Source organism: Ipomoea nil, unplaced genomic scaffold, assembly GCF_001879475.1.
Source record: "Ipomoea nil cultivar Tokyo-kokei standard unplaced genomic scaffold, Asagao_1.1 scaffold2826, whole genome shotgun sequence".
In the NCBI taxonomy this organism is placed as follows: Eukaryota; Viridiplantae; Streptophyta; class Magnoliopsida; order Solanales; family Convolvulaceae; genus Ipomoea; species Ipomoea nil.
In genome coordinates this window covers 667,441-728,388 of record NW_017619254.1, presented here as the reverse complement: position 1 = coordinate 728,388, position 60,948 = coordinate 667,441, and the positions used below count along the sequence as shown (strand labels likewise).

At 33.4% G+C, this 60,948-nt stretch overlaps 7 protein-coding genes across 10 annotated transcripts in view; 3 read left to right on the top strand and 4 right to left on the bottom strand.

The window, feature by feature from the left end:
* Positions 1–6,330: 6,330 nt before the first annotated feature.
* Positions 6,331–8,346, top strand: LOC109158636 (dof zinc finger protein DOF1.4-like). 2 transcript variants are annotated; one of them, XM_019306522.1, is made up of 2 exons: positions 6,331–6,453; positions 6,753–8,346. In XM_019306522.1, exons 1-2 carry the CDS (start codon positions 6,451–6,453, stop codon positions 7,782–7,784), a joined length of 1,035 nt encoding a protein of 344 aa, XP_019162067.1. In that variant the 5' UTR covers positions 6,331–6,450; the 3' UTR covers positions 7,785–8,346. The 2 variants fall into 2 exon arrangements, with proteins under 2 accessions (XP_019162067.1, XP_019162068.1); XM_019306523.1 differs by lacking the exon at positions 6,331–6,453 and adding an exon at positions 6,464–6,563.
* A 2,659-nt stretch (positions 8,347–11,005) lies between these two features.
* On the bottom strand, positions 11,006–15,793 carry LOC109159221 (protein SMG7L-like). Its single transcript, XM_019307307.1, has 6 exons — positions 15,524–15,793; positions 14,516–14,656; positions 13,880–14,422; positions 13,550–13,672; positions 13,222–13,433; positions 11,006–13,135 (listed from the first exon to the last, which is right to left on the bottom strand). Exons 2-6 carry the CDS (start codon positions 14,576–14,578, stop codon positions 11,257–11,259), a joined length of 2,820 nt encoding a protein of 939 aa, XP_019162852.1. The 5' UTR covers positions 14,579–14,656; positions 15,524–15,793; the 3' UTR covers positions 11,006–11,256.
* A 6,913-nt stretch (positions 15,794–22,706) lies between these two features.
* Positions 22,707–26,081, bottom strand: LOC109159231 (VQ motif-containing protein 4-like). 3 transcript variants are annotated; one of them, XM_019307322.1, is made up of 2 exons: positions 24,991–26,081; positions 22,707–23,434 (listed from the first exon to the last, which is right to left on the bottom strand). In XM_019307322.1, exons 1-2 carry the CDS (start codon positions 25,721–25,723, stop codon positions 23,412–23,414), a joined length of 756 nt encoding a protein of 251 aa, XP_019162867.1. In that variant the 5' UTR covers positions 25,724–26,081; the 3' UTR covers positions 22,707–23,411. The 3 variants fall into 3 exon arrangements, with proteins under 3 accessions (XP_019162867.1, XP_019162865.1, XP_019162866.1); XM_019307320.1 differs by having other exon boundaries at positions 22,712–23,437; positions 24,991–26,080; XM_019307321.1 differs by having other exon boundaries at positions 22,748–23,437; positions 24,379–26,078.
* Positions 26,082–43,752: 17,671 nt separating this feature from the next.
* Positions 43,753–48,033, top strand: LOC109158718 (glycine-rich cell wall structural protein 1.8-like). The gene is made up of 6 exons (XM_019306616.1): positions 43,753–43,854; positions 43,917–44,233; positions 45,986–46,038; positions 46,296–46,457; positions 46,488–46,823; positions 46,869–48,033. Exons 1-6 carry the CDS (start codon positions 43,753–43,755, stop codon positions 47,999–48,001), a joined length of 2,103 nt encoding a protein of 700 aa, XP_019162161.1. The 3' UTR covers positions 48,002–48,033.
* Positions 48,034–50,847: 2,814 nt separating this feature from the next.
* On the top strand, positions 50,848–51,795 carry LOC109158655. Its single transcript, XM_019306547.1, has 4 exons — positions 50,848–50,889; positions 50,977–51,082; positions 51,350–51,425; positions 51,566–51,795. Exons 2-4 carry the CDS (start codon positions 50,996–50,998, stop codon positions 51,718–51,720), a joined length of 318 nt encoding a protein of 105 aa, XP_019162092.1. The 5' UTR covers positions 50,848–50,889; positions 50,977–50,995; the 3' UTR covers positions 51,721–51,795.
* Positions 51,796–52,144: 349 nt separating this feature from the next.
* LOC109158717 (non-classical arabinogalactan protein 30-like) lies at positions 52,145–53,538 on the bottom strand. Its single transcript, XM_019306615.1, has 2 exons — positions 52,968–53,538; positions 52,145–52,640 (listed from the first exon to the last, which is right to left on the bottom strand). Exons 1-2 carry the CDS (start codon positions 53,536–53,538, stop codon positions 52,336–52,338), a joined length of 876 nt encoding a protein of 291 aa, XP_019162160.1. The 3' UTR covers positions 52,145–52,335.
* Positions 53,539–59,436: 5,898 nt separating this feature from the next.
* The window catches only part of LOC109159250 (eukaryotic translation initiation factor 3 subunit D-like), a 4,338-nt gene continuing 2,826 nt past the window's right edge, over positions 59,437–60,948 (bottom strand). Inside the window, exon 2 of the mRNA XM_019307347.1 lies at positions 59,437–59,659. The gene's annotated coding sequence lies outside the window, so the exon portion shown is untranslated. The remainder of the gene's footprint in view (positions 59,660–60,948) is intronic.

Below are 60,948 nucleotides of genomic sequence, written 5' to 3'. Positions count from 1 at the left end.
AACCACCTGAGGAAATATTAGGACTAATTGATGATGATAGTTCTGCAGGTGTGCGTAGATGGCGTGAGATTCTTAGCTTTGGTTAATCTGTTGTTTTCTCTTTGGGTTTCCCCCTTCCTCTTTTTATATATATATATATATATATATATATATATATATATATATATATATATATATATATAAAGAATCAAACTTCACACAACACTATAAACAATATAATTTACACTTTCCATCATTCTTAAGAGTTCTTAAGGCAAACTTCTTTACGGTTTTGAGATGACTTTGCAGATTTATGTTAGTTTATCCCAACTAATAAGTCATAAAGTCAACACACAGTATTTTTTTAAAAAAAATTCTATAAATAAATAAATAAAAACATATAATTACATCTAATGCTATCAACATTGATATTGGTTAATACTATAAAATATCATGTTTTTAATAATAATAATAATAATAATAATAATGAGGTGGAGAGTGGGATCCAAATGTGAGGAAATGATGAATGTGAAGATGGGAGTTTGGATGAGAATATCCCTAGGGGGACTACAAAATCGGGGATGGATGTTGTTCCCCCCCTTCAAATATGCTTTGCTTTTGCCTTTAATTTGCACCTTAAATTAGCTGCCACCACATGCTATGGATCCCTCTTTTGATCCCACCTTATAATAATCTCTCTTCTCACAAATTCACCTTAATTTTCTCATAAACTTATCATCATATTGTACTCTTTCCTTGCTCTTCTTTTTTTTTTTTTTTTCCTTAAAAGAGATTAGATTGACAAATTAATTTAATTAATCAAGATTACATCATTTTCTAATTCTCTAAAGCAAATTTTATATATATATATATATATATATATATATATATATATATATATATATTCCCATGCAAATAAACGCACTGTACTGTTAAATCACAATTTCATGGGGCTGAGAGAAACATTGAGATATAGACATCCACATGCTCTCTCTTGTCCCTTTCTTTTGGAATTATCGCTATCAAACAGTGAAATACTATACGTAATTATACATACATACATACATACATACATACATACATATATATATATATATATATATATATATATATATATATATATATATATATAATTAAATACAAAATTTTTAATTCTTGCATGTAGTGCTTAATTAATATGCCATGATATTATATTGTCAAAAAATCTCAACTTATAGTCATTACGGCCCTGTTTGATAAATGTCTATTAGCTGGTAATTGTTAACTGATTGAGTTAATTATATAGTATAACTAATCAAAAGGTGTTTGATAAATTAGTTGTCAGCTAATAGCTGTTTGGTATAATTTTTTTTTTCAAAGTTAATTGAAAAAAGTCATTTTGAGGAGCTTTTTGAATTTTACTATTTTAGCATTTTAGAGTTATAAAAATCTAATTAATCAAACACTTATCTTGATTCTTTTTAACCAAATTTAACAATTAATAATGGTTAAATAAATCAAAATTGACCTATAAACTAACTGTTTTACTAAACATGGCCTATATCTTTTCATACATATTTTTAACATAGCGATATCAAGATGTAACTGTGTTAAATTTAATTACGAAAAATAATTATGAAATTATGAAATGTAATTAATAATTAGTATGATAAAAATAAAAAAGAAATTAAATTACCATATTAACCTTATTATTAACAACCAACAAACGGAATCTTAAGAAGACTAAAGTGTGTAAAATTATTAAAATTAAGGATTAAATAGAGTACAAAAAATTACTTAAGACTAAACTGAGTAAAATCACTATAATCTATAACTATATTGGGTATTAAGTCGCTAATATTACAATTAAACTCCGTAATGCAACATATTGATGATGAAGTGATAAAGAAAGTGGGAAGTAGGATTTTTGGTGTGTGACACGATTACCCAAGCCAAGTCTTCTAGGGATTCCTTCAATTCTTAGCATGCCCATGTCTATGTTGCTACTAACAAAGGAATTTATGCGGCAGAATTCATTAGACAACCCTACCTAAGTTAATCCAAAAGTTAATTTGATAATTTTAAGGTTTCAAAAGTATGTTCAACTATTTACAAGGCTATCTTGCACTAGTACAAAATTATCAAGAGTAAAATACCCAAAATAGTCCCTCGACTATAGCTAAATTCACAAATTGGTCATCGACTTTTAATTTCAATCAATTAAGTTCTTAACTTTGTAATTTTAACATAATTTGGCCCTCTGTCTATTTGACCGTTTGTCGACTGTGATTTTTGAGGATATATATGTAATTTCATGGTCCATTGTCGATTTTTAAGGTTCTAGTTGCATTTCCAGACCGCAGTGTTACATTTGAATCTACTGCCGAAAACAATCTACCAAATCCGATCGCCTTTCTTCGTCCTCCCTTTGGATTCAATGTAGTTGAGTTCGTACCAGAGCGAAGAAGACGACGTGTTTCCAAACCAGTGCAACGTCATCCTGGAGGCCTCCACGTGCTCTGACGAGAGTTGAAGGTTCTTCTGGAGATCGTCGATCACGATCAACAAACGGTCAAATAGATGGAGGACCAAATCGTGTCAAAATTACAAAGTTAAGAACTTAATTGGTTGAAATTGAAAGTCGAGGACTAATTTGTGAATTTAGCTATAGTCGAGGGACTATTTTAAGTATTTACTCTTGATTTAATTAAGTCCATTACTTATGGACAACTCCGTCCCTCCAAACTCTATTACAGCTTATCTATAATATATATCACATTAGCTTGGTTTTCAAAAAAAAAAGTTTAATTTATTTTTTTTAGTCCTTTATTAGCTAAGTTCATCATACGAATTTCACTCATATAATGCACATTTAAATAATAATTCTTCTGATTTAATTTTCACGTAAATCAAGATTTCCTCTGCACTAAAGGTTTATATATGTACATGACAACACAATTTGTTATGTCTTTCTCTGTTTGATCTTGAAACACTCGAGATTCACTGTCATAAATATGTTCCTATATCACTTCTACTTTATCAGCTTAGATTGCCTGTCCTCTTTTTGGAATATACTATGAAATAATGTGTTTAGCTAGGTTCCTTGGACATGGACACCAAACCGCTTAATTAAAAGTTAAAGTGTTGATCACACTAAAATTTTTATGAGAGGGTATTTTGAACTCTCAATTTTTTTTAAGAAATAAAAGTGCATGATCATTTGATCGTTATGTCATGGAACCGTGTTCACCATTCATGGTGAACACGGTCTCAACGGTGTTAGTGCATAGTTATCTCTTTTTTTTTTCTTTTCTTTTTTTCTTCTTCTTAATTAATCGTGTGACTTTTCTTCTTCATTTTCACATTTCGCGGTTTCACTTTAATTTGAGGTGAGCAATGATTTCGGACATTCATAAATTATGAATCCATGCCTGCACATTCACTTTGGACCCGTGCCTACAAATTCCCGTCCGAAACCATGACTGCTGCCTGCACATTCACTTTGGACCCGTGCCTACACATTCCCGTCCGAAACCATGACTGCTCCTCTGTAGCGCAAGCTTCTTCAACATTCATAAATTATGAATTTTCTGTTATGAAATTATGAATTTTCTGTTATGAAATTATGAATTTTCTGTTTTGAGATTATTAATTTTCTGTTATGAGATTATGAATTTTCTGTTATGAGATTATGAATTTACAGTAAATTTATAATCTCATAACAGAAAATTCATAATTTAATAAATGTTTTTCTTTTATGCGATATGATTATGAATTTTCTGTTATGAGATTATGAATTTAGAGTACATTCATAATCTCATAACAGAAAATTCATAACCTGACCAAACACGCGCCGTTAACACCACATCCGCAAAATTTATTATTATTATTATTATTTTAAGTAAAAACGGCACCGTTTGGACCCGTGTTCACCATTCATGGTGAACACGTTTCCAGGGCATAATTTGCGATGATTATTCATGCCAACCAAATTAGTTTGGACAATATAATTATTGATACGTTCAATTTTAATGTTGATGGAATAATATGTTTGAACTAGTCTAAATTAAATAAATTATTATGCCCCAAATACATTTCTATAATTTAGCTAGTTAAGGAGTCCGGACCGAATTATCTGTCAAATTATACCACAGACCAGGGTCTTCCTTGCATTGTAGACTCTGGTCCAAATTAAAAATAACATTCAGATTCTGTATTTATAGTTGACACATTTTGTACTTGCAGTTGATAGTTTATTATGTGTCAGCGATTCAAGTTAGATTCTATATCTATAGTTGATATATTCTGTACCTACAGTTGATAGTTTATGTACATGTAGGTTGTAGCTATCATATTATGTATTAGCAATTATTAAATTATTTGTTTACATGTACAGAAACGATTAATTGTAGGTACATTATTTTTGTATTAGGATTCACAATGCAATATGAACCTTAGTGCATGGTATACGAATTGGAATTATCTTGGGTCCGTCCTCAGATAATAGCTTGTGGGAATCAATTCAAAATTTGGTATCAATCTAGTTGAGAGGACCTTACGTACTGGATGGACAATGAGTGTATGACTAAAAATATTGTAAAAATTACATTAGATGCCTTATTGATGACCATAACATAATATAATATGTACCCAGAACATTATATTAATTAAATATTCAATGTCCTGCTGTCCCCTTCCATTGTCCACAAAAAAAAAAAAAAATAAATAAATAAATAAATAAAAATCAATGTCCTTTTTGTTTATTCTAGACCAAACCCATCACGTAAGAAAAAAAAAAAAACAAAAACAAAAAGGCCTAAACTTGTTAGTTAAATAATCCGATAAAAAAATTTCCAAAAAATAAAAATAAATTTGCTTTCCTTATCCCCAACCCGAAAGAGCATGTGGGAGGATGTAAATCACGATGACTCAATAGGTTAGTAGACAGGGCCAAATGCTGGTGCACACAAGAAATCTACCTACTACATCACGATAACTCAATGGGTTAGTAGACAAGGCCAAATGCAAGGAATCTACCTACTTTGGACATAATTCCCACACTGCCACTGCCGAGGTTCAAACATTGATCTCTTATCTCAAATACTGCCCACTAAACCATTGAGCTAAGCCCGTGCGGGTAGTATTATGACTCTAAGTATTTGAGTCATATTATGACTTACTAGTATTGTTTTATGCGCGATGCGCAAAAAATAGGTACCCAATATTAATACACTATATTAAAATTTTAAATTTATTTAGATTTTAGAAAATAATAATAATAATAATAATAATAATAATAATGTAAATTATTTTTATAAATTTGATATTTATATTTTATGTAATAATTAACATATAACTCAAATATATAATGTTTATATATTATTATTAATGAAGAACTGAAGAAGATAAGAAAATATATGGTGGATGCATGTGCATGGTAACAATAGTGGAAAAGATAACAGAAGTTATAACGGTAGGGGTATGTTTATCCAAAATATTTTAATGTACAACCTTTATAGCATAATGTACAAAAAAACTTAACCAAAAAAATGGACATAAATTGGAGTATAACTTTCATTCACACTTATTATGTTTTTAGATATGAGCCCGTGTAGTCCCTCTAAAAAGATAACTACTTGTGTCCTCCAAAACAAAAAATTGTTGTGGGCAATAGAAAGCAAATTGTCATGGGGGTCTTGAAACTATTGATACCAGGTGAGAACTGTATAAACTGTATTTGATGAACAGTAATTACTAATATAAGAAATCATAATATGACTCAAATACATAGAGTCATAATACTACACCAGAAAAAGTTCTTATAGGGCTTAAAAAAAAACAATATTTATTATAATCTTATGTAAAACTAAATACACCACTGCCCACTACTATATAGCGTGATGGCAAGGTTGTATGTTACCATTTTAAATAAGTTGTCATAAGATTGAATCCTGTAGTTGGGGCATTGATTTTTAAAAACTAAATACACCATTATTCTCGCTAATTTACCTCAATAAGAATCAGAGTAACGATTGCATACTTCTCCCTAAATTAAAAAAGGTCCTTCATATTAAAAAAATATTTTTAAAGAATTATTATTTAAAACTAATTATTAAAAAAAAAAAAATCTCTGGTGGCTTTCTTCATCTTTTTGGCCATGGAGACGAAGAGATCGATCTGTTAGTAACTTGAAGAATCTGTAAATTAGATTAATTGAATGTAATTGGTTAATTTAGGGACTTAATTATTGTTTTTAAGTTTGATGACCTAATTGCATTATCGTGTGTAATTTGATGGCTTATTTGACCCTTATTCTAAAAAAAAAATATTTATTTATTTGGTGGTACGGATGGGAGTGGGTCTAATAAGAGAGAAGAGACATACTATACGTCGCTACCTGCCCTTTGTCTGCATACTCTTTGGTTTTCAAACGATTCCTTCAATCTGTAGAGAAGCGAAAGCAGAATTTCTACGAAGCTGTGAGAAGCTAAGATGGTATATACTCATCATCTCTTTCCACTACAAAATGAATGGCCATAGCTTCTTTCATCTCTCATCTCCCATCACCCATCTCCCAATCAATAACAGACGACAAAACAATATGAGTATTTAATCTCTGTATATATATTTATGACCCCATTGTTTTTGTTTCTTAGCTTTTGGAACAGAATATTCATCCCTGTGTTGTTCTTTTTACCCTAAAACACCAATCTTGCAGCTCTTTTTTTCCGTTCTTTTTGTTCTTTTTTGCTGGGTTAGTTAGTTTAATCTCATTCTCATTTCTGGTGCCGCAGATGATGAACAGTTATCAGACAGATGGAAAGAACTTGATGGCTTCTTCTTCTTCTTCATCAACTGCTGCTGCTGCGAGGGTTATGGAGAAACCGATTAGCCAAGAACAACCTCTGAAATGCCCACGTTGTGATTCCTCGAACACAAAGTTTTGTTACTACAACAATTACAGTCTGTCTCAGCCCAGACACTTCTGCAAAGCTTGTAAGAGGTATTGGACTAGAGGTGGAACTTTAAGGAATGTTCCAGTGGGTGGAGGGTGCAGGAAGAACAACAAGAGAATCAGGAGATCATCCGCGGCTTCTGCAGCTTCTTCTTCATCGTCCCCAGCCGCCATTGATGTCGTCTCTTCTTCATCAACCTCTCCTGCAGTTTCTTCAGCTCCACTGCAAATTCCGGCTCCAACCCCACCACCCCAGACCAAAACCCAGATTAATCCTTTGTTTTACGGGCTACCCATCAACCCTTCTTCTGAGCTCAACCCCCCATTTCAAAGATTGTTCGGTTCTAGGGTTTCAAGCAGTGATCAGAGTTATGATAACAATCATGACAGCATGATCTCTTCACCTGGGTTTTTGGGTGGCCATGGAGAGAATGGGTTTGATCCTCTTCTTTCAAGCTACCCAGTATTTAGATCTTCATCATCAATACTCACTACCCCTATTACTACTTCAACAACCACACTGGCCTCTCTGATAGCTTCAAGCCTTGAGCAACGGAAGTTCAATGCTTCTGGGGACATTACTAACAGAAATTTTCTGGGCATGCCATCTTATAATGGAGAATCAGTAATGGCAGGGAATATAATTCTTGGAAATGGGGAGTTCTTGAAAGGTGATGAGAGGCAAAACAGATTGAATTGGAACGGTGGTGGTGTTCCTATGAACAATCACAATATTCTGCAGACAGAAGGGGTGGTGAATATTAACTATTCATCAACACCATCAGATCCTTCATTTCCATGGAATGGTGGTTGGATGGATCCTTCAAGTATGGGTTCTTCACTCCCAGCCTTCTCTCATCTAGCTAGCTAGCTACCCAGGTTTAGTTTGGCTTCATCAATCTTCCTTAAATTCATTAACTTGGTTTCTTGTTGTACTTTAATTAGCCAAGAAGGTTGGCTAAAAAAGGTGTGGGAGGCCGGGGAAAAAGTGGTCAGAAATCGAGAGTTTTAATTTCCAGTTATATATTTCATAGTATATATTGATGGTAGGAGGATGGATGTGAGTGATCATGTCAGCTGCAATGAACAAAAAAAATGAAAATTCAAGCTCATATTTTTGGTAACATAGTCAAGCTTGAAGAAATTAAAGTTGCAGGATTTGCGCTGAGAGGAACCTCGGATCCTCTTCCTCGATCTCATCGGCCCCAGTTCATCATCATCATTAGATCTCAGAATTGAAGGCTACATATATATACATGTATGCATTTGAAGATAGAGCTTGAATTGGATGGGCACACAATTATTTCTAGTGAATTATTACATGTGAGTGGGTTACTATATATTGGGTTTATTTATAAGTTTCTATTTATGTACATATGCAAGCTAAGTACTATGATTATTATTTGAATGACGCGAAAAATTTAGTATCACTATTTGAGGGTGTGAATAAGCACCACTCTTATATAATAGTATGTAAAACTATATGTATCATCACACGTATTAAGTTTTGTCCTTTTTTATTTGAGCCGATCAGCTATGTGTCATCTGACTTTTAACCTTAACCAACAAAGGATCACACTTTCAAATAGTGATTACGAGTTTAGCTCGTCACCTAAAAAAACTTTATAGGTATTGCTTATGCACTTAAATATAATTGAGCATGTAAAGAATTGATAATCCTGCCATTTGATTACTATATGAATATATTATGAGTTCTCACTGTCGTACTGGGAATGCGGAACGTGGATAAAAGATCGAGATTCTTGTGCTCATTTATCCATGAAGAATAAAGTTAGAAATGGAAGCATGCTATGCTGGCGATGTAACATTTTCAGACCATTTAAAAGTGTGAATTAATGATATAATAATTTCGATCACTTCCAATATATATAATGAGGTTTAATTTTGCGTTTAAAACGGGAGGAATAGTACGTATCTACCTTGGACTGGTAGTGCTACTGCCACGTACAGCTAAAGTGGTAAGTTATAGATATTATTCCTTCACATAGCAACATTGAATAGATCGAATTGTTTCACATCTTTTAATGTGTTTTGTCTGGTGAGGCATGCAGATTGTTCCCCAGAAGTGGCCACTGCACAATTCCACTCTGTATATAGTGTATTTACTGTATTCTGCAGCTATATATCACAATCATTTATCTGGTGGACAATATAATCGATAACGTGATGGACAATATAATGAACAGTTAATTTACCAAACACCATTTTACCATCAGCTAATATTATGTTATACCCTCTAATTAACTCAATCAACTAACAGTTAACAACTATTTATCAAACGGGACCTATAATGTTAGGTTGGCATGCACAGTACATATTAAACTTCCTATTCAAATACATGAAAATAAAATAAAAGAATTAGGGTAGTGAAGATCATCGAAATGATGGTATTGTAGGGTCCCTAACTTCACACTTGAATATATATGATGAAGGAAGAGATAATGGAGTATGGGTTGTGTAACTGTGTAGGGAAGGTTACGGTGATTTGATGATAGAAAAAATTAAAGTGGCGCACGCATGGAATCATGAAGTTGTTGTAAGCTTTGCTGCTAGACACAGAATTGAACTGTCCTCATGCATCTAGCTTAGCTTTCTCAGCTCCTATCCTCCCATTGTAAATCCCCTTTAGCTTCGTTTTCTTTCAAGAATTCATGAATTAATTAGGTAGTGGTCTTTTAACATTATATGGTCACACATATACCGTACCATACGAGAGTCGCTTCTATGACCTTATAGTTGCATTAATAGTTCACTTACAAATTGTTTCACGCTACTATCTAGTTTTCATGTCTATTAGTAGCTCCACCATTGGAAGAATAATGCATGCATGCCAAACAATAATGTGCCCTGCATTGTATTACATAGAGGTTCGGAGACAATTCTAGCCAAATTGGTTAGGTTGTTTGGTTCTAACTAGTGCCGATCAGATATGGGCAGTCTAGACTGATTTATCTCCACAACGGTACGCGGAGTTTACTTAGTGCACACTATAGACCTTCTTGGCTTGAGCTGCCATTGGTCAATTATGGACAATCTAAGTTGATTACTTCCACAATATGATGTTTACTCAATGCACAATCATAATGGTTGCGAGTTTCCTTCTACACTCAAAACAATAATGTGTCCTAGCTAGTATTGCTAGTGTTGGAATGATGCAAATTAAAGGAAAGATAACCCTATAAAGTTGTGCACCAGTAGTATTATTTTAAATCTTTCTTTTGATGAAAAGGAAACCTAAAACAACCCCATTTCCTAACTAGCATGCATTAACAGGTTTAGCATATAGAGAATCCCAAGAAACGCATCTTCTTATCTGGAGCAAATTGGAATAAAATCTCGTGACAATAAAATACTCAAAGCTAAGCCACCCATCAGGGTTAGTTGCAGGAGCCCTCTGATCTTCCTCTATACATATATAATGGATTCATGAACAACCACAATCATCATATCATACCAAAGGAGAAGACATGTTCATGCTGCAGCTCCCCTGCTGTTCATGTTTCTGCTTCATCAAGCAGAAAAAGAGCCATTCAAAGGAGAAGAAGCCAAAGGGGAAATGAAGCAGCAGCTCAGAGCCCTGCTGGAAAGAGGGCACTGATATGATGGTTTCCTTCATTTCCATTTTAGCCTTTCAGATATATATTTATGTCAGATTTCTGTTTGCTGTCACATAAATTGTGAACTTGACAGTATTGTCTGTCTGTCTTCACATGTAAAACCATCTATTGATGGAAGAAGCTTCAACTAACTGATCTTCAATTCCTGTGTTTATCCCCATCATCTTTGGGTGCTAATTAAGCCTATTTCCTGCATTTGATGTTCATATGTTACACCATAACTTGAGAAAATGCATTGCATGATATCTCATATAAAATGAATAATTGTGAACTGGGGCGACCCCAACCAAGTTAGTCAGGTTGTTGACTTGGTAGCCACAAGAGGTTACAAATTCGACTCCCAACTGGAGCGGCCTATTGGCCTTCTTGGTTTAAGCCGGTCAGCTATGAGTAACCTAGGCTGGTTTACCTCTGCCACAAGGCAGGTTTATATATCCTGTGCACCCCATCACTCAAAAGAAATAATTGTGGACTGCCTTTACAACTTGAGAGCATACATTCATCTTAGATATACAAAGGTACAGCATCCCGGGAGTGCAACAAGAACATATCTACATCAATACATCATTACATGTGAATGCAGCTAAATTCCCCGTAATGTAACCAATTGAAGATGTGATGAATGGTAAATTGCAATGTGAGGCACATAGTCAAAAACAAGTTCATAATAACAAGCAATAGTATGAGAAGTATGATCTATTAGACTCAGTTCCCCATAAAAGATGGAGCTCTATATTGAGATTCAGGCTGTACTTGCCATTCGCTGTCTTTTAGATAGTGTGGCAAAATTGGTTGCTCGGGGGGTTTCAACTCCATACCGGCACCAAAAGAATAAGGAGACGATCTCTGGAAGCTAAGCAGAGGCTTATCCCGCCTTTGTTCATCTACACTGTACATGAGAGGACTTGGAAGCAATTGTGGGCTTTCCAAATATACCATTGGGCTTGAAACCAAACGGTTTCCCCATTGGTCTAGAAAATCAAACCTGGCAACATTAGTTGTACTCAAGTTCCCAAGGGTAGTTGGTGCGTTTACGTGAGAAGGCCATAGGTGATTATTGTTGTTAACCCGCTCAACATTTTGAGTGTTCCTATAGTGATAGAGCCATTCAGAAGAACTCATCCCAATCTGTGGTGGGTATCCATCAACAAAACCGGGAGGTCCTGCCACAAAATCAAATGGTCCACGAGTTGTTAACCGGTTTGAGTAAACACTAACTGGTGGTGCACCAAGAATACCATTGCCTTCCTTAGTTGCTGAAGGGCTTTTGAACTCGGGAAAGCCCAATGAATTTCCTTTAAACCAAGAAGCATCTTCTGGCAACAGTGGGGCAGAAGGCACCGGAGTTACATAAGGAGTGTCAGAAACATGGCTAGAACTGGTTATGGGATCTTTCGTTTCATTGATGGAAAGGTTATTGAAGGATTGTGAGGCTAATTCCTCGATAGGGCTTAACTCGTGCTTATTGAAACCCCTTACACCTCTTTCTTTTCTCGAACTTCCACTGTCAAGGACCCAAGCATTGAGAGATGGAGGTCCAGCAGGATAAGCTGCAGAGTCCCTCAAGGTAGGCTCTTGTGGCTTGAATGGCTTAGTATACCTAAAATTAGCGGTATCAGGGTAAAAACTTAAAGGATCAACACCTGTCAGGTTTTGCCCGGTGATCAAAGATGTGGAACGACGTAAGGATTCATCTGAAAGAGTTGTGACTTCCTTTAAGCCTTCAACAGAGAATTGATCACTACCGGGGGTGGATGTATATATCGGTTCTGAATTATGTCTCATGATAGGCTTAAAGAGAATCACTTCTTCCTCTTCAGCAGTAACAGCCACGTCTTCTTTCACTTTATCTGGACATCGGGATTTCACTGTGTAGAACTTTTTCTCCAATTCATCATACATGATCCACTTATTCGAGTCCCTGGACCTACCCGAAAGTTTTTTTGCAGCAAGAAATATTCGCCATGACCGACATGTACTCATACTACTGAAGTTGTCCACACATTCCCGATGACTTGTGAAATCTAGTGTCATGTGTGCATGTGCCAATGGATCAAAACCCCTAAGCTCATAGTCTTCCCAAAGAGCAGTGTAGTCCAGAGAAATTCCATTGTCACTGAGTTCAAGTCGGTTCAGAAGATCAGAAAAAGCACCGAAAAAGTAAGACATAGAACTCCTTACCCTTTCATCTGCAGCATACGCTTCTGCTCTTTCAAGTGTGTTCACTAACCATTCAGCAAACACCAACACAGCGGGTAAGAGTGGACATACTTCCGGATGGCTTCCTTTCAGACATCTCTCGATAAGACGACCAGTGCAAATGAAGATAGCTGCAAGTGCCAATTTTGTCAGATCAGACTCCTTGTTCTCTGCTTTCATCACCTCCCCTTCCCCACTTTCAGTCAGGCTATGGATGATATAGATGAATACGGTGACGAGTTGAAGGGCACGATATGGGCCGCTTCTAGATGGTTCCATATGCTGATAGGAATCGAGTGCAGCCTTTAGTTCTTCATCGCCTAATGCCAACAGAGCTTCCAATTGTCTCACAGTGGAGGCTAGCGTGTGGGAGAAATCCTCTAAACTGCATTAAGAAAATGGACATTTGATATCTAATACTCAATGTAGTTGCATCAATACAAGAAATGTATAATATTTTTCAATATGTACCTGGATATCACAAGAAAGAAACTTATCAATCTGACAAACAGAGGCCATATATCTGATTTTTCCGAGGAAACACTTCCATTAGATTCCAATTTATTGATGTTTGAAGAACCAGAGCTTGGTCGAGATACAGTTTGCAAGGAAGTTTTCTCCGATGGTTTTAGCAAATCAATGTACGCCTCATTGGAAAGGGAATGGAAATGAGATGACCTGTTCTGAGGGAATTTAAAAAGTAATGACAAATTAATCATTGAAGTCCAATGGAATCACTACAGCCGGGGAAAAACGAGACAAATTTAGTACCATACGCTTATAGTTTTAACAAGCTTACCTCCTCAAAGAGCAACATGAGGTTATTCCAGGCATCAGGAAACGGCTCCTTCACAGCCAAACTTCTTACACAGTGATACAAAGCAAGGAATGGATCGCTAATGTACGTTGCCAAGAGTGCCAGCTGCAAACAAACTTTGATTATAAATATATCACTCTCCAAAAGCGATCTTATCAACTAGTTATACCCTCTAATTAACCCAATCAGCTAACAGCTATCAGCTAACAGCCATTTTACCAAACAGGGCCATTATCATATTGCCACATTTCAGCAAGCATAGATTAAGGAAAAGCATTTCCTTCAAAATCTGGAAAACGGTATGAACACTACCTGATTATGGGGGTTCCCGCTATCTGGCCAAATCCGGGATGCTTCCAGGTAATACGCAGCAGAAGCTGACCACTTGCAGGCATCGGGCTTCTTACAAAGTTCAGTGTACCTGGCTAGATCTCCAAGACAAACTAGAAAGCGATGGCAAACATATTGACACTGAGGGAATTTCAATGGAAGACCACAGCTTTTCCTCAGCTTTTTGACCAAATCTTGGTAAAAATCAGTCGCTTCAGATAGTAACGACTTGAATCCTTCCATATGTTTGTCAACGTCTAGATGGGAATTTGTATCCGACTCTGAACCTTCACTTTTCTTTTTCTCAGCATTAGCTTGTCGAATCCTTTTGCGGAACTCATCAATGTGCTTATAGTGAAGCTTCCATAAAGAGTACTCAACCTCTTGAAGCCCCAAAGCTTCATAATCATTCAAAATGATATTCTCATAGCTGGAACGGGCTTTGTGATAAAGATCTTGGACATCTTTATTCAACAAACCTTTAGAATAGATTGAAGCCAACAATTGTTTCTCTGTATCAGCAATCTGGAAGGTGGGGGTAACAGAAAAATCAGTGACTATGCTATAATAACAAAATGTAAAGTAAACAGGAAAACTGGAAATCATCTTCAAGATCACCTCAAGAAAAGTACTCAATTTTTCCTTCTGATCTTTGAACGTTGTAGCTTCATCGATGTTCATGATTACTGTGAATTAAGTTTAAACAAACTTCTTCAACTAATCAATCTCCTCATCCGTGACTTGGACGAATGTACAGACCTGTATAAGAGGATCAATTGCACATTAGAATGGTTCGGTTTCAACTGAAAATGATGGCATCTAATTACAGAAACCATGGCAACTAGACCATTGCCTCCCAAATTTGGGTGCCTAAAATCACATCACAAGCAGGTTTAATATTATCTAAGGTACTTGATCAATAAAACCGGAAAAATTAAAATTAAGAACAGTAAATCAAAAACACCCCATCTATCTGTGAAATTGTTTGTCTTCCTCTAGTAATTAATTCCAAATAAGAGCTGCAAAGTCATGTATAAAGTCAACCAATCTATCCCAGGCACTGGTCCTTCCACCTATTGGGCGGTTGAGTCAACTTGATTTACCACTCCACTATATTGTCGGGCTGGGATGTGCGACGAGGCCGGGAATTTCGTGTTTTGTGGGCAAGTCAACGAATTTGAGAAGTCTTTAACTTTATATCAGTATATCCTAAGCCAACCAAAGTACAAGAGAATTGATACCAGCAAAAAAATAAGATGCTGATCACCATCATTCTTGAATATCTAAAACAGAGGGCTTAAAAGAACATATTCTTTGAAATTTGAACCGACCATATCAATATCCATACGAACATGGTGCAGAAAATCCATCAATCCAAGCATATAAAACCCAAGACACATATGGGAAGATCACAGTAAACTGGGCAAAGATTACAAACCATGAACAAAAAAGTATAAGCAAAAAGAAGCAATTTTTAAGGAAACCATACTAAAGAATAACAAAATTAGATAACTTTTCTGCTAAAATTAGTCTCAGAAGCATCAGAGAGCATAAAAAGCATTAACATGATCAGAAAGATTAAGTTTTGTGAATATGCCCATGAATACAAGAAACTTAAACAATTACCTTGCAGAAATCACAGCAAAATCTTGAAGAACTCAGGAACAAAGATGAATCCTTTGATGGAGAGAGAAAATTCAAGAAAGAAACAGCAAAGAGTGAAACTAACAGGTTTTTGTTACTAAATTGTTTTTTCGTTGTGGAAACAAGACAAGGCAGGGGTGGCTGGTGCTGACTGATGAACAGTGAAAAGACTATAATGCCCACTTCTTTTCTTCTTTCAGTGCCTTTGCCCTTGAATCAGGCAATTAAAAAGATGCTAAACCGTCAACAATGGGCAATTGCCTAAATCATCATCATCGTTTTTCATCTGTTATTTTCATTGTATAGGACGATCTGTCCCTAGTCCAAGGAAAAAAATCCAATACAGAAGATTCACTACTTTTCACCAACACTATTATTTACACTTTTTTTTTTTTTTTTTCCATTACCACTGTGGGGAGCAACAATGGGGCAGTGCCTGCCCTGTTTTTTTCTTTTACTAGTACTAGTATTAATGTGTATAAGAATTTTTAAATACCATTTCAAAACAACGTTATTTTTAAGTGTATATATATTTGTATTACCTTTTATTACATGAACTTTTAAGGTTCACTTTTCATGTTATTCGTGATTGTGCCTCTAACATCACAAATCAAGTTTTGATCGGTAGCAGCTCAAGTCAAATCTTTCTCTACACTTATAGTACAATTCCAAGACAAAATTGTTTGGGTGGGGTAGAGGAAAATTGATTTAGTGTTGGTGACTTGGACACTAGGTGGCTTCTTTTAAATGGTAGCATTCATGATTTTTAAACTTAATAACAATAGTAGAAATGTTTTAAGTCAATAATTCTTGAAGAGTCAGAATCATAATTAAATACATTAGTCTACAATTTTGACCAAATAAGAGAACTAGAGTTTTAAAAATAGGACAGAATTATTTTTTAAAAGATAAAAGATAAAAGAAAAATAAATAAGTATTCAATCTATTTAATGGTTATCTTAACTGCTGTATATGTAATTTTTAAATATAATGAAAGAAAATTATATATTTTTTATTTTTATTAATCTTATTTAAAAGATACTACAAGTAAATACAATTATGTTTAGTATTTATTTTAATAAAATTGGGGTAACATTTTTTTGAATACTACTAATTAGTTAATATTGACTCCACTAAAGATCAAATTCATGATCTTTCATTTAGAAGAGTCATTTCATGTCGCTAGACCATAAGCTCATTAGTATAGGGGTTAACATTGATATAAGTAAAAACAAATAATTGAAAAGATTTATCTTTCTCTTTTATTTCAAGAGTCGAAGAAGATTGTGCTTTGGACAGACCACTCATGGCCCCATTATGAAAGGAATTAGCGGTGTTCTTGATTAATGGTGGGGTCCACTCTAATTTGAACAAAATAATACTATATCCATTTCTAAATGGAAAATTATAAATGGATTCAATTCATGGGAGTAGAATTTTTGTGTATGTGTATTAATTTTATTGGGGGGGGGGGGGGAGAAAAGAAGGTAATAAAACCTGTAACTCACTTTATTTGAATTAGGGGTGTAAATGAGCCGAGCGGCTTGGTCAAAGCTGGGTTCGAGCTCGGTCAAAATCGATCTTGAGTCGAGCTTGAGCGGCTCGTTTAGTAATCGAGCTCGAGTCGAGCCTAGATATTCTAGACTCGTGGCTCGTCGAGCCGTTCGCGAGCCATATAATATATAATATATATAATACATAATATAATATAATATAAATAATATATAAAAATAACAATTAGAAATTAAAATTTTAAACTCAAAATCACTAAAAGATTTTCTATTATTTATGTATGGATAAAACAAAGTAGTTTGAATTTTAAATCAAAAGTATTAAATAAGTCAAATTCAATGTCAAAATTGAACTCGAACTCAAGCTCAAGATTGAGCTCGAGTTCGAACTCGAACAATCGAGCTGCTCGAGCCGAGCTCGAGCAGCCCGAAAATTACCGAGCTCGAGCTCGAGCATCAGTCCTCAAGCTCGATCGAGCTCGAGCTCGAACTTGAGCCGAACCTCCATTCGAGCTCGGCTCGGCTCGTTTACACCCCTAATTTGAATGAATCAATGATGACATGTAAGTAAAAAGTAAAAAATAGAATAAAATGTAGAATTTGAGTATATGTAGTATTACGTACTCTTTTAAATCTACATATTAATTAAAAATATCAATTGAGTCGATCCACTTGATTCTAGGTTCCCCGCTTATATCATTGAATTAATCAACTTACTTTTTTTTTGAACAAAAATTTTATTTCCCTACTCTTAAAACCTTAGGTCATTAAGTTCTCATTTGTCTTTGCTCCTCATCATTTCTTTTTAATTTCTCTTATGATTAGTTTTTCTTTTAAACTTTTAATTATTAATTTGAAGCAAGATGAGATAATAAGATATTATAAGAAGGAATTATTTATTGGTTGACACCTAGCTAGCTTAGCTATGTGGCCAACCCCTAAATTATGCATAATAAACAAAATATAAAAGGCAAAATTATTAGGTGTGTTATCTGTCACGGCTATAGGTTGCCCTCTCTCCAATCAGACACCTCCATCTCATCACCATATCGTAACTCTGCAAGCAACGCATGAAATTTTCAAAGCAAACAAAACAAAGAAAAATAAAATAATAAAAAATAAAACGGCATTGGTCAAATGCCATATATCCTATGAAAATGCTCCTTGTTCTTTATGATTATTAGTACCAAATATTATATTAAATAGCATTGAATTTTGAAGTACATATAATTCTTTTTGAAACAAAAAGAATAGTGAAAGTATATATGATTAGCTACAATTATCAGGACCCTTCTTGATTGACGGATGTTAAGTATGCATGTTCTTCTTCATAACTTAACAAATGATAGAACGAGGTTCTTCAATAACCTTCATGCCCTTTTTATGGCAAAGTGAAATCTCAACTAAAAGATTAGTTCTTTTACATACTTCGATTCATCAGCATCCCAATGTCTCACAATCACCCTACTCCTAGTAACCTACCTATTGGGCTTTGTGGATATTGTCAACTCTTAAATAAAATTTTATATTAAATAATATGGAGCATCGAAGTATAATGTATTATAAATGCAACATTATTAACTATTATAAATAAATAATTTTTGAATTAAAAGTTAATGATATACAATTATTATAGTTATTAAATACATGACTTGTTATAAAAAGTTTAGAGCAAGTGGGCAAGTGATTGTGACTTTAGTTAAATCAAGGGTCATTTAGTTGATGGATTTGAGTTTGAAAAAGTTGTATCAAAGTTATCAAGGAAGTTGAAGCCTTTGGACAACGAACAACTCAATGGCTTTCCTTATTAGTCTATTTCTAACCTATGTCGCTCATTTAAAAAATTCTTAAAATGTTACTTTAATTAAATATTTAAATATTTATATGATTCTTATATTTGAATGTCACGAATTCGTTGCACATAATTTATTATGTAAAAGTACAAAATTCACTATTTTTTTTTATTACTTAAAAGTATTTCTCCAGTTGATAGTCAAAAAACTAATATCCGTCCTTATTGTTAGTCAAATGATCTGTTCCATTCACATGGATGGAGATTATATCTCTAATCTCATGCTTAAGGAACAAGGTGCTAGACCACCCGCCAACCATGTTGGTTAGTATAAAATTTATTATGCATGAGCAAATATGAGTATACCAGAAGTTGAACCAAGCTATCCCTTTTTATCATCAAAAGTGTGGTCACTTTCAGCATCTACTCATCCACCGACCAAATTCCACTAGAAAGTTCAAACATTTGTTCTTTTCCGAGAATAGTGAAATTGAGAACCATGATTGCAAATCGGGCTTTTATTCTTAGCTTTCCTCTCGTCTAAAGCCCGTAGAGACGACCCATTTCATCAAAGTGGTCTTGCATGAAAAGTGCAAAGGACGCCCAAGCCCAATTAGACCATATATCTCATTTAGCCCGAAATTCAAGGCTGCATCGGGCTGATTCGGCCCAAAAAATTGAGATGCTCTCATTCTTTTCTTTTTTTTTTCCCCCTTCATATTCAAGTAACATTATTACAAAGATTAAAGAGGGCAGTCTTTTTTTTTTTAATGCTACTAGCTCTATTACATTGTAGTATTGTTCATATACTTTCTCAACCTACTGAAACACAAAGAGACACAAAGAGCTAATAACGCCTCCACTGAGACTCAAACTCACAACCTTCCAAATGGAAGTCCAACCTGGGTACTATTGAACCACATAGTCATGGTTAAAGAGGGCAGTCTAATTGGCTTAATAACTCAAATAATGTGTCCATATGCCCAGGCTTACTAATATTTGTAAGACTAGTAGACCTAAGCCTATAACACTGGTGCCATAAGTCAATCGTTATGCTATATATAACACGGTTGCAAAACGACGCCGTTTCATTTTTAAAAAATCCCGTTTGAATTGACGTTAACGGCATTAGGTGGTTTCCTTTCGTATTCAAATAGTATGATATATCCATAATTTCATAACTATATATCCAGAATTACATAACTATATATTCAGAATTACATAATTATATATTCATAATTTGACAACAGTACATTCAGAAATAATAATTACACATTCATAATTTTATATCCATATTTCATAATTTCACAACTAGACATTCATAATTACATAACTCCATATTCAGAATTCTTAAAGTGCTTGTTCACAGAGAACTATATCCATAATTGCATAACTACACATTCATAACTTCATAACTATATATCCACAACTTCTTAACTATATATTCAGACTTGCATAACTATATATTCATAATTACACGTCGATTGGAGTTTTTGTAAAAAATAAAAAATAAAAATAAAATAAAATAAAAAAATTGATTGGTAGAGTTAAACGGTGCCACTAATGACACCATTACTCCATTATAGTAAAACAGTGTCGTTTTGCAACCGTGCATGATGCACACAGTTACACAGCATAATTTGCGGCCATAAGTCGTCTTAGCTATTTGAGAGTACTATGGCACCACTTGTCCATCCAACTAGAAAATATCGCATTAGCCCACTTGTAAGGCATGACTATAGGGAAGTTAAAATCTTATATAAATAATAATAGAGATATTGGAAATGGTCTAAAATGAAGGCCCAAGGCCCGATAAGATGACTCAAATGAAGATAGATGAATTGGACCAACATATGTGACCCGGATCTAAAATTGGGGACCTGAGACCCAAGTTTGGTGACCCTTGGCTGGCCTCCGAAGTCAGTTCTGGAGGGGTAGCCATTCTCTCCTCGGAGCCTGCCTTTGGGTTTAGAATGGCAGGCTTTGACCAGTTCTCGCAGTCTAACGCGTGAGCCTTGACTTGATCTGTTGACCCACTATATTTTTAGGAGTTAGTTGGGTCTCTTCTTGGTATAAATATTGCATTGTCTTAACTTAGACAATCATCTTATTCTTACACAATATCTTTTGTAACACTTTTACATCAATCTATAAAATATTGTTATTATTGAATTATACATACCCCGCGTCAATTTATTCCATCAAATAACTAGTCAAACTTATGTATTAGGACCCCCTATCTCTCCTTGTAAAATTGTTCAACCACCAAAAATTGACCATTATATTATTTCAATCTAATTGTTCGTGGCCTACTGGCCTTACAATATCTTAATCATACTTAAACCAATAATAAAACAGACACTGACATTCTCTGTCTCTATCTTTATGTGTGTAAACATAGACTCCTATCCTCAATTTAATTTTCGGTAAATTAAATAACATTAGTGTTGATTCCCCCTCCCATCCCACCACAAAACATTAATATTTAAGGTTGGGGATTCAATCTTTTGGGAAGAACATTAGTATTAGCAAACATTAATATTTAAGAGTTGAGGAAAAAAACATTAGTGTTAGCAAACCAGAAATTAACTAACGTACGGTGCTCTTATGATGATGCGAATAATTTAATCTCCAAAGAGTCAAACCACTTCCGAAATTCCATGTTTCCTGCTTACTAACCCTCCATCTTCCTTTTAATGCGTCGTAAAATATTATTTACATTTTAAAAATATCCCAAATTTATACTTTTTCTATATAATGTATTTAAAGTTTAAAAAAAATCATAATAGAATAATTGAGTGAGTAAAATATAATTTTTGTATCACAATTCTTACAACACCTTCTTAATCGTGGATTATTATACTTGTACGAAACTTCCTTCTTACCCAAAAAAAAAAAAAAAAAAAAAATTATTTAATTTTTTTTAAGAAGCTGTGTCTAGTGACAGAATGACAACTAGGTATGATGGATATATTGACTGAAATTTCGATGGTTCAACTTGAAATCGTCCAACTAATTACTATGGCAATTGCATATTTAATACGTAATGATTAATTTAAAACAGAAAAGTGTCAGAATTAGTGGCACAGAGCCGTCGCTTAACTCATGTTGAGTTGACCCTACAAAAGTTACTGTACAACTCTTCACAATTTGCTTCAAAATGCAAAAAAAAAATAATAATAATAATAATAATAAATAAAAAAAAAATCCAATATTTCTAGAAAAAATTCGGTGAGTTTTCATAAATTATAAAATAATACAATTTATTTGAACGTGTTGAAGAATAACTTATTTAAGCTACATCCGTCTCACATATCCTTGTCCGTGACACAAGTCAAATTGTAGACAATTGGGTGTATAAGTATTACAATTTAATTATAAATATTACAATATTTATCATTGATAACAATCAATTTTACTCTAAATAGTATTATAATTTCACATATAAATATGATTTATTTTAAATTCAAATTAGTATTAAATTTTTTACAATTTCTTTCATAGATAACATTCCACATATAAGTATTATAATATTTACATTAGAATTACACTTTGTAAGTATCATAATTTCAGGTATAAGTATTACAATATTTATCATTATTAACAATCATTTTATCCAAAATAGTATCAGAATAGTTTTATGTAATAAGTATTATGATTTCTATCATAAGCAACAAAACAATTATTCTAAATTCAACCCGTCTCACAGATTAAGATCCAAGTCTCAAACAAGTGTAACACTATAATTATCACCGAACTGTGGAGTCTTAATAGGTCAAATTTTCCATGTTGATAAGTAGTTGGTAAAAACATTTCATCAATGAGATTTTGAGATTTGCATTAATTATCACAAAGAGATGTCAAATGGAAGCAAAGATGAGAACAGAAATTAAAGAAGATGGATGGTCAACAATGGCGGATTGAATATTGCAGCAGCACAACTGTAAAAAGTTGAAACAGGACCCTATCTAGAAGATGGACATTTGATGATTGTAAAAGCGAAATGGTGTGGCCAAACAGAGCACATGTAACACTCAAACTCGCCATCAATGACTCACCAACCATTGGGACACAAAGTCCACAAATCCTAATTATAACAACATATACTCCAACAAAAGAAGCAAACACAATCACATTCAGACCGTGCAAAAGACAAACAGTTACACCCTGTCTCTCCGAGTTCATGCCCATGGTCTGATCTGGAAAAATTTTCACCGGATCTAACACACAACCTCGAGTTCTTTCAAAAACTTTGCTACCCAAAGCAGAAAACACATTTAAGAAAGATTTGAATGTATAATTAAACCGGAACGTTTATCTTGCGAGTCAAGAACACTCGTTCTACATGTGTCCTCAGTCCTCGTGATCATGGTTTGCTAACACAACTTGATCATGTGTACGAGGTGACTTCCCTTCATTGTACGGCATGAGAGTCTTGTGTGAGAAGGATGATTTTGTAAAACCCAAACGCCGTGACTTCTACCTTGCCTTTCCTCACCCCCTAATTTCAACTCTCTCCTTTCTTTTTCCACGCCTTTCATCATCACCAGTCCCACTCCCACTGTCTCTATTCATTTGGCATCCCCACCCCTCCTTTGAGTCAAAAAAGAAAGTTGAGTGTGTTAGATAACAACAACAGATAAAATATAAAGATAAAGAAGAAACTGCCTTTGCATGATTTTCTTACAGCAATTCAAAGCTGGCATTAAAAGTTCCCTGGACTTGCATACCAAGAGGGCTTAAAGGGCCCTGCATTTATCTCTCTTTGGTCTAAAGTTTCATATCTAGTGGACCCCAACCTTTCAATGGAACCCACTTTTGGGGAATTCCTATTTCTTATGGTTGAAACTTTCTACCTGTTTCCATTGCCTACCCAGTAACTACAATTTATTAATACATCTATTTGACTAACTTTATTGCAACGGATAGGTCCACGTTCATAAAACGCCACTGCTTTAAATAGAAACTCCAACTTGCAATAGTTGTCTACACTTTGTTCTAACATGGAAAAGTATGGGTGAGAAAAGCGGTACTAAAGGGCTGATGAAAAAGCTATGCTAGTTAGTTAAGGCATGGAACAAACAACAAATTCATTCGTGACCTTATCTTTTGCTCGGGATGAGCACAAAGTGCAGGATCACTAATCCCACATTCAACTCATGTAGTCATGTGGCTTAGTCTTCTCTTACTATCTTTACTCCATGGAGAAGTAAAGCTAAGCACCTATGTGCGGTTTAGGCACCAAAGGCTTTCAAGTAAGACCTGAAAATTCAAAGCACTTATCGACCAAACAAGTACTGAAATTCCGGTTTTGGAGATTAAGACTTAAGACCCTCAAAAAAGGTACTAATGTTGGGTTTCTATATCAGCAGAAACCAATCAGTGGCAAAAACAAGTACCAAGAATAGATTTGTATGCCGGGAAAAGCCTATTTGCAGTGTTTTTGCAGAATAGGGCATATTAACAAGTACTATAATACTCCACAGTAAGCAACATAAGAAGAAGAGTAAAATGAAAAATCATTGGATTCTTACAATCAAACATCATATGCACTAGTGATTGCCTCATCTAGACATCTTTTTCCTCCCCTTTCACAAAGACAACAAAAGAGTCAAGATTCCTTGCCCATTCCTCTACTCCTCCCTCGACAGCTAGGCCCATTTCCTCATCCCACTGATAGCACCCCCTCTCCTCACTGTTCACTCATGTGAACTTCCTTCAACTCTAAAAGTACTGTACTTCTTTTAGAAAATAATTCTCAAAATTCAATTCCCAACTTCCCTTCAAATATAGCAAGCAAGATAGTAATGAATTCAGTAGCAAATTCATCAACTTTAACAGAAATTCAGTGAAGTAAACTGGAAAAGATCAGTCAAACCAGTGTGAAGTTTCCATGGAAGTTCATCTGCGCTTACAGACAAGATTGATCTTGTGTTTTTTTTTTCTCCATATTTCTCCCAATTGATATTGCAAAAATACATGGAATAATATCACAACATTTTTGGCTCATTAATTCCAATTCATATATATGTGATTTACATATAAAGATCATCATACATCGAATGAAATTCGACTGAAAAATTCAACCCAAAAAAAAAAAAAAAAAGACAACAAAAGGCTCGCTTAAGAAATAGAATTGGCAGAACCTGAGACTCTAGGTGAGGTGACCGGAAATAAAGGCAGGAGTCGGGGCTCCGCATCCCTCGGAGTGTTCGCCGGGGACGGGTGTAAATAGAACCCCTTTTTCGCTATTGCCTTATCTTCAGCTTCCATGTTCAAATTGGGGTCAGCGCTCACCGTGCTGTGCGGGGACCTGTTAAACGGGTCGGGTATCAGTGGAGTTACCGGGCTCAGCACCAGCGAAGGAAAATCGAGTATGCTCGGCGACAGAATCTCAGGCGTTCCGATTCTGGGCGAACCCGAGAACCCGCCTCCAAATCCGGGTTTGCTGGCTAATCCGGGACCCAGCGGGCTGATTTTGAAATTCTTCAGGCTGTTTCTCCTCTCATACAGCTTGGAAGCGGATTTCTCCTTCTTCGGCCCGGTTTTGATGGGCGGGATCGGGTTGCGGGCGGGTTCGTGCTTAGTCGAACCCGCCTGCTTAGCAGTCTCAGAGAGCCCGGTGAGCATTTGGACTACTTGCTTGAAGGAGGAAGTGTCAGCTTGGACGAAGGTAGTCGGGTACAGGTTGTTCGGTTCGGATCTGGTAATGGGCAATACCGGCGTCACCTGAGGTGGCTGCTGAACCGCCGCCGCCGGCGACAGAAGCGTCGGGCCATTGCCGCTCACGGTGCTGCTCGAACTATTGGCGCTACGGTTATCAGGGGAAGAAACTAGAATTGGGCTATGGTTCTCTTGAGGTCTCGCTGAGTTCTCCATTGCTGAGAAACTATTTCTTGAGAGAGAGAGAACGGAGACTTGTTTCTAGTCTAGAGAGAGAAAGCAAATGGATTCTGCAATAAATAAAGAGAGAGAGAGAGAGTAGAGAGAGATTAGGGCGGGGAGATTTGAAGAAACAGCAAATGAGAAGGCGAGAAGGGAGAGGAGAGATCAAATCACTTTGTTACTTTCTTCAGTTTGGTAAGAAATGTTTTGTTGGGGGGACTTTTTGGAACTGTCACGCTCTCTCGTGCGCGTGACCATCAATGTTTTCGGCGGCGGCGACGCGGCGGTGAAGGGTGGTGTTGGTGGTTTTAGCGGCTGTGGAGATTAAACAAACTCCAACTGGTAGCAGGGGATTGGTGGCGATTGGAATATCAGCCCAAAGAATTTGTCAAACAAGTTTCAATACAAGCCATTGACTTGAAAGGGCCCTTGAAAATGAAAGCTTATTCACGCCACGTTTCATTATTTATTTTTATTTTTTTGGAAAATGTTTCATAATTATTAATTCACTTACACTCAACAAAGAGCAAAGTAATAATGCAAAAAAATAAAGAAAAAAAGGGTGAAATAAATCATCTAAATTGAACCAAAAATACAACTAAATTTCTAACTACAAATGTTTTTTATAACCCTTTATATTCACAATAAAATGTAAATGAGTTCTAATATAACCTATTCAAGTTGAAAATTCTATTTGCACCACCTTATTTACTATTTACACCATCTATTTAATAGGTGTAACAGCTTTATAGGTGGTGTAAATAAAACAGTATTATTTGCACCACCTCATTAAATGTAATCAAACATTAATATTTAATATTTAATATTTATTTTACTTTTCAATTTTTTTTTTTTGTTTTTGTTTTTTGTTTTTCTCCTCTTTCCCATTTTCTCTTTTTATGGCCCTTGAGAAAGTAAACTTTTGCAGCACACAATGAAGCAATGGAAGACACTCCATACAACAAAATTAAACTTTATATAGTTTTATGGATGATTCTCATTTTCTTTGTATACAAAATGCTATTTATAATATTTTTAAAGTAATTAGGTTTGACTCATTGTTTTAAGTATTTAGGTTCAACTCATGTTTAGTCATCAGTACATAATACGCATGTGAATAATACAAAATTAAATGTCGTTCTAATAAGTAATAAAGATGTCTAATTATATAATTAAGAAGAAGTTTTAATGACTACATACTCCAATACTGCACATAATGACTCAGATGTTTCCCAAATAGAGTGAGAACTCGTAACGGTCATAACAGTTGTAACGGATATTAATTGATCACGCTCCTCTGACCTCATATGTTGACTTGAACCATAACCCAACGCTCCTAGGCCTACCCCGAGATTGGCATCCTTGCCATAGATTTGAGTTTATTCGACCTAAAACTATTCAATCGGGTCCAATATATACATTCATATTAAAAATATAGTTTTAGGACTCTCATGATGTTGTTAGCTAGTGTGTCTTTTCAATATATTTGCCCACGTGCGATGCACGGCATAAAATTTAACTTATTGTTAATAATATTTTTAAAGAACGATAAAATCAAACATGAATCATGAAAATTCATCCTAAATATATGTTTCTTTTAGAGCAAATTACACTTTTGATCCTATGACTATAAGGGGCGTGTTAATTTCAATACTTGACTTTAGAAACTAACAATTTAGCCCTGTAACTATGTAATTTCTAACACATTTGGTCCTTCCGGCCAAATCACGGGCAAAATTTGACCGGAAAAACCAAACCCATTTTAAATTAAATATAAGTGGGGGCAAAATGGTCATTTCAGTCCAACACCAATAAATTAGTGCTCAGCCGTCGCCAAAACCCGTGAAATCCAGCTGCCTCGCAAGCTTCTTTGTTGGAACATCCGTGGACGCAAGTACCGGCGCCGCAGCCACTGTCAAAGCCACCTCCGGTTGTGACCTCTTTGGAGGGAAATCCCCTCAATCACTTTTCTCCTTTCAAAACGATAATAAATCGTCACAGAGAAAATAAATAAATAAATACACAGATTAAATTAAATAACACCCCACACATTCCCCACTCCGAAACTCCCAGAAATTCAACAAATTCCCAATTCCAAAACAGTATTTGGAGCAATAATTTATTGGTGTTGGACTAAAATGACCGTTTTGCCCTCACTTATATTTAATTTAAAATGGGTTTGGTTTTTTCGGCCAAATTTCGCCGGTGATTTGGCCGGAATGACCAAATGTGTTAGAAATTGCATAGTTACAGGACTAAATTGTTAGTTTTTAAAGTCAAGTACTGAAATTAACACGTCCCCTATAGTCATAGGACCAAAAGTGTAATTTGCTCATTTCTTTTATAATATTAAATTGGTTGGTATATTAAATAGATTTCAAAATTTATTTATACATGAATAATAATTTCTAAAGGTTGCATCTTATTTTTGAATTTGATAAATATATAAATTTACATATTTATTATGTCATTTTTTAATAAATTAAATTTAAAAAAATCACAAAAATATATTTATATGTTAAGTAATACGAAGTAAGTTTTAATAGTTTCATATAATTTGTTGAATTAATAAATTCAAAAAAATATTAATATTTCTGTGGACTCTTGTTTAGCAGTTTAGAGTAGCACAAAAATATATTTATACGTTGATTAATATTTCTTTTCTTTTTTTAATGTTTTAATTAATTAAATTTTGAATTTAAAAATTATTAATCACACCTCATAAATGAAGTTTGATCAAAATGGTGTAAATAGCAAAATAAAACCTCATTTAACTATTTACACCACTTATGTAATTATTGAAATACCAGGACTATGTGGTCTAATGGTATCCGGGTTAGACTTCCATTTGGAAGGTTGTAAGTTCGAGCCTCAATGGAGGCATTATTAGCTCTCTGTGTGAGAAAGTATATGAATTGATAATTACAATGTTAATAGAGCTAGTAGCATTCAAAAAATGTAATTATTGAAAGTTTCACCTTTATACAATTTCAATGATATTTTATACTATTTTTGACCAAAGGATGGTGCAAATAACAACACCCATTCAAGTTATAGCTGGTTTGGTAAATTATGTTCGCTTTTATACTTGTATAAATCTTAAAATGTAAAATTTAATAACTTTAAAAAAAAAAAACAAGGTTGTGGAGAGAGAGAGAGAGCACCATGTTTGTCTAAAAATCTAAAGACCACAATCATAGTAAAATTGAATTTAATTACATTTTTTTTACATATTTAAAATGATTAACTATTTTTTGTTAATTATATAGACTAATTGCACTCTTTATTCAACTTTTGAGTTTATTTAACTCTTTTAAAAATTCGATTTAGCTTTACCGGGCACTTAAATTGAGCATGAGTTTTAGTATGTATATATATATTATTCCCACTATAGAATATGTTGTTTAATCAATGAATAGGTTTTGATAAATGACCTACTTTTTTTCTTTCATTTTTACCGATCAATATATTTTTTCACATGACAAGAGTATTTAGTTTTAACCTCACACACACACATAATACTCAGTAATAAAATATTGAGTTAATTTTATTTTTGGTCTTAGATTTATAAATGAGAGTCCACTTTTAGTTATTTTTTATTAGAACATCTTCATTTAGTCTTAGTATTATTGTGACATGACCATTTTTAGTCTTAAAGTGGATTTTTACCTATAAATCTAGGACAAAAAATGGAATTAACTCTAAAATATTCAAATTTGATTCAATTGATGACAAATGGCCTTAAATTTGAGGTCAAATTTATTAAGTTGGAAAAAAAAAATCCCTATCCTACATAATCATTGGTAATTAAGAGGACCCATTATTTCCTTTTTTGGAATTTACTATATATTTATAAGATTTTTTTTTTCGGACATGTCTTACATTATTTTCCTTATTAGATTTTTTTTTTTTTTTTTGAAAACTCGTTATTAGAATTTAATTCAAAGGTAATCAAATTAAATCTAAATATTAGTTAGTGCCTAAATGAAACTTTATATGTTTTGCTTTAATTTGTCATTTATATTTATTATTTGAGGAAAAAAAATCATATATTCTTTGTTCTTTATCTTTAATTTTTTATATATCTAATTTTGTATACAATAATATTTTTATGTAAGATTTAAATACATAAATTGTATTTATTAAAAGTAAACTATTTTTTTTTTTAAAGTAAGTTAAGTGTAGTCACATTAGTTTAAGTTGATAGACAAAATAAGAAAAGGGAGAGTATCATCTTTTTAGTTTAGCTTTAGGGAAGTGGTGCACTAACGAGTAACAACTGCCAAACAATTGGCACTTTGATTATACAATGTTAGGATAGTAGTCCTTAAATAAAAAAGTTGATATATTTTAAATAATTAAAAAAAAAAGTTGATTCCTTCCTTGGTTAATCTAACCACCCCGTAAAATCAATAATTATTTCATGGATCAAAGGCGCATGTACTAACATATACTCAATACATCTATATTTTTCTCTTTAATTTTTTGTTTCAACTTAAATTTATGTTTTTTTTTTTCGTTTTGTACAAATCAAATTAATGTGTACAAATATATCATTAAAAAAATTTAATTTGAAATATTTAAAATAACACTTATATGTATTGATGGTTTTTTTTTTAATTGTTTAAAAATAAATTTGTAATAACACTTACATTACAGTTGGTTCATAAAGTCCTGATTATACGCACATAAGTTTAGTACCCTAGTGAATGATATAATTTGTCGTATAAAAGTATAAAACAATCCAAAAGTCTTACCTGTTGTTATCATACTATACCACCCTGGTCCTAGCTCTTGATGTTACCAATTAATTAAATTATATATGTTAAATGCGAAAACAGTAGGGGATTAAGGAATTAATTAATATATATTGCTAAATGTTAATTAATTAAAACCTTAGCTTGCATATTACTAATTAATCCAATCATTCTTGTATTCCATACATTTAATGGCGGGTGATGCAATCTATTCATTATGGGAAACTCTAATGGCACGTTTGGTTCGTGGGATAGACTGAAAATGTAATAACATTCTCAATAATAGATTTATTCTGTAAAAATTTATATTCCCAAGAACAATTAGATGCAACTACAAAAGTCCTACCTTCATCAACCACATAGAACCCAAACGAGCTGAGACTCACTGCTGAAAATTATGAAATTTCCGACCACCTGAAAGTAATCTTAAATCAAGTCAAAAATAAAAATTGGTCGGAAATAGCAACAAAGGTTTTTCCGGATACCAAAAGTGATCGGAACAAAGTTTTCGACTTGATTTAAGATCACTTTTAGATGGTCGGAAATTCCATAATTTCCAACAGTGACTCTCCTTGTTTCCGAACTAATCGCTACATCCACCTTGCACACATGCACACCAAATGATGCCCGCGTGAATGAATATTATTTAAGTTTATATTTATTAATGTAAAAAATATACTTATTTGTTAAAATTGAGATGCTTAGAATTTTAATTTTAAAATTAAAAAAATATAGTTGTACTCGTAACTTCGTAAGTCTGATTTTAAACTCGACCAAAAAATACCGATAAACTCAAAAGCCTGACAAGACTAGCCCATAATTGAACATGCTAGCCCAATTAACATTAACATTATATTAACATCCCAAAATGTTGCATTAATCCTGAAAAAAATTTGCAGAATAGATAGACATATAGGATTTGGATGGATTTTAATTGGAATTGCAGATGCACTGACACTAAAACCAGAAATTGACTAAACAAGCTAAGTGGATCAAATTCTTATTCATTAACTATAAAAATTATATCCATGCCAAAAAGGAACACTTATATTATATACTATATAGCATTGAACATGAACGGACCATCACCTTTTATTGGTGGTACATTATAAGCATATGGTTGACTTGATTAACCTTTTTTTCTCTTCTGCTGATTTCATCTGAAAGTTACTAGTATTTGCGCCCGTGCGATGCACGGAATAAATTTGTTGTAATATATTAAGAATATTTGGATTGATATATAATTATTTAAATTAGAGCATCAAATATTATATAGTGCAATTGAATATGTGATTTGAATCATTTATGTGTTTTGATGTTATCATTGCTTGAATTTGAGCAAATAATTGCTCAAATTAATAGCTAATGTGTAGATGTACGCATGCGGTGCTGCAATTTTGGAAATTTTATTTATCATCATTTAGTATTTTTTTATAAATTAGGAAAATGTGCTCGTTCTCCAGCAACTAATTTATATGAAAAAATTGCTATCTTAATTCATTTGTATATATGGAAGATATATTTTGTTTTGTCTAGATATATAGGAATTTGGTCATTTAAAAAAATATATATAATATCAACTATTGTATTTACACATTATTGGAATCTCTTTGTAGACGACATTGGTAGTAGCAACACAATCTCGTCCATCTTCGTCTAGAGATAACACCTTTAGTCCATCTGGATGGGTGACTCTTGTGAAAATATATAATGGTAGAATATTAGTCAGTGATCCTTTTATATTTTCAGTCAATTAGTAATATCATATTCATTTTCAGTCAATTATTCTTTTTTATTTTCAGTCAATTAGTCAATTAGAATATTAGATGAAGTGATATTTTTACCTAATTTTCTTTCCATTTTTAATTAATGATGTATAATATTTTTATTGAAATATTTTCGTTATATTTTTAATTTACCTTTATATTGTTTAAAATATGCATTAACTATTGATGATGTAGAATATTATTATTGAAATATTTCCATCTAATTTTTAATTTTTGTTTCATTTTTAATTAAAATACAAGGATATGCCAGTTTCTTTTTTCATTTTAGTCAATTAGTCAATTACTCAATTAGAAGTATTATTGTTACCAAATAAGCTTTATTAATTTTTTACTAATTAATTAATATTCATATTAATTTGGGCGGGAATGTTGAAAAGGAGGATTTTACTTTTATTAATAGTATAGATAGATTAATTTCATTTTGAAATCATTGGTTCACATATTTGAATTGTTTTTTTTCTTAATTATTCGCATTGTAAACATAAATGATATTGCAATAATTAATTTATGATATTTATCAAGTTGTATCTTTTTTAAAATATAAAATTTTCGCATGTTTATGGGTTAAAAAAAATTAATTTTTTTTTTATTTTAAAAATTTTTTTCCAGCAACACAAACACTCCCTTAGTCTCCCATCAAAAACTGATAAAGAAAAATCATTTTATTAAGAAAATTAAAACTAATTAAATTAAATCTAATCATGCTATATTTATTTGTAACTGTATACTAATTTCATTTTAAAATCATTGGTTCACATATTTGAATTATTTATTTTTTCTTTAATTATTCTCATTGTAAACATAAATGATATTGCAATAATTAATTTATGATATTTATCAAATTGTATCTTTTTTTAAAATATTAAATTTTCTCATGTTTAGGGGTTAAATAATATTTTAAAATTATTTTTTATTAGTAATTATTTTTATTTTTAAAAGATGTTCCAGCAACCCAAACACTCCCTTAGTCACCCATCAAAAATTGATAAAGAAAAAAATCATTTCATTAAGAAAATTAAATCTAATCATGCTATACCAGGACTATGTGGTTTAATGGTACCCGGGTTGGACTTCCATTTGAAAGGTTGTAAGTTCAAGCCTCAGACATACTACAATGTCATAGAGCTAGTAGCATTGGTTCACATATTTGAATTACTTATTTTTTTCTTTAATTAATTATTATAAACATAAATGATATTGTACTAATTAATTTATGATATTTATCAAATTGTTCCCAAAAAAAAATTATAAGATATGCACATGTTATGAGGGGTTAAAAAATATTTTAAAATTATTTTTTATTAGTAAGTATTTTTATTTTTAAAATATTTTCCAGCAACTCACACCGTCTCCCATAAAAAAGTGATAAAGAAAAGTCATTTCATTAATAAAATTAAAACTAATTAAAGTATATCTAATCATACTATATTTATTTGAAACTATATATTAATTTCATTTTGAAATCATTGGTTCACATATTTAAATTATTTGTTTTTTTCTTTAATTATTATAAACAGAAATGATATTGTACTAATTAATTTTTGATATTTATCAAATTGTATTTTTTAAAAATATAGTGTTTTACCCGTGCGTTCCACGAATTGTTTTTTTATTATGAATTTAAAACAAAAAATATTAAAAAATGAAAAGATGTTAAAATGTACAATATAATAATATAGTTGGACTATTATATATTTGGTCAAATATCTATTTTCATAACATACAAAATTAAAATTAAAATCTTGTATGTATAATATAATCTCTAATCATTCACATATTTAGATAAATATATAGAAAAAATTCACATAATTAAGTTGATTTATTTCTAATTATATTTCATATATTATAATTCTAAAGATATGAATAATAAATTAATAACTAAGAGAATTGTACTTAGACTTCAATAAAAAAAATGTAAATTCCAAATTTTGAATGAATAAATTTAAACCCTAATTCGACGCATTTCTTTATATGATTGTATAATTTATTGTATATACACATAATATTTATTAATATGTATATATGAAAGTTCTATAATATAATTTCATTAATTATAATTTATAATTAAAAAATTACATTTAAAAATTTAAAAAGTAACATTTAAATTTTGTATGATTATTATAATGCATAAGTGTATGTATGTATATTTTAAAAATTAGAAATATTAATGTTTTGCTAATTTTATAATTTCATTTCTTTAATTATAATTCATATTTTATTAATTGTAATTTAATAAAATTGCCACAAATATTTCTATGGAAGAAATCTTATATTTCTCAATTTCATTAATTATATTAATTATAATTACCAAATATTGTGGCAATTACCATAATAATTTCATTAATTATATTAATTATAATATTTGTTCTAATCTCTTCCAATATTTAAATACATTACCATAATAATTACACAAAAGAATGAAAGAAAAATTATCAGAATAGTTACCTTTAATAAAAATAAAAAAATTATATTAAAAATTAATTATATATTAAGGTAAGTATAATTTATTTCATGCCAATAATATTATATATTAAGTATAAATATATATATATATATATATATATATATATATATATATATATATATATATATATATATATATATAAATTACCATAATAATTACATCAAAAAAGGTAACAATACATAATTATTAATATTATACATTAAGTGTGTGTGTACTTTTAATTTTAAATTGATAACCATAGTCTATGTATATACTTTAAGAAAATATTCATTATTAAAAAATGATATAATTTTAAAAAATAAATTATTAATTAGATTACCTAATATAATTGTTTTACTAATTGATTCTATGCTACTATGTATAATTCATATATTTGAAAACTTTTTAAAGCTAGATACCTATTAATTGCTTTAATAATTAAGATAATTGTTAGTCAAATCAATATTCAATAATACTAAAAGTATTATTTCAAATTTTTATACATAAGATATAAAATTATTAAACCGAAATAATTAAAAATAATGTGTCCATATTACAAAAGATTTTATAATAGTAATTTTTATTGCCTAATGGAATTTTTCAATTATTAAATATTGTTTATGATAATTATTGTATGACATTTAAATTATTAGGTAGAATTTTTATAATTAAGGTATAATATTATTAAATCAAAATTATTAAAAATAATGTATCCACAATATAAAATAAATTATACTTTGTCTTAATAATCAATTTTTTTTAATGCTACTAACTCTATTACATTGCACTAATATAAATTTATAATAATCATTTATTAATATAAATTTACAATTATAAATTTGTATAAGGAAAACATAGAAACTTCTAGGAATAAATAAATAAATAAATAAATAAAATCTCTCCATTTCATTTTTCTCTTTTCTCACTGTCACATTCCCACTCTCTTTAGAAAAAGACAAAGTAGGATGAGAAATGGCATCTATCTACAACGTCCTCACCCCTCAATTCGATTTAGCTGTTGCTTGATTGCTGTTTTGCCCAACGAACCACGTAAACTCTTAACGCTGCTTATTAAAAAAAATATAGAAACTTGAATAACATGTACAAATTTCAAAGTCAACATACTAACTCTAAGTTTCATAAAATATTACAAAATTATCAAAATCACTGTCATTATCATCCTCGATCGCATCTCTACGCTTTTCCATAAAAACTAAACCATTAGGGTTCTGTTACCAAGCATCTTCCTCCTCAATTTCCTTTTGCTGAAGCAAAGCCTCCTTAAGTATCTTAAAGCTCATACCAGACGATATAAACTGCAAAACATATTGAAGTACGGGGGAATATAGTTAGAAAAAGGTAGAAAATTAATACAAAAAGAAAGAAATGATGAGATGGAGAACTAAAAAAATGCTTTGAATTTTATTTTGGTTTTTAGTGTATTCTTATCATGCTTCCCTTTGTATCTGTTTACATATACAGAGAATCCGTCCCTCTTCAAACTTTATCCACTTGATGAGTAAGGAACTCTATTACTTCCCGATCAATCTTTATAGATCCGTATCTTCTCCACAAAAACAAACAAACAAACAAACAAAAATATATCAACATTTTGTCTTAGGAACCACTTTTCTTATTTAAAAATCAAAAAATACAAAGAAAAAAAAACAAAAAGAAAGAAAGAAAAATGAAACTAAGATAATGAAAACCTCACCTGTGCAAATCACGTATCAACCTCAACTGTGGAAGACACAGGATAATTAGCAAAAGTCAATAAAATAATTAAGTTTAGTTGGGATTGTAGGTGAAGTTGATGGATTGTATATGATCATGTAAGGTGTATTTATACACAATAAATAAGATCAAAAGAACTTAGTATTGAAATTATAAAATGGTAAGAGATTTGAAGAAAGGTAAAAACTTTTAATTTCACACGGCATTCCATATACATATACTACACAGTAATTAGCACGGCATTCCATATGTACATATACTACACACTAATTAGCTTAATTAACAATAATCACCTTAATTACTACCTATTATATGAGTAACCTATACGTTAAGTACACTGTTCTAACCATCATTTCCCCTAATTATTTAATTAATAATATATTACTAATATAATTATTATTCCTAATGTATTTATTTGGAATTGTGTGTACCCAGGCTCAATACAATAAAATGGGTTAGGAAGATATCAGGTCAAACTTGTAGCTTAAAGAATATAATATAAATTAGGCAAAATAATTTATTTATTTAAGGTAGAAAATACTAATTTGTATTTATAGGTAGAAAATATTAATTCAAAAGGAAAGGATAAAAATTTATTTATTTAAGGTAATAACATTATTATTATTAATATTATTATTATTATTATTATTATTATTATTATTATTATTATTATTATTATATTACAGAAATACCCCTAAGTTTTGGGGGAAAAATTTGGCTAGGAGGATTTTAGTTTTATATATATAATTATTATTATTATTATTATTATATTACAGAAATACCCCTAAGTTTTGGGGGGAAAATTTGGCTAGGAGGATTTTAGTTTTATATATATATATATATATATATAGATATAGATTCCATATGTACATATACTACACACTAATTAGCTTAATTAACAATAATCACCTTAATTACTACCTATTATATGAGTAACCTATACGTTAAGTACACTGTTCTAACCATCATTTCCCCTAATTATTTAATTAATAATATATTACTAATATAATTATTATTCCTAATGTATTTATTTGGAATTGTGTGTACCCAGGCTCAATACAATAAAATGGGTTAGGAAGATATCAGGTCAAACTTGTAGCTTAAAGAATATAATATAAATTAGGCAAAATAATTTATTTATTTAAGGTAGAAAATACTAATTTGTATTTATAGGTAGAAAATATTAATTCAAAAGAAAAGGATAAAAATTTATTTATTTAAGGTAATAACATTATTATTATTATTATTATTATTATTATTATTATTATTATTATTATATTACAGAAATACCCCTAAGTTTTGGGGGGGAAATTTGGTTAGGAGGATTTTAGTTTTATATATATATAGATATAGATATAGATGTGTGTGTGTGTATATATATATAGAGAGAGAAAGTATTTTCTTCTTTCTTATAAATAACAAAAAGAAAAAGGATGGTAACATCGTATTTGGTGTCATCTAGCAATCAAATCCCAAAAATATCATGAGATATCTCAGAAGCATAAGTGGCTTGAAAAATAAGAATATTTGTCGGAAAAGGAAATATTACAACATGGCCGTGAAACTACAGTAATATATTCATTTCAAACTTGATTAGCGAAGATAAAATGGATTAATACTCATTAATCCTGTACTTAAGTGCATTATATAACAGTTATACTAATAATAATAATAATAATAATAATAATAATAATAATTATTATTATTATTATTATTTTATTGATAAAAGAAATAATTTTGTATAAGTTGATGCGAATGTGGATGGGACCATTTTTAGAAGATGAGATAGAATTGCATTGATGAAAAGTAAATAGTGAATAATGGTGAATTTAGTGATATGATATTTTGAAAGTGAAAGAAAATTGTATGGATGGGAATAGCCTAATTACAATTAGGTCATTTAACTCATAAAATTGTAATTGGGTTCCTTAATAATTTCAAATCGTGCAATTAAATCAAAAGTGACCTATACACCCAGTTGTAGGCTGACATGGCAATTAACTTTTTAAAAATTAATTTTGAAATCTATTTTAATAATATAAAATTAAAATCATCTTTGGCTAGAGACAAAGATCATTTCTTCATCTCCGGCTTGAGACGAAGAGGGATTTTTAAAATTTTATTTAATATTATTAACTACCATATATGTTAGCCTACAATCATGTATACATGTCACTTTCAATTTCATTGCATAGTTTGGGATTGTTTAGAGATCTAATTATTATTATTTTTAAAATAATCTGATGATTCAATTGTAGTTTCACATGTAATTCTAAGATTTATTTGATCATTATTTTCAAAATAATAAAAATATAGTTTTATTATCTGCTTAACTTTATTACTTGTGGTGAGCAAACTTGTGTTGTAAGGTTTTAATAAAAATTGAAATTAAAAATAAAACATTACAAATTTATAATATATTGACCGAGTACTTCTAGTGATCGAGGTTTTAATTCATGAAAAAAATTGAATTCTCAAAATTCTTATCAATTGCACAAGACATCGAGATTTCTTAAGTTGATATAGTTTGTACAATTAGAAGTCAGGTACAATATAATTAAATTAATTAAAGGCATATCTTTATATCATTTTATTATAAGATTAAAAAAAACATATATAATCTCTTCAATCTATATATACAACAATATATCAATCTATTTTTCTATTGATTATTTAGCACTAAAAAATAGTCAATAACAACAACAATTATATTCCTAAGTTAATAAGATTAAACAGTCACACATAATGTGATACAAACATTTTGCATATGTAAATATATGAAATTAATTAGATCGATATGCTTGAACAGATACTACAATGTAATAGAATCAGTAACATTCAAAAAAAAATCGAATTGAATAACCAACCTTCATTTTATAGGTGTTTTTCTTTAAAAAAAAAAAAAAAAAAAAAAAAAAAAAAGGAAAAGGGAAAAGGCACAGCTAATCAACATATATATGGACATATGGTAGACTTAATTAGCAAACAACAACTTTGAGTGCAAGATAGACAATCACGGACTAAGAAAACTAGGGTCCCAAATTTTTTATTTCTGATAAGTGCATTTTGGGTAAAACTTACCTTGAAAGTATATATAATTAACAAAGGATCACAAGAAAGTAAAAGTTCAAACCAAGAAGACAATTAGACAACACACATGAGAAACTTGAAATTTTGTGATTACCAAATTAATTGTAAAACTAATTTTACTGTGATTCGCATGGTCTGATAACATATTTAAATGACCTAACCCCCTAAATTATTTATTCTTTGATCAAAGAAAGCTAATTATAGTGTGTCAAAGAAAAGCAAATAGTTAGGAGCATAATTGAGAACCTTTTTTTTATAAAGTGATATGAGTACTCGTCTCGTCAAAGGGTTAGGCGCAAATGTTAAACCCACACACACACACACACACACACACACATATATATATATATATATATATATATATATATATATATATATATATATATATATATATATATATATATATATATATATATATATATATATATATATATATATATATATATATATGCAATTACACACTCTTAATTGATTCCATCTCCAAAACACAAAAATAAAAGATGCACACAACATATACGTACAACTGCTAGTGGGAAGGATTGCGTCTCTTTCTTTAGCCAAAAAAGAAACAGCAATTTGTCTAGTGGAGATGGTGGACGGTAGTGGTGGCAGCGGCGAAGGCGGTGGCGAGAGCGACATCATATCGTCAGTGAGGGTTGGGGATGAGATTATTAATTAATGTATATATAAACATTGCCAGTTTTCATCAAGGATACTTTATTGAAATAATGCCTAAATACACACACAACTTTGTTCAGTTTAAAACGCTTTATTTGATTATTAATAATTCATAATAAAATTAAGGGTGTGTTTGGTTTACACATGGGAATCGGAATCGGAATGAAAATCAAATAATGGATTTTGGTGAAAATATTTTGCATATTTGGTAGTAGGGAGAAATTAGAATGATTACAAATATTGATGTTTGGTTATGTATAACCCTATAATGGGAATAAATGTATTAAAAATACAAAAATAAAAATTCAAAACAATTGATCCTAATATAATGACATCTATAACACTAATACGAACAAAATAAATCAAAACAAAAATTTAAAAGCACTAATCGAAACTTAAAAATCATATTACGGATGGAATGAAACCTTTTTTAATTAGAGAATGAAGTTTTTAATTGAATGGGTAATTAAATCACATAGTTGTGTTTTAAACAGTTGTCAACCAAACACTAAGGGGGTGTTTGGTTCACAGAATGTTATATTACCTTAGGGAATGTTAGATTGCTGAGAATGTTAGATTACTTGGAATGTTCGATTCTTGTATTTGGTTTAAAACTAAGATATGTAATATAAATCTGTTTGGTTGAAGAGTTACTTTTTTATGGTATGATGATTATTTTTACTTGAATATTATTAACCTATTTTTATGTATTTTAATAAATTTAAATTTAAAATAAATAAATAAATAAATAAGACAATGGTAAATGTAGAAATAAATAATTTAAAATTAATTAACTAAGAGTTTGAACAATAATTAACTTAAACAATGAATTGAAATGACAAAATTAGCAATAAAACAAGGGAATGTGAGATTACCTAAGAAAATGGAGGGTATCTCTATTAGGACTCTATATATGTATTTGAGTCTACTTATGATTCTCAATCATAGTCTCCCTAAGTCTCTTCTTGTATATATACCTAGGTGTTATACTCTTGTCATTCATTACTGTTACGTTAATACAATTCATTACATTTCTCATCTGGTATCAGCTAGCTAGGGTTTATTTCCCATGGCCGACGGATCTGTCAATTCCTCTAAACGGACCGTTTCTAATGCCCCTCTCTCATCGGTTACTTCAACCGTAACCACCCTCTCCACAGCTCATCACTTCATCAGCGTCAAATTGACTAATCGGAACTTCTTATTTTGGAAGGCTCAAGTTGTTGCTTTTCTCAACGGACATGATTTAATGTGTTTCTTCGACGGAACCAATCCTTGCCCGCCGGCCACGATTTCGTCCGGCGAAGAGGGAGCGCTGCCTCTGCCGAATCCTGCTTATCATCCATGGGTTCGTCAGGATCAGGCACTTCTCTCTATGCTCATGTCATCGTTGTCTGATGAAGTTATGTCCTTGGATATCGGACATCACACCAGCCGTGCAGTGTGGACTGAATGCCATTGCTTGGCTATTTCTTGGGTTCAAGTCATATTATTGTTGTGTGTGAGATTTTGGGTGTTTTGGACTTGAACTTGGCATTTTTGTTGAAAATCCCCGAAGGGATAACATTGGTGTACAGGGGTGTACCCGCGGACGGAACGGCGGGCAGGGCCCTACCCGTCGCCCCACCCGCAGGGTACGTGGTTCGTAGGTGTATGTACCCGCGGGCAGAACCGTGGGTGGAGGTCCACCCGTGGCCCCACCCGCGGGGAACACTTGTGGCGTTGGGCGGGGATTTGTTCCCCGTGATTCTTTTGACTCGGTATTGATGTTTTTACCTCCCGATGTTGTTTTATTAGGCTATTTGTGAGTCTTCTTGATGTTTCGTATGTCTTGAACGGTATGTTAGGAATCCATGTAGGATTTAGTGTCTTGAATCGTGCTAAGGGTCCAACCTTGTGATTCGTTGGGCTACTTACCTGTTTGATAAGCATGCTAGTTTGATGTTGATATGCTAGTGTGTGTGGTTTGTTCCTTCGTATTGAGATTGCCAACTTGTGTTGACAATCATTTGGTGTTGGATTGTGATCCTTTGTTGTTGAGTATGGTCTCATGTCCTTATTGTGATCTCTTGATTGATTCCTATGATATGATCGTATGTTAATCGTTGTACCTTTGTTGATATTTGATTAAGACAATTGTTGAGTCTTAGTCTTCTTGGTAATGATGATGACCTTGTGTGACTATGATTGAGATTGGTGGTTTGTTACTTGAGATTTGCTCACGAGATTGGCGGTTTTGTGATATGATATTTAATGGTACCCTGGCCAGGGTAGCCATAAGGTTGGAACAGGGCATAAGGTTGGAACTATGATACTTGTGACATGTAGTTGTCACTGTGGCATGTAGTTGCCACTATGTGAATGTGAATTCTTTGCTTATGAGCATGTCTTAATGTATTCTACTTTGTGATCAGTAGAATGCATCCTGAGTTGTTTGTCTTTCATGTTTGTTGCTTGTTGTTGTTGTGAGAATGGTGATTCCTTGCTTCCTTTGAGAGTGTTGGATGAGTCTTTGAAGTTGACTTCTCTCTTGGGTTTTGAAATGATATATACTGTATTCCTTTTCAAAATGGTTTTGTTTATACTTATATATTTATATTATTTAACGCGTATTGATGGGTTACTAGCAATATTCACTGACCGGGTGTCATCCCTATGTTATTTTTCCCTTGTTCTACAGGTTTTGAGTAGATAGATGTCTGAGAGCGTTAGACGTGGATCGCTAGATAGATTAGTTGTCCTGTGTAGACGTTATGTTTTGTTGGCCTGTGAGCCTAGTTAGCGGCCTGTGTGCCTTGACACTTTATGTTTTGTTTGAATTGATAGATTTTTCTGCCTGTGCACCTATGTCTGAGATAGGTGTGGCATAACTCGCCCTGATTTTATATAGCTTTCGTTACTTTATGTCTTGATTATTAGATGTTTTCCTATACTTTTAAGTTTTAAAAATGTGGTAAAATCGGAGGTGTTACAAAGGTGATGCTTCCGTCACTGATTATATCGGTCTGGCACAGGTTCTCATTGAGGATTTAACTCTCGCCGGCTGGCACCTTCCGCTTGAAGAACAAAACTTTTACGTATTTCGGGGTTTGCGCCCTGAATTTTGGGGTCTTGTATATTCTCTCAATGTCTGAGGAACACCGGTGAGCCTTCATGAACTCTCGGACCTCCTCAGTGCCGATGAGTTCGTCGTCGGCAGTGGAGGACCGTCGCCGACAGCTTTTTCCGTCTAGAAATCTGGGCAATCTCGTGGCGGTAGTGGCGGCCGTCGCAGGAATAGCGGTGGTCGTAGTCGTGGTAGTAGGAACGACAATCGCCAACCGAAGTGTCAACTTTGTGGAAATTTTGGACACACGGCACATTCGTGTTGCAAACGGTATGAAAATGATCCTACGCAATATCGAAGTCTGGCTGGAGCTCTTCAGTATCTTACTATCACCAGACCAGATTTATCCTTTGCAGTCAATCAACTTTGTCAACACATGCATGCTCCTACGTTCACTCATTTGGAACAAGCCAAACCTGTATTGAGGTATGTCAAAGGGACTCTATCTTATGGTTTACATATCTGAAAATCTGAATACAGAGAATTACATACCTTATCTGACTCAGACTAGGCTGGCTGCCCTGAGGATCGTAAGTCAACCAGTGGTTATGTTGTTTTTCTTGGGTCAAATCTTGTGTCTTGGGTATGCAAGAAGCAAAGAACTGTTGCAAGATCCTTTACGGAGGCTGAATACAAGGGGTTAGCTAATGTTTGTGCTGAAGTGATCTGGGTTATCTCCCTCTTACGTGAGATTGGCATCACTGGGATTTCAGTTCCAAATTTGTGGTGTGATAATCTTGGTGCTACATATCTATGTGTTAATCCTATTTTTCATGCTCGCACTAAATATGTTGAAATTGACTATCATTTTGTGAGAGACAGAGTTGCCAAGGGAGAGATTCAAGTCAACTTTATCTCTACCAAAGATCAACCTGCTGACATATTTACAAAAACTTTAGCAGGTCCTAGGTTTCCTTTTCTTAGAGACAAGCTACAGGTCACATCTGTACCCCGTGCTTGAGGGCGAGTATTAGGACTCTATCTATGTATTTGAGTCTACTTATGATTCTCAATCCTAGTCTCCCTAAGTCTCTTCTTGTATATATACCTAGGTCTTATAATGTTAATACAATTAATTACTGTTAATACAATTCATTATAGTTCTCATCATCTCACATTCCCTTGCAATATCTAAAAACCTTATATGGTGGTTATGTTACATTCCTGGGGGTAAATTACATAACTTGAACCAAACATGGAATCTTATATTACGAGGCAAATATAACCTTGGTTATCTTATATAACCTGAACCAAACGCCTCCTAAGGGTGTGTTTGGTTCGCAAATGGGAATCGGAATCGGAATGAGTATCAAATACTTGGTAATGGTAATGAGTTTTAGTGAAAGTATTTTGCATGTTTGGTAGTAGGATGGAATGAGAATGATTATCAATAATGTTGTTTGGTTATGTATGATTCAATAATGGGAATAAAGATTTTAAAAATACAAGAACACAAAATCAAGACAATTGATTCTAATATAAAGACATCCAAAACACCAATATGAACAAAAATATATATATATATATAAAAGCACTAATCAAAGGGGATGAGAAGGAATAATGGAATGAAAGGGGATGATACCATTATTTTATTTGGGAATGAGTTTTTCAATTAAGGGGGTATTTGAAACCCATAGTAGTGTTCGAAAAATCTATCAACCAAACAATACCAATCGCTTTGAATCTTTGATACCCATTTCTTAGATCAAGTTAAACCTGTCAACCAAGCACACCCCAACTATGATTTTAATTCCAATTCCTAGGGTGTAAATCCATGAACCAAATCCACCCTAAGTATATGATAATTTCCAATCTATTTTTTAATTTGATTTTGGTAATTGAGCTAGCTAGACTTGTTATTGATTGAAGAATGTTTTATTTGATTATTGTGATATTTTTTTAGGTGCACACTGAATAATGTAAAATAAATTGATTTTGGAATACTTAGATTTTTTAAATATTTCAATTAAAAGAAAACGAAAACGAACATCTAGATCTAATTGTTATGTCGTGGAACCATGTCCACCTTGCAAGGTGAACACAGTTTTATGTTTATAATTATTGAACTTTATGTTCATAATTATAAAACTCTATGTTAATAAATTTTGAACTTCATATTCACAATTATTGAACTCTATATTCACAATTACAGAACTCTATGTTCATAATTATAAAATTTTATGTTCATAATTTTTGAACTTCATATTCACAATTATTGAACTCTATATTCACAATTACATAACTCTATGTTCATAATTATTTAACTTTATATTCAAAATTATGACAGTTTTAGAACTTTGTCCATCTTGCAAAGAGGACATGGTTCCACAGCATAATTTGCCCATCTAGATCGGTTTGGGCCAGGTTATTGAGATTTTAATAAAGATGAATTTAATTTGTCGGACTCCAATCACTAAAACCCATGTTGGTGGGCTGATAAAAGCAAACGAAAATAAATAAAATGTCCATATTGATTCATTTATTATTTTCTTTATTCGTAGAGACAACAGTGGATATTACATCTTCAGTACAAGTGGCTTCTTCCAATACTATGGCATCATCAACACGATGCATGCATTAAATATACTCGTAAGAACTTAGAATATTGCTCCATGCATGCATAATACTCGTAAGAATTTAGAATAACTTTGTTTAAAGCAGGTTTGAAACCTTGGGGGGAGGGGGTGGTTTTGCTGCAGCTGCCTTGGGTGGAGGTGGTGGTTTGGTTGCGGCTGCCTTGGGAGGAGGGGCGGTTTGGCTGCACCTACCTTGGGTGGAGGGGGTGGTTTGGCTCCGGCTGCCTTGGGCGGAGGGGGTGGCTTGGCTGCTGCTACCTTGGGTGGAGGGGGTGGTTTGGCTGCTACTACCTTGGATGGAGGGGGTTTAGCTGCAGCTTCCTTGGGAGGAGGGGGTGGTTTGGCTGCGGCTACCTTGGGTAGAGGGGGTGGTATTTTGGCTACCTTGGGTGGAGGGGGCGGTTTAGCTGCAGCTGCCTTCAGAGGAGGTGGTTTTGCTGCAGCTACCTTCGGTGGAGGAGGTGGTTTGGCCGCTGCTACCTTGGGTGGAGGGGGTGGTTTTGCTGCGGCTGCCTTGGGTGGTGGGGGCGGTTTAGCTGCAGCTGCCTTCGGAGGAGGTGGCTTGGCTACGCCTGCCTTTGGTGGAGGGGGTGGTTTGGCTGCGACTGCCTTCGGAGGAGGTGGTTTGGCTGCACCGACCTTTGGTAGAGGGGGTGGTTTTGCAGCAGCTACCTTCAGAGAAGGTGGTTTTGCTGCGGCTGCCTTGGGTGGAGGCGGCGGTTTAGCTGCAGTTGCCTTCGGAGGAGGTGGTTTGGCTGCGCCTACCTTAGGTGGAGGGGGTGGTTTTGCTGCGACTGGCTTATGTGGGGGAGGTGGTAGTGGATCCGAGGGTAAGGCCAATACCTTGAGAGCTGGTGCGGGAGGAGGGGGTGGAGGAGGTTTAGGCTTTGCTTCGGGAGGAATAGAAGGTGGAGGAGGTTTAGGTTTAGGCTTTTCCACGGAAGGTGCGGGAGGATGGGGTGGAGGAGGTTTAGGCTTTGCTTCGGGAGGAATAGAAGGTGGAGGAGGTGGAGGAGGTTTAGGTTTAGGCTTTTCCACGGAAGGTGCGGGAGGAGGGGGTGGAGGAGGTTTAGGTTTTGCTTCGGGAGGAATAGAAGGTGGAGGAGGTGGAGGAGGTTTAGGTTTAGGCTTTGCCACGGAAGGTGCGGGAGGAGGGGGTGGAGAAGGTTTAGGCTTTGCCACGGCAGGTGCGGGAGGAGGGGGTGGAAGAGGTTTAGGCTTTGCTTCGGGAGGAATAGAAGGTGGAGGAGGTGGAGGAGGTTTAGGTTTAGGCTTTTCCACGGAAGGTGCGGGAGGAGGGGGTGGAGGAGGTTTAGGCTTTGCTTCGGGAGGAATAGAAGGTGGAGGAGGTGGGGGAGGTTTAGGTTTAGGCTTTTCCACGGAAGGTGCGGGAGGAGGGGGTGGAGGAGGTTTAGGTTTTGCTTCGGGAGGAATAGAAGGTGGAGGAGGTTTAGGTTTAGGCTTTTCCACGGAAGGTGCGGGAGGAGGGGGTGGAGGAGGTTTAGGTTTTGCTTCGGGAGGAATAGAAGGTGGAGGAGGTGAAGGAGGTTTAGGTTTAGGCTTTGCCACGGAAGGTGCGGGAGGAGGGGGTGGAGAAGGTTTAGGCTTTGCCACGGTAGGTGCGGGAGGAGGGGGTGGAGGAGGTTTAGGCTTTGCTTCGGGAGGAATAGAAGGTGGAAGAGGTGGAGGAGGTTTAGGTTTAGGCTTTTCCACGGAAGGTGCGGGAGGAGGGGGTGGAGGAGGTTTAGGCTTTGCTTCGGGAGGAATAGAAGGTGGAGGAGGTGGAGGAGGTTTAGGTTTAGGCTTTGCCACGGCAAGTGCAGGAGGAGGCGGTGGAGGAGGTTTAGGCTTTGCTTCGGGAGGAGGAGAAGGTGGAGGAGGTTTAGGTTTAGGCTTTGCTGCGGGTTGCATTTCAAAACCTTGTGTCAAATTATCACTTACACTCTCACCATTCTCCCCGGTAACCACTATAAATGAAGATCCAACAAGCAGCACAATAACCCAGAGGTTAGCCAACACCAGAAAACCCTTTGTTCCCTGGAAAATACCCATCTTTGCTTGGCTACCCACTTTATCTTCTTCACTTCACTCACTTACATAAAAACCCTGCATGCAAAACCAGTATTTATAGCACTCCCAAGACCCTCATACATAACCATAATAACCAACGTCCCATACACCTTTATTACCAATCCAACCTGGACAACAAAAAATATCTCCACGTGAACAAATAACAATATAAAAAATCTGTTTCAGTCACATGTAGTTCCAAAGATACGTGCAGAAATTCTACATATATTACTACAAACGATGATAGTTGTTTACATGTATGTCCTTCTCCATAAATGAGGTTTGTTAGAAGTAATGTTTGGGAAAGGATAAACAGTTTGGAACACTAGTATGTATTAAGATAGGTTGGTGTGATAGGAGCCCTTAGCTGTACGTGAGACTCTACAAGGAAACTAAACATACAGATCAGATCAGGTGGGGGGTTATGTTAATGTCGTCTATGTTATTTTGCGCATACGTACAAGGTTTCCAACGACGTTGTCTATGTTCGGGGTGTTTGTTTCATCACTTTCCAGGGGGGATTTAAATTGATGCAATTGAAGTATATATTTCTTCATTTTTTAATACTTCTGAATTAGATTCATTACACCGTCTGTTCACTTTTCTTTGTTAAACGCCTGCATTTTCACTTTTAATTTGTACTTGGGTAAACTATTTGACCATGCCAAAATATTATATATGAAAATTAGTAACCACATCTTAGAACTTAAGTGGATGAAATGTGATTCTAAACATATTTATCTCCCCCTTTCTCCTTCTTCCTCCATTTCTTTCTCTTCATATTGAAGATGCCCTTATAAATATTTCGGAGTATGTTTTTAAGGACGAGTAATGCTATACATGGCTCCTATATTTTCTCTCCAATTTTTTTTTTTTTTTAAATTAGTGGTGGATTTGCTAATTCATAAGCACCTGATGAGTGATGAATAGAGGTTACATTAGGAGAGGAAAAAATCATTTTTAAGGCCATTTGTTTGTTTCCCGTCATTTCAATTCTTGGAAAAAATAATTGATGAAAATTATATTGTTGTACATAAATATGTGTGGACATTACGTACTATAGGTATTATATTATGATAATGACTCTTCATCCTTATTGATTTATAGTTAGAGTTCTACTACATGTATTATATTCTCAAATCCTACGCCTTCAAATTTACTCCCTGATATGGCGGGCTCTGATGAGTTATTTTCTCCATGTGAACCTATAACATGAGTTATTTTCTCCATGTGAACCTATAACATGAGTTATTTTCTCCATGTGAACCTATAACAATTCAACATGTGATAGTGTTTGGCCTTGACTTTTATTGATTGTCATGACATGAATTTTGGAGAACAATAGAAGTTGTTAATGCCATTCGTGGGCATAATTTGAATTTCCCCAAAACCTGATCTGCATCTTCCAAAACCCGATCTGCCAACCTAGTAATCTACAAACCGAATCACAACTCAAATAGGTTTGGCCTTCAGCAAAGTAGCACGATTTTGAAGGTAGTCCAACTCAGTGATACTAGTACCACATCCAGAGTTGGTGTCATTGTTCAGATTCACCGTCACTTGAATTACCAACCACTCCATCACCACGAAGATTCACCGTCACTTGAATTACCAACCACTCCAATCACTTGAATTACCAACCACTCCATCACCACGAAGTCCAGTCACTTGAATTACCAACCACTCCATCACCACGAAGATTCTTTGTTAACCTTAAAACTTCTCGCTGCCCCCACAATATCTTGCCTTCTGGTAAAATTTGCCGGAAATCTCCACCAAAAACTTCTTGAGGAGAATACATCATCTCATAGCCAGATTTTAGAGCGGGGGCAAGATGGGCAACAACACAAGGCCTCAATAATTAGGACCTAATTAATTAATTGATCAAGCTTCAATAATTAAGACCTAATTAATTAATTGAGCATGACAAAACCATTATGTAACATATATTTTACGATATTAGTTTTAAAGATTATACAGTTAGTTAGTAGGGCTTCATTTATTATACACTTAGTTAGTAGGGCTTCACTTATTTATAAGAACGGGTGTCCAAATATCCGAAAACTGGCCTGATCATCTCATCTAATTTCATAACACGTCAGTGCTCCTCTGTATCTCCGGTGAACTAACAAGCCGCCATCAAACTGGGACGAAGAACCCTGAGAAAACTACGATATGATGATCTAGGATGGTTGTTCCCTTCCGTCCGTTGAATTTTTGTAAGGCCGGGTTGATTTGGGAAAAGCAGGTCTGTATGTAGCAGCCGAGAATGAGTCGTTGATTTCACACTCTTCTATTCTACAAACGGTGGATGATTTGTTGACAAGATTATATTGTTAAGAAGATCTTGAACGAGAGAAAAGATGAGAGGAGGTGGGGGATTGAAATTAAAGCGGTTACGTTGCGGCGGAGATAGGCCGGCCGGTCACGTCAGCGATAGGAAGAGACTAAACGAATTGAAGCTTTGGACTCGCGATATGATAATAACATCAAAGTCTCCGATGTGCAGTGGAATTCTGATGACACACCATGAATTGAAATTGGTGATGACTAGCTACATCCTAGATTACAATTTCTTTGTGAATGACTTTTGGTCTCTCGATCTCAGGTTAATGTTAATTAATACCTGAAACCCTAGCTAGGCTGCTCTTTTAAGAATGTGCCCAGGTTAATACCTATAGAGTTAATACTAATGGACTCATTAATTAAAACTGAAACCCTAGGGCTACTAGGCTCTTTTAGGAATGGACCGGTTAATAGTTAAAAATGAAACCCTAGGGCTCTTTTAGGAATGGAAAACCCTAGGTCGGTATTTTAGGAATCCCATTAGGTTAATAGTTAACAAATGTATAAATAGTTGATCAAGGGAAAAGAATCTCACTTTGCTCACGGGACAGGTGACTGCATCCGATCCTTTTGGTTCGTTCATCTCGATCTAAATTTCTTTGTGAATCACTTTTCAAATGTTTCTATTTTTTTATTTTATTTTTTCATTTATGCATGCAGTTCATTGAACTCTCTGGGGATGGATCTTATGGGCGGATCATCAGACCCTCCAGCAGCTTTTCAAAATTCTGAAAAGGAAACACGATTAACCAAACCATCTGTTCAGGTAGTTACGTTGAGGAATCACAAGTTTATTGTTTAATCATACACTATATATACAAGTAGTCACCGTTTCTGCAAAAACGCAATCATATATATATGTTTGTTCTTTAACTTTTGAATGATGATATTTTCGAATTATGTTTTGATTTCTACTTTTGGCATACATACGAATTGTGGATGTGAACTATTAGGATTATTATAAGTAGTTTATTTTCACATCGAGTACGTTTTTAGTGTCGTCTCACATGAAAAAGCTTATCCAAATGCTTAGGAAGGGGATTGGAGTTCTGAAGAAAGTCGAAACAGTGGGAAAGGGAACACGATGGCAATGGCGGATTCAGGTGCTTGTATGCATCATCTAAACTATCAATGAATTAATTTCCCAAAACTCAGGATCGATCCGATCTTTTCCTTCAATTCCCAGTCATTCTACTTCTATATATGTTCTCAGCTTTCTTAATTATATTCAAATGTATACTTATTTCAGCAGCTGCCACTGACAATAGTGGCATCAATGGTGGAGACACTTCCCAGAAGTTTGCAAACATGCCCTCTCTCGATGAAACGGACTGCCTTTCCGACGTTGATGATGTTGATGTGTGTGAATATGATCGAGTTTGCATACCCTTATTTATTTTATAATGCAGAATTTGGTCTTTATGGTTACTTCTTTTGTGTGTATATTTCAATATGAAGGTGAGTTGCTATATTTGTACTGAAGAGGAGAGAAGACTAAAGAGACTTATTTGGGAAGAATATAACAAACAATATTTTCAGGTAATCAATGCTTCTGCTTATATGCTAGCTTCAGATGTATAAGCCACAGATTCAACCCACTGAGGTTATTAAATCACTTACCACATATATATATATATAAATGTTACTTTGCAGGAGCAAGCAGCTAAAGAAGCAGCAGTTGGTGCTGCTGCCGCTTTAAACAATCTCAATCTTGATGGGATTTCAGATAGATGAACTCTAATCATACATTGATATTTGCATGTCAATTATTCCTTTTTTATTTCAAATTTTGAATACATATTAACACGCAAAAAAACTTTTTCCAAACTTTATTCCTTTATTAATCTAACTTCTTTATTCGTAGAGACACTACATCATTACAACAAGTCTACAACGTAAGTTCTTCAATACTATGACACCATCAACCCAAAATAAACAAACAAACAAAAAAAGAAGATTAATCCTCAGAAATTAGCTAGAACAACGCTACAACGTAACATAATGCATGCATGGGTGTCATCAACGTGGGCAAAGAACCTTCTTGGAAGGTTCGAATGCGAAAGGGCCGACGGTGTAGAGGTTGTACGGCGCTGGTAGTTTGAGTGGAGTGGGGATCAACGGAGCTCCGTCTTTGCCAAGTTTGTAGTTGGTCTTCTCACTGCATTGGCTCAAGGGTGATTTGACCAAATACACCTTGCACTTTCTGTACCCTGCGCTGCTCACTATCTTTGGCATGTAGAACAAGAAGAACCCATTCTTGTCCGTCTTTGTGGTCACAGATAGATGGTACTTTGTGTTGTTGCATGCTAGTTTCACTACAGCTCCTGTTGTATATATAACATTTAAAAGTATTGATTAACACATTAGTATGAACTATATATATAGTCTAATCTCGCAAGATGTAGATACTAGCAATCTTATGTAAAAAGTATAATTAAGAAGTGTAAAATCAAGAGTGTGAGATTAACCCTAGTCCACTTGGTAAATAGTTGACTTAATAACTACAATGTTAAGTGGAGATTTGAGCCATTACCTATATACGAGCAACACTTAGACTTATTTACTGGTCATTTGTTAACTAGCCAGTTACACACTCAAGTAGTGGTTGCGCATTTCCCTTTCTAACAAAAAAAAAAGTGGGATTAACTAACCTTTGATAGGTTTAGCTTTGTAGAGGTTATCAACACCCTTATACTTGCAAGATTTGCAGTAAACAAGCCCACGTACAGCTATGGGTTTCTTTGGAACTGTGGGAGATGGTGGTGGTGGTGGCGGTGGTGAGTGGTGGATGGGTGGAGGGGGAGTGTGAGCCTTGGGAGGAGGCGGTGGTGGGTGAGCCGGAGCCTTTGGAGGAGGGGGCAGTGATGGGTGAGCCGGTGCCTTTGGAGGAGGGGGCAGTGATGGGTGAGCCGGTGCCTTTGGAGGAGGGGGCAGTGATGGGTGAACCGGTGCCTTTGGAGGCGGAGATGAGGGGTGGGTGGGAGGCTTTGGAGGCGGTGGTGGAGGAGGAAGTGGTGAGGGGGCAGGCGCGAGAGGGTGTTTGTGGCGGTGGTGGCGGTGCTTGTGCGGCGGCTTATTAGGCGACGGGACCGGAGGCAATGAGGTGCTCGGCGGTTGTGCAATGTTGTTAGTGCTTAGAATGTCATCGTTTAGGGCAAGCACTGTGAAGGATGAGGCAATAAGCACAAGAAAAGAGATGTGTAGAAGGGCCCTACTTCCCATCTTTCCTAATTCCTAGTTCAACTGATCACTTCCAAAACCCTACAAAGGGAACGTATTTATAGCAGTTTGAAGAGATAGATGCATGAAAAATAAGTCAAAAGTTGGGATTGGAATATTAAGAATGGAAGCATTAGATGTGGCACAGTAGAAGGAAACTCACATGCAGATCAGAGATTCGATATTTTCTTATTCTGATCTTCATGCACATTTTACCCAGGCTAGTAATTATAGTACTTAGCTTCCTCCCTCACTTAACTTAATCCTCTTCAATATAACTTAAACCTGCAGAAAGAGACAGTCTGGATTTCTGGATCCATGGAAGAGTGTCTTCCAAGCTAAGCCACGTACCATCCCTGATCTGCCTCCTTTCAAATGCAAATTTTTCTACTCCCTATTTGTTAAGGGAACAATCAAAATCTTTTCACTTTAAACAACAATTTGTTTATATTTTCAGGGATTTTTTTTTTAAAATAAAATTTATGCAACACTACTTAGCTTGCAAATTAAAGAGAGAGGATTTAGCTACCGTTGTCATTTGAAGGTGTGTACGGTTCTCCATAACTACTATCTAAGAATGTGTATAAGTACAAGATAAATTCTGCTTAATCGCCCCAGCTTAATTAGCTCATTGGTTCAATAGGTAATATTTAGGCTCATATCTAATTAGTAAATTAAGTTTTATTGTGATGGGAGAGATGGGAGCTGGCATACATGGAAAGAAGATAATATAATCCATTGGGATTTAATGATCACAAGTTTAATTAATAACCACTATATCACGTGTTCTTCATCCCAAAGTCATTCCTAGCTCCCCAATCCACAATTTTAATTAATAATTTGCTATATAAAAGTTATGATAATGTCGAGAAGGATGTAAAAAAATTTTAACCTTTCATGTTGTAAAATAAAAATATGATTATTAAAAATAAAATTTAATTTCTAAAAAAAAAAGTCAAAAGAAACCTAGATTTAAACCCCTATATCTTTTACCGCACATAAATGTATTAACTTTCTTCCCCCTCACTTTGAGATATCGCTGGTTACAGTGTGACCAGCCACACTGTGACCAGCGAGACTCGATCCCTTATCATTCTTCATAAACTTCACCCCTATAACCAGTTGAGCTGTCCATGCAAACAACATATCAACTTTATAATTATGAAACTAGAAGACAATAATATTTAATTTATATGTATTTAAAAATTATTTACAAATTTATACTTATTTTTTTTAATATATTTATATATTTTCTCACATTTAATGTCATACACTTGTAAAGTATCATTTTTTTCATATTCCATGATTCATTTCTTATTTTTTAAAATTTTTAAATTTTCTTTTTACTTTTGTGCTACCAAGATAAAAGCAGAATGATATAGGAGGAATATATGGAGCCATTCTTTCACAAAATAAAAGAATAAAAAGGGAAAATGACACTTTTTCCCCCTGAGTTATATACTTATAGTACTTTTTCTCTCTGAATTATTTAAGTGACTCTTTTTTCCCCTGAAATGTTAAATGGACATATTTACCCTTAAAATAAATATTTAAAATAAATAATTCATTTATTTTTCTTCTCCAACAAATTATTACTATAATTTGGTTCAAACCAAACAGATACTATAGCAACCAAACCAAAATATTCCAATTACAATTTATGATCAAAACGCGATATTTAGAGTTTATTAAAATCGCGAACCGGAATGGTCGGTTCATGTTCCGAATTGAAAAAATAAAATACATTTATTGTTGAATTTAGACTATTTTAAAATAAAAAATAAAATTTTAAAATAAAGACGGTTCAAAATTGTGAATCGGATCCGGAACCGCCGGTTCATGGTTCATGATCCAGTTTTTTTTAATTCTTAAATTTAATAAATTGAAATTCAAATATTGGGTTCTAGATCTGAATCATAACCGAAAACTTTTAATTCGATTGCTATAGTGTCTGGTTCAGTTCGAACCGAACCGTGGTAATCGCTACATATACGCAATAATTAGTTGGAGAAGTCAAATAAATAAAATGTTTACTTTAAGGGTAGAAATGTCAATTTAATATATTAGGGGGAAAAACCACCACTTTTAAAATAATTGAGGGGGCTAATGTGCTTACATAAATAATTGAGGGGAAAAAAGTGCTATAAATATATAACTTAGGGGGAAAAAGTGTCATTTTCCTGAATAAAAAAAAAATGGAGCCATTAATTATTAATGAACTTAGATCCCGCAGTGTGTTTGGGAATTCTTTGACTTATTGCATCGATCGCAAGAATTGCCGACTGTTACATTATTTCAATCGAGGATCTAGGTAACTGGTCTATATTAAATTTGGGATCCCCAGTTTTTTTTTTTAATTTTTTTTATTATAAATTGTTGGACCAAATGGGCCTCTAATTTCAGTCCATATATGAGTATATGAACATGGTATATCCAAATTAACATTTTCAGGCCGGAACTATAGTCTAATACCTTCTAGCTCCGAAATAACTTAACCCAGACTCGACAATCGATATACCGTGGACCAGGGTCCATAGTTCAAAATGATATAGTTTTGAATTTTAATTTTGACGGTGATTGTTTATTCTTTAATTTATGTTATATAATTTTTTTTAAATACTGTAAAGTATGTGTATGTGTCTTGTGTTATGCATTTCTGTATCTCATGTTGTGCAATTCTGTACCTTAAGCGTATGGATTCTGTACTTGAAATAAAGTAAATATAACATGCACTTTTGCATCTTATGTTGTGCATTTTTGGTCTTATGTTATGCAATCATGTACCTTAAGAATATTGATTCTGTACCTGAAGTAAAGTAAATATAAAACATGTATATGTGTCTTGTGTTATGTGTTACTGTGTTTCATGTTATACAATTCTGTACCTCAAGCATATGTATTATGTACCTGAAATAGATTAGTAGTTGTGTAGCACACAACATATAGCGTGTCTTTTATTTTACGAATTTATGTCTTGTATTATTAAATTATGTGCTTTTAGGACAAATATTATCTACATAAATCACATTTGAGAATAAGTAAATATATAACATATGTATGTATTGTGAGTTTTTGTGTCTCGTGTTATGAGATTTTGTATCTAAAATAAATTAAAATTTGTGATGAAACATGAAAAACGAGATATTAGAGAATCTGTTAAAGCTTAAATATCAAAACGACGTCGTTTGAATTCAGGTTCTACCATACTATATGGACCATGGTCCACAATATAAATTGCCTTCCTTCAAGTATAGAAATTTATATTTTATTGGAGCACAACAAATATAAAGTGGGTTACAATTTTTATAACAAGCTCAATAAAATGAAGAAAAAAATTAACATGCTAATAAAGTGCTTCTTTAATCCAAAAGATAAAAATCCGATTGTTATTTGTATACTGAAGATACATTATGTGATAATATATATAAAATAATGTATTTTCAGTACTCAAATTTTATTTATTTATTTATTAGTGCACGATATTATTGTTGGTCCATGGGACAGGCAATTAACTTATTTATTTATTAGTGCACGATATTATTGTTGGTCCATGGGACAGGCAATTAACTTGGAATGACTCTTCATAAAGCGTGTAAAGAATTTAATGTCTATATGGACTTCTTACAGTTGTCACTTCGGTGCGAAGAGTCGAAGGCACTGTCGAACACTCAAACTTGATGGAAAAGTATTCATGATATATACTTTGGCTTGAATTGTTATAAAAGGGTTTTAAATAAATTTAATTCTTATAATTTTATACATTAAAAAATGTTGGATCTCTAAAATAAAAGCAAAGTGAATATATTTGTTATTTTTGGAAAGTTTAGTGTGGGGTTAAACATATATACACTACTTTATTATTTTTAAATACAATGTTTTTACTTTGAATAAGCACCAATAACGACATATATAGGCCTTAGGTAAACTAACTTTAACTTGTTCATGTATCAGCTTATAGTTAATAAACAAATCCCAAAAAATCAAACCTACAAATTTATGCTTATTAAATAATTGTTCGACCAAGATTGAGGTGCTCCATTATAACTACAATTCTACACATATGGCCTGATTCAATATTTTCAAAATTTTAAATTTCTTAAAAATCTACATTTTAATTCCAATTTTCCAGATTATAGATTTTGACTACTCCTACTCGCAGGCTGCTGGAACTCTGCAACTATCATTGTGAATATATGAATGCAAATCCATCAATTTTATGTAAAAGTAAAAAAATAAAGAAAATAAAATTGAATTTTGATGGGACTGTGGAGTGGTGATATATAGGAGGAAGAAAAGAAATGAACAATTACACATTCGATCTCTCACCAAAAAAAAAAAAAAAAAAAAAAGGTTATTACATGCAGGCAGATGCCAGATAGTAATGGAAGAAAAGAAACCTAGGTAGGCTAGGCTGTTAATTTAAGGCCAGACGAGATCAACAGAAATCCTGGGCAGTTCCTCTTGGAGTTCCTCTGCTGCCTTGTTGTTATGGGCATTGAATCCTCTGGAAGAATTGTTGTTGTACCCATAGGACTGAGAATTCTTGGCAACCATTGCAGCGCAAGATTTGACACCCGAAGAAGAAGAAGAAGAAAGCAAAGTGTCTATGGTTTCATGTTTGAGAAGCTCAGATATCAAGAGAACAAGAGAGGCCATCCGAATAATGTTTCCAAAGATTTCGATTTTCGCAAGTTAGAATGAAATTAGATTGTGCAAAGAATGCAGGCAGGATTTGTAGACAGATAAAGTAGTTGGGGTCTTAAAAGGTGGCAGTAGCCCACAGTATATTTATGTTTTCTCTCTCCTTTACGAGGTGTAATAAATTATGTTTGGTTGCTGGTTTGGCAAAATACGGGAAGGAGTGTTATATTTAATGGTTTAGGTAAGAAAACTTGGGGCAAGAGAGGATTTATTATAGTGTAACGTCGTTTTCGTGCGGTGTGCGCTTTGGTTTCTACTGTGTAGTCCATTGTTTTATTTGGGCGGTTGAGAAAATAAGGCTCTGCCGCTTCACTTCTTACTCATCTCAGTCACCGCCACCTCCCAAACCATTTGCTCTACGCAATCTCTTCTATCCTATATTATTATGGATATGAATATACACAAAATCAACAATTTTACTTGTTTAATCGTGGGTATTAGTAATTTTAATTAATAATGAAGAAAATCTACAATCACTAATTAAGAAGTTACAATATAATTAAATAAATTTTACTTTAAAACTCTAATCAGCAAAGAATCACAACGAAAAAAATTAGAAGTTACATATAACTAACCCAGTTCATACTAATCAATTTGACTAAAGTTATCCACATTATTGAAAGACTATATTGATTGTTAGAGTAAGTATAATTTTTTTTTATTGGGATGGAGTTCTATTTTGTTTAAAATAAAAATAAAAAATTCCAATCTAAAGGCGGCCCAAGGATCAAGAAACAACAGCTGGTAGACTACAGGTAGAAGACAATTCAACCACCGATGGCGCAGTCACTCTTCCTAACAGCCACCAGCTTGTCCAAAAACACACATCATACATGTTCTGTCCATAAACTCCGTGTAGAAATCAACATCAAGGGGCAAAATTTTTAAAAAAGTCATACCTAAATTTCACTCTGTCCATGGACCAGGTTGAGAAATTTTGGGTGAGGTGGAAGAAAGAGAAAGGGTTAAGATGTTCTACAAAAATGGAGATTTTATAGAGATAGTGAGTCCTACTGTGGGAGTGAGGCGCAACTCTAGCGCCCAGGCTGGTATGGTAAAGCAGCTTAAACGTCCTTTTAAAAACTTAAACTTTGAAAACACCCCAACCAACTTGGTCAATTACAAGTTACTCTCAGTGAAATTCTTGGTTTGAACCGAACCGATCAACTATGCGCAACCAAGTTTACCCAGTACAGATCCTTAAAAAAAAACCTTAAACTTTTACCATTAATTTTATATTTAAAAATAATAACAGACAACTGGTGGGTCTCTGAAAACAAAAAGCCTCAACCAAGTTTTTTTTCTCCCCTCAAAGTAAAAGATGTGGATATACTACACAAGCAGTCTGCTAGCAATTTGGCCAACAAGTTGTAATCAGCAGCTTAGTTTGCTTCATAATTTATGTGATCAGCTGACTCGCAACCTGCACAACAAGAACAGATTTGATACAAGCACAAACTGATTTGCAGCAATGAGATAGATAAGCGGAAGCAAAAAGAGAACTCAAATTGCTCATATGCTTTCTGTAGTTCTGTTGCATGAGATTGAGGCATCTTAACAATAACTGGGGATCACACAATTGTAGGTTCAAACCAAAGCTCTAATGATTCAAGCCTCACTAAAATAGGCTTTTTTGTTTAATGCCAAAAAAGGATGCAATGTTATTTTACTCAATAGAGGCAACCACTCGTATCCCATCAGATAACTACAAATACAAGGCCATTTAACTACAATATGACTCACCAACTGATACTGAATAATAGTATAATACTAATTCAACAAATAAACTGCCAATGAAAGAAGGAGAAAATGGTGTGCTACTATTTCCTTGAAACAACACTCAGACACACTAACCTTATTACAGGTTAATGTCATTTTGTAAGTCTTACTCAGTACTCAATTTCTTCCAGCAAAGCAAAAGAAAAATAATCAAAGGGAAACTAGGGGGCCGTTTACTAACTGGAAACTGTAAAATAGAAAACAGAAAACATGTTTACTAACACAGTTTCCATTTTGAAAACTGAAAATAATTTCTGGAAATTTCTGAAAAACTGAAACACACTTAAAAACTGTTTTCGAAATAGAAAACAGAATCATCTATCATCTATTTAGTTATATGTCACTATAACCACATTACTATGATTACATTCATTATCATCTTATTTTACTTATCACTATCTTCTATCTTTTCTACTTACTTTACTTATTTAAACATAATTTATTTGCTTACACTTTAAAGTTAGACATTATTTACATTATCAAAATTAAGAATTAAATTCTATATAATGTTTTAGATCTTGATTGAACTCAATAGATTATTAGTTCGAATATTTTTAATTATGTTATATCATAATACAAGTTTGGTCCAGATATCGGATATTGAAATCTCACATATATTAGAATTCAAAGTAAAAGTTATATATTCATATACATGTCATTCAAATGAATATATCCAAAAAAAAATATTAAATATTAGTTCAAAAAATATTAATATTATCTAAACTAAATTTTAAGTGAAAACTGAAAATTTAGAAAACAGAGAACAATTTTCTGTTAGTAAACAAGTTTTCTAAACAGAAAACAGAGAATGAAAATTGAAAAATTAGAAAACAGAAAACAGAAAACAGTTTTCTGTTAGTAAACGGACACTAGATTTTCTAACACTTCAATACTTATCCTTGTGAAGAATGAAAGCAAATGTTGGCAGCAAGT

Coding starts and splice junctions, on each gene's coding strand:
- LOC109159221 (XM_019307307.1), bottom strand. CDS start 14,578: ATGAACATCGATGAAGCTACAACGTTCAAAGATCAGAAGGAAAAATTG. Junction 14,423..14,515: donor AATTGAGTACTTTTCTTGAG/GTGATCTTGAAG, acceptor CCCACCTTCCAG/ATTGCTGATACAGAGAAACA. Junction 13,673..13,879: donor GCGGGAACCCCCATAATCAG/GTAGTGTTCATA, acceptor GTTTGTTTGCAG/CTGGCACTCTTGGCAACGTA.
- LOC109159231 (XM_019307320.1), bottom strand. CDS start 25,723: ATGGAGAACTCAGCGAGACCTCAAGAGAACCATAGCCCAATTCTAGTT. Junction 23,438..24,990: donor CACCTCACCTAGAGTCTCAG/GTTCTGCCAATT, acceptor TTTGACTCAAAG/GAGGGGTGGGGATGCCAAAT.
- LOC109158718 (XM_019306616.1), top strand. CDS start 43,753: ATGTCAAAGGGACTCTATCTTATGGTTTACATATCTGAAAATCTGAAT. Junction 46,039..46,295: donor TGCAGCTGCCTTGGGTGGAG/GTGGTGGTTTGG, acceptor CCTTGGGTGGAG/GGGGCGGTTTAGCTGCAGCT. Junction 46,824..46,868: donor AGAAGGTGGAGGAGGTTTAG/GTTTAGGCTTTT, acceptor GGGGTGGAGGAG/GTTTAGGCTTTGCTTCGGGA.
- LOC109158655 (XM_019306547.1), top strand. CDS start 50,996: ATGGATCTTATGGGCGGATCATCAGACCCTCCAGCAGCTTTTCAAAAT. Junction 51,083..51,349: donor TAACCAAACCATCTGTTCAG/GTAGTTACGTTG, acceptor CCAAATGCTTAG/GAAGGGGATTGGAGTTCTGA. Junction 51,426..51,565: donor AATGGCGGATTCAGGTGCTT/GTATGCATCATC, acceptor TACTTATTTCAG/CAGCTGCCACTGACAATAGT.
- LOC109158717 (XM_019306615.1), bottom strand. CDS start 53,538: ATGGGAAGTAGGGCCCTTCTACACATCTCTTTTCTTGTGCTTATTGCC. Junction 52,641..52,967: donor CAAAGCTAAACCTATCAAAG/GTTAGTTAATCC, acceptor TATATACAACAG/GAGCTGTAGTGAAACTAGCA.